Below are 72,089 nucleotides of genomic sequence, written 5' to 3' on the forward strand. Positions count from 1 at the left end.
AAGGACTAAATAATTTATCTTCTTAATGTTACTTGGGACTTTTAAGCAACTTTGCTGTAATGCTCAATTATAGAGTACAGACAAAAACACAAATGTGCAATAATGCTATAGAGATATCAGGAAGTCACAGGTAATTAAAGCCCTACTTTATTTTTTTGGCTGTTTTCGGGATGGCAAAGACAGAAGTTCACCTTAAAGGGAGTCTGTCACCCCCAAAATCATATATGTGCTGTGGCCACCAGCATCAGGAGCTTATCTACAGCATTCTGTAATGCTGTAGATAAGCCCCGATGTAACCTGAAAGATAATAAAGCAAGTTAGATTATACTCACCCAGGGGCAGCCCCGCTGCGATCCGGGTACGATGGGCGTCACGGTCCGGGTCCAGTGCCTTCTATCTTCATACAATGAAGTTTTCTTCTTGTCTTCTTGCCGCGGCTCCGGCGCAGGCGTTACTTTGTCTGCCCTGTTGAGGGCAGAGCAAAGTACTGCAGTGCACAGGTGGCGGGAAAGGTAAGAGAGGCCCAGCGCCTGCGCACTGCAGTACTTTGCTCTGCCCTCAACAGGACAGAGAAAGTACACCTGCGCAGGAGCCGCAGCAAGATGTCAAGAAGATAGGAGGCGCAGCACCGGACCGCGACACCCATCGGACCCGGACCACAGTGGGTCTGCCCCTGGGTGAGTATAATCTAACTTGTTTTTCTTATCTTTCAGGTTACATTGGGGGCTTATCTACAGCATTACAGAATGCTGTAGATAAGACACTGATGCCGGTGGCCGCATCTCATATACGATTTTGGGGGTGACAGATTCCCTTTAAAGAAGCACTCCCATCAAAATTGTTATCATCTTAATATAGTGCTATCATCATGTTATACTGTGTAGTCCTGTGTACAATTGCTCATTTTTCCCAGCGGTAACCTCTTCACTGCCAGTCACAGCTGCTGGCTCGCACGCTGGCTGACACAGCATGGGAACCCCCAGCGGTCTGCAATACCCAGCGGCTCTGACCGTCGCTGCCGGTGTTTCCCATGCTGTCATACAGATGACATCATGCGAACCACCAAATGTTCACTTAAATGGGGTTCAGGTATCTTTCTGTAACCCAAACCAAACTTTTTTTTATAAAGTTTGGCAGAACCGTACGACCAGGACCTGCCACTAACAATCGCGGATGGAGCGGTGCCCGCTATTGTTAACTTGTTAAATGATGCTGCCAATCTCTCACAGCAGCATTTAACATGCGCTGACATGCACGCGTATTATCAACTCCACCTATCAGCGCACCCATGAGATGATTTCAAGTCGCCGAGTCGTTGTCATGACAGCCGGGGGTCAGCTGATGACCCCCGTGCTTGTCATTATGGGGCTCCTTTGAAGCCCAGCCAATATGATTTCTGCTATATGCAGCAATGCTGTGGCATATAGCACAAGGGATCAGATGAATGCATCTTCAAGTCCCTTAAGGGGGTTAACAAAATCAGTAAAAAGCAGAAAAAAGTTTTAAAACAAATGAAAAAAATAAATAAAAAAAACAACTGTGGTTTGACCAGAGGGACAACTCGGTCAACTGTTGCACAGACCCCCTCCCCCCCCACTCGGCTAGATAACAGGCTAAGGGTGTGTTGCTCCCCTGTATGGCAGTTTTTTCTGAAAGTCCTTCAGATAAACACCTGTAATTTGCAGCATCTGCCAAACCAAGCTAAGAGGCAAGAACACTGCCAACCTGAGCACCACCAGTATGCAAAAGCACATGGCAACCAATTACCCCAGTAGGTGGGTGGAACACCTGGATACAAAATCTGTATCACAGTGTTTAACCACTGCCCCTTCCCCTTTGTTATGGCCTTCCCAGTCTGCTGTCCACAAAGCAGACGCTGAGGCCTCCTGCCCCCAATCTACAGTTGCACAGATACAACAGTCAGCAACCATGTCCAGTTCGTTGTCCCAGCGCAGCGTTCAGTTGTCCCTGCCCCAGACATTTTGCAGGAAGCAGAAATGTCCAAACAGGTCCAAATGCTAAGCATCCACATTGCCAGATTGCTAGCCCTGGAAATGTTGATATTTTGGCTTGTGAAAACTGAGTCTTTCCGCGACCTCTTGGCGGTGGCAGCCCCACTGTACTCGATTCCCAGCCACCACTATTTTTCCCAGTGTGTCGTCCCTGCTTTAAATAAGCATGTGTTACAAAATATCAGCTATGCGCAGTCACAGGAAGGTCAACCTAACCACAGACACGTGGACAAGTTCTTATGGACAGGGACACTACATTTCCCTGAAGGCAAACTGGGTGAATCTGCTGGAGTCTGGAACAGAGTCAATGGGTGGAACACCACACATCTTACCCACACCAAGAATAGCAGGCCCAACTTCGATCAGGGTTTCAGTGTCCTCATATTCCAGTTCCTGTCTCGCCTCCTTCTCATCATCCTCAGTGGAACTAAACTCCCCGTCACTCTCCAGATGGGACGTCTGCATCACTGCCTTGGCGAAGCAGCAGCATGCTCTGCTGAAGCTCATCTGTTTAGGTGATAAAGCTCAAAACACAGCCGAGCTGTTGAAAGGGATAAAGACCAGTCCAATCAGTGGCTCTCCCCTCTGAACCTCCAACCAGGTCTGGCTGTGTGTGATAAATGGGCGTAACTTGGTGGTGGCTTTAAAGGTCGGCAAGTTTGTACACGTTCCATGCATGGCCCATGTGCTGAACTTGTTTGCACAGCGCTTTTCAAAAACATACCCTGACTTGCCTGACCTACCTATCAAGGTATGCCTTGTCAGTGCACATTTCCAAAAGTCATCTCAGACTTTCACCGGTCTAGCTTCGCTGCAGCAGTGCTTTAATTTGCCTCGTCACCAACTGATTTGTAACCTGCCCACATGCTGCAATTCAAGCTTTCATATGTTGGCAATGCTTAGTGAGCAGCAGAGGGCAGTGTCTGAATTCCAGCTTCTCTATGCCCACCAGAGTAACACTCAGTCCCCACACATAACAACTGCCAAGTGGGTGTGGATCGCTGACATATATGAGGATTTTCAAAACATTATGTACTGCATCAAGATGTGAGGGATGATGATGCTATTATCAGCGTAACCATCCCTCTGCTCTGTCTATAAAAACGTTTTCTGCAAAATCTCAAAGAGGAAGCTTTGAATTCCGAACAGGTGGCTATGAAGCAAAATTTTACAGTGGCTGAAACTGCACAGTCCAGCATCACACAATATTCTTAGGCCACATTGGGTGATGACAAGGAACAGGAGGAGGATGAGCAAGAACAGGAGTTTTTGGTCTGCGCTACAGAGGGGACTCCCAATTCCAGCTTAATGCCTGTCCAGTATGGATAACCTGAAGAGGAGGAGGAGGCAATGCATCTGAAGGAGGTCAGGATGGTTACTGTTCTTCCTGGTGAGGACACTGAACGTTTGATTCTTTAGTCTGTCACACATGCAAGTTCATGTCCAGATGCCTTTCCCAGGGCCCTTACATGATGATATACTGGCTGTGCACCTTTATTGACCCACTGTACAAGGAGAAATTTGCTTCTCTCTTGTCAGAGGCAGACATGCCATTTTCAGTGCATGCATGGCAGAAGCCCGTTGTGGAAGACTTGCTGAAAAGATTACCCTCAGGCAACGCTGCTGGCAGAGGTACTTAGTACTGACTCTTTCACCCAATTACAGGGGAGGGCCAAGCACGCCAGGTGAAACTCAGGGGGGCAGAAATGTCCATCAACTGGGCCATTTTCATGAAACTGTCACATCAGCAAGGGCTATCTTTGGGTGTTACTTTGATGAGGAGGGAGAAGTTGACCAAGATGGTGAAGGACTACTTAAGTGACAATACAAGTGTCTTTCCTGATTCTTCAGTGCCCTTTCACTATTGGTTGTCCAAGCTGCACACTTGGCCCGACCTCTCCTTGCAGACCTTGAAGGTGCTACAATGCCCTGCCACAAGTGTGCTGTCTGAGTGGGTTTTTAGTTCGGCTGGTGCTATCATAACAGATAGGCGCACATGCCTGTCAATGGAAAATTCAGACAGGTTGATTCTTCTAAAATTAAACAAGGGCTGGATTTCCTCTGACTTTGTAAGCCCTATGGATGACAGCAACATAATTTAATAGCAGCCCAAATTTTTTTTTGAAGTTGCCTTAACGTCTATGCCAAACCCATTTTGTTCATGAAATCACGTCCTCCTCCTACTCTTTCTGCTTCTGCAACAAGTACTTAGTGGTCATCATCAATGTATAACCCACGTGGGTAATGTTTTTTAATTGTTGGAAACCTTTGTAAATTGTGCAATGGTGAAGCTTGTACTCTCTATCTCTACCTATTGTAATAACTGAAAAATGTATTGTGAGGTCCCATCATGGTCTCTTTCAGCGTGTATGATACAGACCCTTTGGGGTAATTTTTGGAAATGTTTGTACATTGTGCAATGGTCAAATTTCTACTCTCAATCTCTATATATTATATTATTATAATTTTTTATTGTGTTGCTATTCTCACAGTCTCTTTAAGTGTGTAAATGGGAGCCCTGATGTTGATTTTTTGGTCTGCACATGGACATTGTGGAACATCAATTCATTAATATGCTCCACACATTTCTTCAGCGTTCAAAGTTACATAGAATAATAATATGAGTAATGAAACATGCTCTATATATATGCTGCTAGTTCGAAAATTTTACCCACACATCTCTTTATAAAGGGAAATTCGACATAATACCTCTGTTCGCATACGCCATATACTGCTGACATACACACCACCCCAGTAGGTGCGTGGAATGACTGTTACAAAATATGTTTCTGAGCGGGGAATCACTGGCCCTTCCCCTTTGTTACATCCTTCCCAATCTGCTGTCCAGGAAGCAGGCATTGAAGCCTTCTGCCCACAACCTGCAGTTGCACAGGCACAACAGTAAGCAACCACGTCCAGTTCTTTGTCCCAATGCAGCGTTCAGTTGTCCCTTGTCTGCATATATGTATCTTCCCAAATTGTTAGTCAGACAGGGGATACAAATTTGTTAGCACTTCACGTTATCCGGTGCCGGACAATGGCCATTGCTGGCTTTTCCAGGCTTGTGTCTCTTTATTAAACTAAGAGAAGGAACAAGATAGCTACATACCAGAGGTTCATGCAGTTAAAATTTCTTCTTTATTCAAGACATTTAAAAAAAACACAGTCTATGACTTGTACCTGTCACTTGTTCCTGGTGATCAATCAACGTGTTTCGACCTTTCAGGTCTTAGTCATGGTATTATTACCAAATGTTAAAGGACAAATTAAAGCCAAAATGCTCCATGTGGACATATGATAAATGGGAGGTATAATGTTTTTTATTTTTTTGCATTATATACATGTAATTATGAAGGAGAAAAATGTTTCTTAGCAATTTTCCCTTTAAAAATATGTAGGTTTGGTTTGGTAGGTCTTTTTATAAATCCATAACACCGGCGCAATAGTCTGACAACATTATTCCCAGATACCATATGTGAGTTAGAAAGGCATGCAGGCATTTTCTCCATGCTATTCCCATTTAGTTTTAGCTCTTTCCCACCCATTTCAGCTTTTTTCTCAGGCCCCCAGACCTGTTTGTTGGGTCCAGCAGAAAGATATTCGGCTTTCCCTTTTATTTGCATTGGATTTGTTATTTGGTACAAATACACGGATATTAGAGATTATTCGTGATGATTTTCCCTAATCTGAATATTTCACTATTCACTCATCACTAGTTGGGACCCTAGGAGGCAGCGAACAACATATAATAGAATTTGGATAACTAGAGGAGAAAGAGCTGTGAAGACTCAGACTTCAAGGTTGTATTACAGAAAGGCACATTTTAAGCGACTCAGAAAGAGGATTGGAGGGATCTAATGGCTGGATGTCCATAAGAGCTGAAATGTCCAGGTAGGATGGAGGTCTAAGGGATAATGTTTCTCCTTGTGGTGAGTGACATACAAGCACTGGCACATCAAGGTAATGAGACTTATTCACCATGCAATGCTGCTCTGAGAAATTTTTATGCAAATTGCCTCTTCAGAGAGAAAGAGGACTTGATCTCTATGGCACCACCTGTTGGAAGCAGATTGTGAATTGTAAGATTACTGCTTCCAACAGGTGGCGCTATAGAGCGCAAGAGGCAATTTGCATACAGGAAGGACGGGCAATTTTGAAAAATGAGATTCTCAACGCACAGTCATTAACAATATCTAAAATAGGGAAGAATATGAGGCATTAAAGAAAACCAGGATGGATGAACACAGAACTTAAATATGTGCTAAAAAGGAAGAAAGAAATGTTTATCAAATAGAAAGAGAGAGGCATATATAAAGAATAATATAATGCTGTCTGAAGAACGTGCAGAGCATGCATCAGATAATCTAAAGCTGATAATGAATTAAGGCTTACAAAAGATGTCAAAAGCAATAAATAATGATTTTGAGGGTATGTCAAAAGTAAAAGAAGAGTCAAAAATGCTACAAGATTTTTACAGGATGAAAATGGTGTAGAGGTAAAAATGAATGCTGAGAAGACCGAGCTTTTAAATTCCTATTTTTCATCTGTTTTCTCCCAGAAAGTAAATGTAACATCAACTAATCTTCACTGTACTATTGAATGAATAAAAGAATCCACATTGTCTATAAACAGAGAGATGGTAAGGGAATACTTAGCTAACATAAATTAATTCAAGTCTCCAGGTCCAGATAAATTACATCCTTGGGTACTGACGGAGATAGCAAAGAAAATTATTGAACCACTCTCCATAATCTTTGGATTCTTGAAGAACAGGAGAAGTCCCAGAAGACTGGAGAAGAGAAAATGTTTTCAGTCTTCAAAAAGGTGGAAGACGGTGGACTAAGGGAACTATAGGCGTGTTAGCCTGATTTCTATATCAGAAAAGATATTTGAACAAATGAATGCATTTACCTGGATGAGAATGAACTGATCAACCAAACCCAGCATGGTTTTGTAGCTAACAAGTCATGTTAGACTAACTTATTTTCTGTCTATGAAAGAATCACTGACTGGGTTGATGAGGGAAACACAGTAGATATAGTGTATATTGACTTAAGCAAAGCATTTGAAAAAGTATCTCATGCCATCCTTATTGAAAAATGACCAAGTATGGAATGTACAAGGCAATTGTTAGGTGGATTCATCACTGGCTTAGTGATTGGACTCAAAGAGTGGTCATAAATGACTGCACATCCAGTTGGAAGAATGTTTCAAGTGGGGAACCACAGGGCTCTGTCCTGGTCCCTGTGTTGTTCAACATCTTTATCAATTATTTAGATGACGGAATGGAGGGTAAACTGATTAAATTTGCCTATGGCACTAAGCTAGAAGGGATAGCTAATACTGGAGAAGAGAGAAAGAAGTTTCAAAAAGGACCTAAACAAACTGGAACTGTGGGCAGAAAATAACAGAATGGTTTTTAACAGGGGAAAATGCAAAGTCCTACATTTGGGCAATAAAAATTAGAAAAAGCATATACAGAATGGGAGGAATAGAACTAAGCAACAGAACATGTGAAAAAGAATTGGGTATACTAATAGATCACAGACTCAACATGAGGCAACAGTGAAATGCAGCAGAGAAAAGGCAAACACAATTCTGGGTTGCATTAACAGAAGCATACAATGAAGATCAATTGAAGTAATTATCCCCCTCTACTCCTCTTTTGTCAAGCCTCATCTGGAATACTGTGTCCAGTATTGGTCACCACATTTTAGTAAAACACATGAACAAATTGGAGCAAGTTCAAAGAAGAGCTACCAGAATGATGTCTGCAAACAATGTGCTGTAAGGAACGGTTAGGGGATTTGGGAATGTTTAGCTTGCAAAAGAGAAGACTGAGAGGAGGAGACTTAATGGCTGTCTACAAATATCTCAAGAGATGTCACACTGTAGAGGGATAAGCATTATCTGCATTTCAACAAGGAAAGACTTGAAGCAATGGGATGAAACATAATAGGAGACACAGAGTAGATATTAGAAAAAACTTTTTGATACTGAGGGTGATCAATGAGTGGAACAGGCTGCCACGTGGTGGTGAGTTTTCCTTCTATGGAATCCTTGAAACAGAGGCTGGATAGACATCTGTCTGGGATAATTTAGTGAACTTGACCCATGAGGTCCCATCCAATTCTACCATTCTATGATTATATGAAATAATTCAACACACAGCCATTAATGTCTAAACTGCTGGCAACAAAAGTGATTACATCCCTAAGTAAAAATGGTCAAATTGTGCCGAAGGTGTCAATATTTTGTGTGGCCTCCATTATTTTCAAGCACTGCGTTAACTCTCTTGGACATGGAGTTCACTAGAAAACCATTTAGTGAATCCTGCACTACATTGAGGGTTGGACACAATGACCTTTGAGGTCCCTTCCAACTAACATTTTATGATTCTATTATTCTAGAGATTCACAGCTTGCCACTGGAATCCTCTTCTACTCCTCCATGCAGATGTCACGGTGTATGTTAGAGGCTTTGCGTTCCTCCATCTTTCATTTCAGGATGCCCTACAGATTCTCCATAGGGTTTAGGTCTTGAGACATGCTTGGCCAGCCCAGAACCTTTATCCTCAGTTTCCTTAGTAAGGCAGTGGTCATATAGGAGGTGTGTTTGGGGTCATTATCAATCATGTTGGAATACTACCCTGCTGCTTAGTTGCCGAAGGGAGGGGATCATGCTCTGCTTCAATATGTCACAGTACATCTTCACATTCATGGTTCCCTCAATGAACTGTAGTTCCCCACAGACTGCAGCAAACATGCAGCCCCACCAACATGACTGTATGAAATACACACTTCTCTTTGTACTCCTCACCTAGTAGCAGCCAAACATGCTTCAACTATCTGAAGCAAGTAAGTATTTCTTGGTCTCATCAGACGACATGACATGGTTCCAGTAAGCCATGTCCTTAGTCTGTTTTTTAGCAATCTGCAGGCTTTTTTATGCATCATCTTTAGACAAAGCTTCCTTCTGGCACAACTGCCATGGGGATGATTTTGATACAGTGTGCAGCATACGGTTTGAGCACTGACTAGCTGATCCCCCACCTCTTTAAAAGGAACCTGTCACCCCCAAAATCAAAAGTGAGCTAAGCCCACCGGCATCAGGGGCTTATCTACAGCATTCTGTAATGCTGTAGATAAGCCCCTAATGTATCCTACACAGGGGCGGTCCAGGTTCTGTTCTGGTCCGATGGGCGTCACGGTCCGGTCCGGGGCCTCCCATCTTCTTACGATGATGTCCTCTTCTTGTCTTCATGCTGCGGCTCTGGTGCAGGTGTACTTTGACTGCCCTGTTGAGGGCCTCTCTGACCTTTCCTGGCACCTGCGCACTGCAGTACTTTGCTCTGCCCTCAACAGAACTTTTCGCCCCCAATTTTTTATTTTCCCAAGGTTACCAGAAGAAATTGTACACCAAACGTTGTTGTGCAATTTGTCCTGAGTATGCTGATTCCCCATATGTGGGAGTAAACCACTGTTTGGGTGCATGGCAGAGCTCGGAAGGGAAGGAGCGATGTTTGACTTTTCAATGAAAAATTGGCTGGAATTAAGATGGGACGCCATGTTGCATTTGGAGAGCCCCTGATGTACCTAAACATTGAAACCCCCCACAAGTGACACCATTTTGGAAAGTAGACCCCCTAAGAATCGTATCTATATGTGTTGTGAGAGCTTTGAACCCCCAAGTGTTTCACTACAGTTTATGACGCAGAGCCTTGAAAATAAAAATTATTTTTTTCCCACAAAAATTATTTTTTAGCCCCCAGTTTTGTATTTTCCCAAGGGTAACAGGAGAAATTGGACCTCTAAAGTTGTTGTGCAATTTGTCCAGAGTACGATGATACCCTATATGTGGGGGGTAACCACAGGTTTGGGCGCATGGCAGAGTTCGGAAGGGAAGGAGCGCCATTTCGAATGCAGACTAAGATGGAAAGGTCTGCAGGCGTCACATTGCGTTTGCAGAGCCCCTAATGTACCTAAACAGTAGAAACCCCCACAGGTGACCCCATATTGGAACCTAGACCCCGAAAGGAACTTATCTAGATGTGTTGTGAGAACTTTGAACCCCCAAGTGTTTCACTACAGTTAATAACGCAAAGCCGAGAAAATAAAAAATCATTTTTTTCCACAAAAATTATCTTTAACACCCAGTTTTGTATTTTTCCAAGGGTAACAGGAGAAATTGCTCCCATACAGTTGTTGTCCAATTTGTCCTGAGTACGCTGATACCCCATATGTGGGGGGGAACTGCCGTTTGGGCGCATGGCAGAGCTCGGAAGGGAAGGAGCGCCATTTGGAATGCAGACTTAGATGGATTAGTCTGCAGGTGTCACGTTGCAGAGCCCCTGATGTACCTAAACAGTAGAATCGCCCCACAAGTGACCCCATATTGGAACCTAGACCCCCCAAGGAACTTGTCTAGATGTGTTGTGAAAACTTTGAACCCCCAAGTATTTCACTACAGTTTATAACCCCAGAACCCCAGTTGTTGTCCAATTTGTCCTGAGTATGCTGATACCCCATATGCTGGGGTAAACCCCTGTTTGGGCACACGGGAGAGCTCAGAAGGGAAGGAGCACTGTTTTACTCTTTCAATGCAGAATTGGCTGGAATTGAAATCGTAAGCCATGTCGCGTTTGGAGAGCCCTGATGTGCCTAAACAGTGGAAACCCCCAATTCTAACTGAAACCCTAACCCAAACACACCCCTAACCCTAATCCCAACCACACCCCTAACCCCAACTCCAACACACCCCTAACCCTAATCCCAACCATAACCCTAACCACACCCCTAACCCTGACACACCCTTAACCCTAATTCCAACCATAAAGGTAATCCAAACCCTAACCCTAGCCTCAACCCTAAACCTAAGCCTAGCCTTAACCCTAGCCCTAACCCTAACCTTAGCCCTAACCCTAGCCCTAACCCTAGCCCTAATGGGAAAATGGAAATAAATACATTTTTTTATTTTTTTTTATTTTTCCCCAACTAAGGGAGTGATGAAGGGGGTTTGATTTACTTTTATGGTGGGTTTTTCAGCGGATTTTTATTACTGGCAGCCGTCACACACTAAAAGACGCTTTTTATTGCAAAAGCATTACCACATTTTGAGAACTATAATTTTTCCATATTTTTGTCCACAGAGTCATGTGAGGTCTTGTTTTTTATGGGACAAGTTGCCCTTTATTTTGGCAACATTTTCGGGCACGTGACATTTCTTGATCGCTTTTTACTCCGATTTTTGTGAGGCAATATGACCAAAAAACAGCTATTTCTGAATTTCTTTTGGAGGGGGCGTTTATACCATTCAGCGTTTGGTAAAATAGATTAAGCAGTTTCATTCTTCGGGTCAGTACGATTATAGCGATGCCTCATTTATATCATTTTTTTAATGTTTTGCCACTTTTAGAAGATAAAAACTATTTTATAGAAAAAATAGTTATTTTTGCATCGCTTTATTTTGAGGACTATAACTTTTTAAATTTTTTGCTGATGATGCTGTATGGCAGCTAGTATTTTTCGGGACAAGATGATGTTTTCAGCGCTACCAGGGTTATTTATATCCGTCTTTTTGATTGCGTGCTATTCCACTTTTTGTTTGGCAGTATGATAATAAAGCGTTGTTTTTTGCCTGGTTTTTTGTGTGTGTTTTTTTACGGTGTTCACTGAAGGGGTTAACTATTGGGACAGTTTTATAGGTCCGGTCGTTACGGACGCGGCGATACTAAATATGTGTACTTTTATTGTTTTTTTATTATTTAAATAAAGAAATGTATTTCTGGGAATAATATTATATTTTTTTTCTTTATTCAAGAAAAATTTTTTTTTTACACAACTAAATATATTTTTTTAACTTTATAACATTGCCCCAGGGGGGGCATCATGTTATAAGGTCAGATCACTGATCTGACACTTTGCAGAGCACTGTGTCAGATCAGCGATCTGACGTGCACTTCTCTTGTCTTACCAGCGCCTGCTCTGAGCAGGCGCTTGGTAAGCCACCTCCCTGCAATACCCGAATGCAGTCCCGCGGCCATTTTGGTTTCGGGGCCTTGAGGGAGAAGAAGGCAGGGGACCCTCGGAGCAACGCGATGTGATCGCGTTGCTCCGAGGGTCTCGGGGAAGTACGCAGGGAGAACTCTCCCTGCGCGATGCTTCCCTATACTGCCGGAACACTGTAATCATGTTTGATCGCATAGTGCCGGATGTCAGCTGCGATAGTCAGCTGACACCCGGCCGCGATTGGATACGCTCCCTGTTGTGAATTCCGCTCTTGGGCTCCCTCCGGTGGTTGTAAGTAGCATTTTTGTGAGTTCTGCTCTTTGGCTCCCTCCTGTGGTTTTGAGTGGTATGGCTGCTTCTTGGATTTAGCTTCAGCAGCTGTTTTCACTGATCGTCTTTCTGGCTCGGCTATATTGGTCTGGCCTTATCCCTCATTCAATGCCAGTTGTCAATTGTTCCTGCCTGGAGTCACTGCTCTTAGGACTTTCCTGACACTCTGACCAGTTCATCAAAGCTAAGTCCTTGCTTGTCCTTTTGCGGTTCTCTTGTTGTGGACTTTGTTGTTCAGCACTTTCTTTGTTTTTGATCATTTGTCCAGCTTTTCAGTATGGATCTATTCAGTTAAGCTGGAAGCTCTGGGCAGCAGAGTTTGCCCTCCACACCTTTAGTCAGGTGTGGAGATTTTTGCATTTCTCTGCGGTGGACTTTTTCTAGTTTTTTTTTAATGACCGCACAGCGTTCTGTTCTGTACTATTTCTGTTTAGCTAGAAGTGGCCTCCTGTGCTAAATCTTGTTTCATACTACGTATGTCATTTCCTTCTCCTCTCACAGTCATTATTTGTGGGGGGCTAATCTATCCTTTGGGGATTTTCTCTGAGGCAAGATAGTTTTCCTGCTTCTATCTTTAGGGGTAGTTAGCTCTTAGGCTGTGATGAGATGCCTAGGCCGAGTTAGGAGCATTCCACGGCTACTTCTAGTGTTGTGTTGAGCTTAGGGACTGCGGTCAGTATAGTTGCCATCTGCTCAGGGCTAGACGCATGTCGCTCCCTAATCATCAGATCATAACAGTACAGCTGGCCAAAAATGAGCTGAATGCCTCTCAAAAGAAGGAAGAGAAAAAGAGTTCTGAGCCATTTTTTTTTCTTTAGTTTGTTTTGTCTTTTTCCTTCCTGTTGATCTCTGGGTGATTCGGGATTTGGATGCAGGCATGGATGTTCAGGGTTTGTTTTCTCGTGTGGATCAGCTTGCTGCAAGAGTACAGAGTATTCAAGATTATGTGGTTCAGACTCTGGCCTTAGAGCCTAGAATTCCTACTCCGGATTTGCTTTATGGGGATAGATCTAAGTTTTTGAAATTTAAAAATAACTGCAAATTGTTTTTTGCTCTGAAACCCTGTTCCTCTGGTGACCCCGTTCAGCAAGTAAAGATAGTTATTTCTCTACTGCTTGGCGACCCTCAGGACTGGGCATTCTCACTTGAGTCAGGGAATCCGGCATTGCTTAATGTAGATGCATTTTTTCAATCGCTCGGATTATTGTATGACAAACCTAACTCTGTAGAGCATGCTGAGAAAACACTGTTGGCCCTGTGTCAGGGTCAGGAAGCGGCAGAATTATACTGCCAGAAATTTAGAAAATGGTCTGTGCTCACTAAATGGAATGAGGACGCTCTGGCAGCAATTTTCAGAAAGGGTCTTTCTGAAGCCCTTAAAGATGTTATGGTGGGGTTTCCCATGCCTGTTGGTTTGAGCGAATCTATGTCTCTGGCCATTCAGATTGATCGGCGCCTGCGCGAATGCAAAGTGGTGCACCATATGGCAGTGTCCTCTAAGCAAAGTCCTGAGCCCATGCAATGTGATAGGATTTTGACTAGAGCGGAACAGAGGGGATACAGACGTCAGAATGGGCTGTGTTTTTACTGTGGTGATTCTGTTCATACTATTTCTGATTGCCCTAAGCGTATCAAGAGGGTCGCTAGATCTGTTACCATTAGTACTGTGCAGCCTAAGTTTCTCCTGTCTGTGACCCTGATTTGCTCATTGTCATCTTTTTCTGTCATGGCATTTGTGGATTCAGGTGCTGCTCTGAACTTAATGGACTTAGAATTCGCTAGGCGCTGTGGTTTTTCTTTGCAGCCTTTGCAGAGTCCCATACCCTTGAGGGGTATTGATGCTACACCATTGGCCAAGAATAAACCTCAGTACTGGACGCAGATGACTATGTACACGGCTCCTGCACATCAGGAAGATTGCCGTTTTCTGGTGTTGCATAATTTACATGATGTTGTTGTACTGGGTTTTCCATGGTTACAACTACAAGTACACAATCCAGTGCTGGATTGGAAATCAATGTCTGTGACTAGTTGGGGTTGTCAAGGGGTACATAGTGACGTTCCTTTGATGTCAATTTCCTCTTCCCCCTCTTCTGATGTTCCTGAATTTTTGTTAGATTTCCAGGATGTATTCGATGAGCCCAAGTCCAGTTCCCTTCCACCACACAGGGACTGTGATTGTGCTATTGACTAGATTCCTGGCTGTAAGTTCCCTAAGGGCCGACTTTTCAACCTGTCTGTGCCAGAGCATGCCGCCATGCGGAGCTATGTTAAGGAGTCTTTAGAGAAGGGGCATATTAGGCCGTCTTCGTCACCATTGGGAGTGGGATTCTTTTTTGTTGCCAAGAAGGATGGCTCCTTAAGACCCTGTATTGATTATCGCCTTCTTAATAAGATCACGGTCAAATTCCAATATCCTTTACCTTTGCTCTCTGATTTGTTTGCTAGGATTAAGGGGGCTAGTTGGTTTACCAAGATTGACCTTCGAGGGGCATATAATCTTGTTCGTATTAAACAGGGTGACGAATGGAAGACTGCATTTAATACGCCCGAAGGCCATTTTGAATACCTTGTGATGCCATTTGGGCTCTCTAATGCTCCATCTGTGTTCCAGTCTTTCATGCATGATATTTTCCGCAATTATCTTGATAAATTCCTGATTGTGTATTTGGATGATATTTTGATTTTTTCCGATGATTGGGAGTCTCATGTGAAGCAGGTCAGGATGGTATTCCAGATCCTTCGTGATAATGCTCTATTTGTGAAGGGGTCTAAGTGCCTATTTGGAGTTCAGAAGGTCTCTTTTTTGGGTTTTATTTTTTCTCCTTCGTCTATAGAAATGCATCCTGTTAAGGTCCAAGCCATTCATGACTGGATTCAACCCACATCTGTGAAGAGCCATCAGAAATTTTTGGGCTTTGCTAATTTTTATCGCCGTTTCATTGCCAACTTCTCTAGTGTGGTTAAACCCCTGACCGATTTGACGAAGAAAGGCGCTGATGTGACTAATTGGTCCTCTGAGGCTGTTGAGGCCTTTCAGGAGCTTAAATGCCGATTTACTTCTGCCCCTGTGTTGCGTCAACCGGATGTTTCTCTTCCTTTTCAGGTTGAGGTTGACGCTTCTGAAATTGGGGCAGGGGCCGTTTTGTCACAGAAGAATTCAGATGGTTCCTTGATGAAGCTATGTGCCTTCTTTTCCTGAAAGTTTTCGCCTGCGGAACGCAATTATGATGTCAGCAATCGGGAGTTGTTGGCTATGAAGTGGGCATTTGAGGAGTGGCGACATTGGCTTGAGGGAGCCAAGCACCGCATTGTGGTCTTGACCGATCATAAGAATTTGATTTACCTTGAGTCGGCCAAGCGGCTGAACCCTAGACAGGCTCGGTGGTCCCTGTTTTTCTCCCGTTTTGATTTTGTGGTCTCATATCTTCCAGGATCTAAGAATGTTAAGGCGGATGCCCTCTCTAGGAGTTTTTTGCCGGATTCTCCTGGAGTCCTTGAGCCGGTTGGCATTCTTAAGGAAGGGGTGATTCTTTCTGCCATCTCCCCTGATTTGCGGCGGGTGCTTCAGGAATTTCAGGCTGATAGGCCTGACCGCTGTCCTGTGGGGAAGCTGTTTGTTCCTGATAGATGGACGAGTAAGGTGATTTCTGAGGTCCATTGTTCAGTGTTGGCTGGTCATCCTGGGATTTTTGGTACCAGAGATTTGGTTGCTAGGTACTTTTGGTGGCCTTCCTTGTCGCATGATGTCCGTGCTTTTGTGCAGTCCTGTGGGACTTGCGCCCGAGCCAAGCCTTGCTGTTCCCGCGCTAGAGGGTTGCTTTTGCCTTTGCCCGTCCCGGAGAGGCCTTGGACGCATATTTCCATGGATTTTATTTCGGATCTTCCTGTGTCCCAGAGGATGTCTGTTATCTGGGTGGTTTGTGACCGGTTCTCTAAAATGGTTCATTTGGTACCTTTGCCTAGGTTGCCTTCCTCCTCTGATTTGGTTCCATTGTTTTTTCAGCATGTGGTTCGTTTGCATGGCATTCCGGAGAATATTGTGTCTGACAGAGGTTCCCAGTTTGTTTCCAGGTTTTGGCGGGCCTTTTGTGCTAGGATGGGTATTGATTTGTCTTTTTCTTCGGCGTTCCATCCTCAGACCAATGGCCAAACTGAGCGAACTAATCAGACCTTGGAGACCTATTTGAGATGCTTTGTGTCTGCTGATCAGGATAATTGGGTGACTTTCTTGCCGTTGGCCGAGTTTGCCCTTAATAATCGGGCCAGTTCGGCTACTTTGGTTTCGCCTTTCTTTTGTAATTTTGGTTTCCATCCTCGTTTTTCTTCAGGGCAGGTTGAGCCTTCTGATAGTCCTGGTGTTGATTCTGTGATAGACAGGTTACAGCGGATTTGGGCTCATGTGGTAGACAATTTGACGTTGTCCCTGGAAAAGGCTCAGCGTTTTGCTAACCGCCGTCGGTGTGTTTGTCCTCGGCTTCGTGAGGTTTCTTCCCCTAAGTTCAAGCCTCGGTTTATTGGTCCTTATAAGATTTCTGAGATTATCAATCCTGTGTCTTTTCGTTTGGCCCTTCCAGCCTCTTTTGCCATCCACAATGTTTTCCATAGATCTTTGTTGCGGAGATATGTGGTGCCCGTTGTTCCATCTGTTGACCCTCCTGCCCCGGTGTTGGTTGAGGGGGAGTTGGAATATGTGGTTGAGAAAATTTTGGATTCTCGTTTTTCGAGGCGGAAGCTTCAGTATCTTGTCAAGTGGAAGGGTTATGGCCAGGAGGATAATTCTTTGGTTGTTGCCTCCGATGTTCATGCCGCCGATTTGGTTCGTGCTTTTCATTTGGCTCATCCTGATCGGCCTGGGGCTCTGGTGAGGGTTCGGTGACCCCTCCTCAAGGGGGGGGTACTGTTGTGAATTCCGCTCTTGGGCTGCTTCCGGTGGTTGTAAGTAGCATTTTTGTGAGTTTTGCTCTTTGGCTCCCTCCTGTGGTTTTGAGTGGTATGGCTGCTTCTTGGATTTACCTTCAGCAGCTGTTTTCACTGATCGTCTTTTAGGCTCGGCTATATTGGTCTGGCCTCATCCCTCATTCAATGCCAGTTGTCAATTGTTCCTGCCTGGAGTCATTGCTCTTAGGACTTTCCTGACACTCTGACCAGTTCATCAAAGCTAAGTCCTTGCTTGTCCTTTTGCGGTTCTCTTGTTGTGGACTTTGTTGTTCAGCACTTTCTTTGTTTTTGTTCATTTGTCCAGCTTTTCAGTATGGATCTATTCAGTTAAGCTGGAAGCTCTGGGCAGCAGAGTTTGCCCTCAACACCTTTAGTCAGGTGTGGAGATTTTTGCATTTCTCTGCGGTGGACTTTTTCTAGTTTTTTTTTACTGACCGCACAGCGTTCTGTTCTGTACTATTTCTATTTAGCTAGAAGTGGCCTCCTGTGCTAAATCTTGTTTCATACTACGTATGTCATTTCCTTCTCCTCTCACAGTCATTATTTGTGGGGGGCTAATCTATCCTTTGGGGATTTTCTCTGAGGCAAGATAGTTTTCCTGCTTCTATCTATAGGGGTAGTTAGCTCTTGGGCTGTGACGAGATGCCTAGGCCGAGTTAGGAGCATTCCATGGCTACTTCTAGTGTTGTGTTGAGCTTAGGGACTGCGGTCAGTATAGTTGCCACCTGCTCAGAGCTAGACGCAGGTCGCTCCCTAATCACCAGATCATAACAGCTCCCCCCGTGAGCGCAGCCCATCGCTATGATGTACTATCCGGTCCCTGGGAAGTCCTAGGTCACCTTGATGGGATAGTATGTCAAATGGGATTAAGGGGTTAAAACCACCAGAGGCTAATGGATGGAGTGCACTATCAGAGAGCTTATGTATTCAAATACCAAAAACTGACTGTCAATTCCCAACAGAAAACAGGTGTGTATAGGTGTAAACTAAGAGTAGCCATCACCATGTATAACCAACAAATATAGTTTCATTCTGAATGGTGTTAGTTGAATGGAGCAGGTCAGATATGACCATTGTCCAATGCGAAATCATTTGAAGTGACATCTTTAAAGTGTAACATCAGAAATATATCAAAATGGTAACCCATAGTACATTCTCCTTCATGCTGTCATGCCCTGATCCATCTGCTTTCATCCACAGGTATGTCTGAACTAGAGTTGAGCGACCTTGACCTTTTTAGAGTCTATCTCAAAAGTCGGGTCGAGTGAAATCGGCCGATTATGACGTAAAGTCGGGATCGACCGAAACACGAAACCCAATGCAAGTCAATGGGGCAGCATAGTCGGCAGTGAGTGGGGGCCAGGAAAACACCTAGAGTGCCCATTTTAATGTCAAAACCATCCATTCTTCTTAATGAAGCTTGTCAAGCGTAATTTACCTTATAATAATTGGAAGGCATTTGAAATTGTCATTTGGCTAAAGTTGTGGTGGGTAGGGCTGGTTCAAGTAATTAGTGGGCCCAGGAAATCTGGACCACGTCACGGCAGTGGAGCAGGGAGAGGTAAGTATTTCAACTTTGCAAGTGCTGTGAACCTGAGCAAGCAGGGGGGGCCCACTCGTTGGCATTGGCACTGGCACAGGGCCCCTCAAAGTACAGCGGTGTGTTTGCACGGCGGGGGCGCCTCCCACCGGCAGCAACACTTTTGCGTACTATGAGAGGCCCTGTGCCAGTGACATCGCCAACTAGTATTCCTCCCCCCACCTGATGAAGGAACCTGCACTTTCATCTGCACCTTCCTCTTTGTCCCTGTGTAAGGTGGTATGGTATGCGGGAAGAGCAACCTGACTTTCAGCAGGGTCACAATGTTGTTGTGTAGCGTGCACGGGGAATGTTGCGTTATGGGTCAATGTACCAGCAGACTCATCTATCACTGGCTGGGCAATGGGCAGGATGAGGAGGAAACACAGATATAGGCCCAAAGAATAAAGTTGGCTAAATGCAGTTCCAAATTGGTAACACAGGAATAACCAGGGGGCATTGCAGTGGAGGACAACTGGAATGAGAGGCTGACACAGAGAGTAGGCCCAAATCAGTAAGTAGTCGAAATGCAGTTCAAAATTGGCAACCGTAGTAAACAGGCTGCACAGCTTTGTTCAGTGGAGGAGAACAGCAAGGAGTGGCAGACACCGATAGTAGGCCCCAACCCAACTAGTAGGCCAAATGCAGTCTAACATTAACAACTACTTAACGAGCGCCTGAAAACAGAATTTCAGGACAGGAAACCAGGAGAAAAGCAAGGAGCGGCAGACACTGTTAGTAGGCCCCAAACCAACTAGTACGCCAAATGCAGTTGTTCCATTTAACCACAATTTAACGAGAGTCTGAAGATAGAAGCTCAGGAAAGGCAACCTGGAGAACACCTTGGAGTGGAACACACCATCTCTCTCCACCCCATACCCATTTTGTAGGCCTAATGCAATGTAGTTTTCTACAACTACTAAACGAGAGTCGGAAGACCGAAGCAATGGCAAGGAAACCTGGGGAACACCTTGGAGTGTAACACACCATCTCTCTCCACCCCATAGCCAATTTGGAGGCCTAATGCAGCGTAGTTTCCAACAACTACTAAACGAGAGCATTAAGATCGAAGCTCTGGAAAGGCAACCTGGAGAACACCTTGGAGTGTAACACACCATCTCTCTCCACCCGATACCCATTTTGTAGGCCTAATGCAGTGTAGTTTTCTACAACTACTGAACGAGAGTCGGAAGACCGAAGCAATGGCAAGGAAACCTGGGGAACACCTTGGAGTGTAACACACCATCTCTCTCCACCCGATACCCATTTTGTAGGCCTAATGCAGTGTAGTTTTCTACAACTACTAAACGAGAGTTGGAAGACCGAAGCAATGGCAAGGAAACCTGGGGAACACCTTGGAGTGTAACACACCATCTCTCTCCACCCGATACCCATTTTGTAGGCCTAATGCAGTGTAGTTTTCTACAACTACTAAACGAGAGTCGGAAAACCGAAGCAATGGCAAGGAAACCTGGGGAACACCTTGGAGTGTAACACACCATCTCTCTCCATCCCATACCCAATTTGTAGGCCTAATGCAGCCTACTTTCCAACAACTACTAAACGAGAGCATGAAGATCGAAGCTCAGGAAAGGCAACCTGGGGAACACCTTGGAGTGTAACACACCCTCTCTCTACACCACGGAAGGGCTGATTCTTAGGAAGGAAGGCTGTCGGAAAGAAGCAGGGCGCGTCCGAGGGTGATTATATTCTTATTAGGTATATACTCACCCTCGGACGCGCCCTGCTTCTTTATTTGTAATGAATGTTTATTTGCAATGTGGTTTTGACTTACTCTATTTTTTTGGTAAATAATGATTTTATTATTTTCATTGTTTTGCATCTTCTTGGCAATAATATAAAGAAGACGCGACAGGACAACACTCGGTGGATGCCATATCTGTGTTTTAAATTGAAAAAACCTTTCAGTTAACTACTTGCAGGAGAAAGTTATTGTAGCTGGTGGCCATTTTTAGTACTGTACCAGATTTTTGTTGTATGTGTTTGTTTTTAATGTTAAAATGTCTGCATTTGATATCTCTCCAGTATTTTCTTTTTTATAAGCAAAATACTTATTTTTATATTTTCTGATGTTGGTTCAAGGGCTACACGGGCAGCAGTAGACAGGTCAGTGGAGGCCTAGTGGAAGGAGGGACCGCAGACAGGCTTTGAAGGCCTAACATAATAAATTGGGCTGGCTGTAGGCAATTTAAAATTGGTTCCAGGGGAACACGGGCAGCAGTGGCCTGGTCAGTGTAGTAGTAGTGGAAAGAACGGGCCGCAGACAGGCTTCGAAGGCCTAACATAACAAAAATTTGGATGTAGGCAATTTACAATTGGTTCCAGGGGAACACGGACAGCAGTAGACAGGTCAGTGGAGGCCTAGTGGAAGGAGGGACCGCAGACAGGCTTCGAAGGCCTAACATAATAAATTGGGCTTGCTGTCGGCAATTTTAAATTGGTTCCAGGGGAACACGGGCGGCAGTAGCCAGGTCAGTGTAGTAGTAGTGGAAAGAACGGGCCGCAGACAGGCTTCGAAGGCCTAACATAACAAAAATTGGGCTGTAGACAATTTAAAATTGGTTCCAGGGGAACACGGGCAGCAGTAGACAGGTCAGTGGAGGCCTAGTGGAAGGAGTGACCGCAGACAGGCTTCGAAGGCCTAACATAAGAAAAATGTCAATACAATGGTATTGACAGTGCCAGGCATTGAAGGATGTCAGCGCATAGACTAAACATTGGTGGAGCTGTGAGAGAAAATTTAGCAAGTGGTAGAGCACTGTTTGAGCTGGGGGGGGGGGACTGTCTTGTGGCCGGCGGTACAGGCCCAGGGCCCCTCATATATCAACGGTGTGTCTGACGTTGGGTGCGCACCACCACCGCCAGACACTTTATTGTACTATGAGGGACCTAGTGGCAGTGCCGTCGACCAAAAGCGGGCACACCCACCTCCTCAGACAAACAGTACTCTCACGGGTGCTGGCGCCAAGTGGCGATACCACGGCCCCGTGTGGGGACTTTGGCCATTTAGGGAGGTGTTAACATGTCGGATGCTGGACAATCAGGTGCTGCAAATTACGAGATTGGAAAAGTCGTTCAGAATAGTCCACAGGCAAGACCTTTACATAGGAAAGCTAGGTGTCAGCCGGGCAAGGTGGGGCAAAAGATTTCGAAATCCAGTTGTGGTTCATTTTAATGAAGGTTAGATCATCTACATTTTGGGTAGCCAGACGAGTCCTTTTTTCTGTTAGTATTGAACCTGCAGCACTGAATACTCTTTCTGATAGGACACTAGCTGCCAGGCAAGCAAGCTCCTGCAATGCATATTCTGCCAATTCTGGCCAGGTGTCTAATTTTGATGCCCAGTAATCAAATGGGAATGATGGTTGAGGGAGAACGTCGATAAGGGATGATAAATAGTTAGTAACCATACTGGACAAATGTTGTCTCCTGTCACTTTGAATTGATGCTGCAGTACCTGTCCTGTCTGCGGTCATAGCAAAATCACTCCACAACCTGGTCAGAAAACCCCTCTGGCCAACGCCACTTCTGATTTCTGCCCCTCTAACACCTCTGGTCTGCTGGCCCCTGCAGCTCATGTTAGAACGATCACGGGCGCTGTGTGCAGGGAATGCCAGAAGCAAACGGTCAACAAGAGTTGATTGTTTGGTTGCTAATATTAGTTCCAAGTTCTCATGTGGCATTATATTTTGCAATTTGCCTTTATAGCGAGGATCAAGGAGGCAGGCCAACCAGTAATCGTCATCGTTCATCATTTTTGTTATGCGTGTGTCCCTTTTGAGGATACGCAAGGCATAATCCGCCATGTGGCCCAAAGTTCCAGTTCTCAAATCTGTGGTTGTGCTTGGTTGAGGGGCAGTTTCAGGCAAATCCACGTCACTTGTGTCCCTCCAAAAACCAGAACCCGGCCTTGCCGCGCCAGCAATTTCCACTGGCCCTGGAAAAGCTTCCTCATTAAAAATATAATCATCCCCATCATCCTCCTCGTCCTCCTCCTCCTGTTCGCCCGCTACCTCGTCCTGTACACTGCCCTGGCCAGACAATGGCTGACTGTCATCAAGGCTTTCCTTTTCCTCAGCTGCAGACGCCTGATCCTTTATGTGCGTCAAACTTTGCATCAGCAGACGCATTAGGGGGATGCTCATGCTTATTATGGCGTTGTCTGCACTAACCAGCCGTGTGCATTCCTCAAAACACTGAAGGACTTGACACATGTCTTGAATCTTCGACCACTGCACACCTGACAACTCCATGTCTGCCATCCTACTGCCTGCCCGTGTATGTGTATCCTCCCACAAAAACATAACAGCCCGCCTCTGTTCACACAGTCTCTGAAGCATGTGCAGTGTTGAGTTCCACCTTGTTGCAACGTCTATGATTAGGCGATGCTGGGGAAGGTTCAAAGAACGCTGATAGGTCTGCATACGGCTGGAGTGTACGGGCGAACGGCGGATATGTGAGCAAAGTCCACGCACTTTGAGGAGCAGGTCGGATAACCCCGGATAACTTTTCAGGAAACACTGCACCAACAGGTTTAAGGTGTGAGCCAGGCAAGGAATGTGTTTCAGTTGGGAAAGGGAGATGGCAGCCATGAAATTCCTTCCGTTATCACTCACTACCTTGCCTGCCTCAAGATCTACAGTGCCCAGCCACGACTGCGTTTCTTTCTGCAAGAACTCGGACAGAACTTCAGCGGTGTGTCTGTTGTCGCCCAAACACTTCATAGCCAATACAGCCTGCTGACGTTTGCCAGTAGCTGCCCCATAATGGGAGACCTGGTGTGCAACAGTGGCAGCTGCGGATGGAGTGGTTGTGCGACTGCAGTCTGTGGACGAGGTCTCGCTTCTGCAGGAGGACGAGGAGGAGGAGGAGGGGGTGCGAACGGCTACAGCCAACTGTTTCCTAGACCGTGGGCTAGGCAGAACTGTCCCAAACTTGCTGTCCCCTGTGGACCCTGCATCCACCACATTTACCCAGTGTGCCGTGATGGACACGTAACGTCCCTGGCCATGCCTACTGGTCCATGCATCTGTTGTCAGGTGCACCTTTGTGCTCACAGATTGCCTGAGTGCATGGACGATGCGCTCTTTAACATGCTGGTGGAGGGCTGGGATGGCTTTTCTGGAAAAAAATTGTCGACTGGGTAGCTCGTAGCGTGGTACAGCGTAGTCCATCAGGGCTTTGAAAGCTTCGCTTTCAACTAACCGGTAGGGCATCATCTCTAACGAGATTAGTCTAGCTATGTGGGCGTTCAAACCCTGTGTACGCGGATGCGAGGCTAAGTACTTCCTTTTTCTAACCATAGTCTCATGTAGGGTGAGCTGGACTGGAGAGCTGGAGATCGTGGAACTAGCGGGGGTGCCGGTGGACATGGCAGACTGAGAGACGGTGGGAGATGGTATTGTTGCCACCGGTGCCCTAGATGCAGTGTTTCCTACTACGAAACTGGTGATTCCCTGACCCTGACTGCTTTGGCCTGGCAAAGAAACCTGCACAGATACTGCAGGTGGTGCAGAAAATGGTGGCCCTACACTGCCGGAAGGGATGTTGCGTTGATGACTAGCTTCATTGGCCGAGGGTGCTACAACCTTAAGGGACGTTTGGTAGTTAGTCCAAGCTTGCAAATGCATGGTGGCTAAATGTCTATGCATGCAACTTGTATTGAGACTTTTCAGATTCTGCCCTCTGCTTAAGGTAGTTGAACATTTTTGACAGATGACTTTGCGCTGATCAATTGGATGTTGTTTAAAAAAATGCCAGACTGCACTCTTTCTAGCATCGGATACCTTTTCAGGCATTGCAGACTGAGCTTTAACCGGATGGCCACGCTGTCCTCCAACAGGTTTTGACTTTGCCACGCGTTTTGGGCAAGATACGGGCCCGGCAGATGGAACCTGTTGCGATGTTGATGCCTGCTGCGGCCCCTCCTCCTCCGCTTCAGAACTGCTGCCGCCTGCACCCTGTTCCCCCAATGGCTGCCAATCGGGGTCAAGAACTGGGTAATCTATTACCTCTTCTTGTAGCTCGTGTGCAACTTCGTCTGTGTCACCGTGTCGGTCGGTGGTATAGCGTTCGTGATGCATTCTTCTCTGTTGTTGTTTTTGCTGAAGAGGACAAGGAAGCGACTTGTCCCTGACCGTGAACATCCACTAACGACGCGCTGCTTTTACTTTTACCAGTTTCACGAGAGGAGGCAAAAGAGCTAGAGGCTGAGTCAGCAAGATAAGCCAAAACTTGCTCTTGCTGCTCCGGCTTTAAAAGCGGTTTTCCTACTCCCAGAAAAGGGAGCGTTCGAGGCCTTGTGTAGCCAGACGACGAACCTGGCTCCACAGCTCCAGACTTAGGTGCAATATTTTTTTTCCCACGACCAGCTGATGCTCCACCACTACCACTACCCTCATTACCAGCTGACAATGAACGCCCCCGGCCACGACCTCTTCCACCAGACTTCCTCATTGTTTTAAAAACATTACCAAACTAACGGTATTTGTTGCTGTCACACAACTTACACGGTGAGCTATAACTTCATTATGATTTAGCTACCCCTTTACAGGTGGGTGAGACCACAACGAAAATCAGGCACAATGTTACACACTCTGTTGTTGGTGGCAACAAATGAGAGAGATGCCACACACGCAGGACTGTCACTGAAGCGCAAATGTAAATATTAATCTCCCACTGATTTGTTTTTGTTTTTTTAAAACGGAGACTTTAGAAAAAAAAAATAATAAAAAAAAATGATTTTTTAAGGAAGAATTTATAAACCAAATAAAATGAAATGATTGTTTCAGGGACAATTTAGAAAACAAATAAAAAAAATAGGCTTTCTATGGCCCACTGAGTGAGAGAGGACGCACACAGGAGTCAGGAGTGGCACACAAGCCCAGAGGCCAATATTTATCTCCCACTGATTGATTTAGTGATTTTTTCAGGTAGATTTTGGAACCCAAATCAAGCAAAAAAATAAATAGGCTTTCTATGGCCCACAATTGGAGAGAGAGAGAGAGATGGCACACCCAGGAGTCAAGACTGGCACACAAGCAGAAAGGGCAATATTAATCTCCCACTGATTTGATTTTTTTTTTTTTTTCAGGGAGACTTTAGAAAAAAAAAATACAAAAAAATGAATTTTTCAGGAAGAATTTAGAAACAAAATAAAATAAAATCATTGTTTCAGGGAGAATTTAGAAAACAAATAAAAAAAAAATAGGCTTTTTAGGGCCCACTGAGTGAGAGAGGACGCTCACAGGAGTCAGGAGTGGCACACAAGCCCAGAGGCCAATATTTATCTCCCACTGATTGATTTAGTGATTTTTTCAGGTAGATTTTGGAACCCAAATCAAGCAAAAAAATTAATAGGCTTTCTATGGCCCACAATTGGAGAGAGAGAGATGGCACACCCAGGAGTCAAGACTGGCACACAAGCAGAAAGGGCAATATTAATCTCCCACTGATTTGATTTTTTTTTTTTTTTTCAGGGAGACTTTAGAAAAAAAAAATACAAAAAAAATGATTTTTTCAGGAATAATTTAGAAACCAAATAAAATAAAATGATTTTTTCAGGGAGAATTTAGAAAACAAATAAAACAAAAAATAGGCTTTCTAGGGCCCACTGAGTGAGAGATGACGCACACAGGAGTCAGGAGTGGCACACAAGCCCAGAGGCCAATATTTATCTCCCACTGATTGATTTAGTGATTTTTTCAGGTAGATTTTGGAACCCAAATCAAGCAAAAAAATAAATAGGCTTTCTATGGCCCACAATTGGAGAGAGAGAGAGAGATGGCACACCCAGGAGTCAAGACTGGCACACAAGCAGAAAGGGCAATATTAATCTCCCACTGATTTGATTTTTTTTTTTTTTTCAGGGAGACTTTAGAAAAAAAAAATACAAAAAAATGAATTTTTCAGGAAGAATTTAGAAACAAAATAAAATAAAATGATTGTTTCAGGGAGAATTTAGAAAACAAATAAAAAAAAAAATAGGCTTTGTAGGGCCCACTGAGTGAGAGAGGACGCACACAGGAGTCAGGAGTGGCACACAAGCCCAGAGGCCAATATTTATCTCCCACTGATTGATTTAGTGATTTTTTCAGGTAGATTTTGGAACCCAAATCAAGTAAAAAAATTAATAGGCTTTCTATGGCCCACAATTGGAGAGAGAGAGATGGCACACCCAGGAGTCAAGACTGGCACACAAGCAGAAAGGGCAATATTAATCTCCCACTGATTTGATTTTTTTTTTTTTCAGGGAGACTTTAGAAAAAAAAATACAAAAAAATGAATTTTTCAGGAAGAATTTAGAAACAAAATAAAATAAAATGATTGTTTCAGGGAGAATTTAGAAAACAAATAAAAAAAAAATAGGCTTTGTAGGGCCCACTGAGTGAGAGAGGACGCACACAGGAGTCAGGAGTGGCACACAAGCCCAGAGGCCAATATTTATCTCCCACTGATTGATTTAGTGATTTTTTTCAGGTAGATTTTGGAACCCAAATCAAGCAAAAAAATTAATAGGCTTTCTATGGCCCACAATTGGAGAGAGAGAGATGGCACACCCAGGAGTCAAGACTGGCACACAAGCAGAAAGGGCAATATTAATCTCCCACTGATTTGATTTTTTTTTTTTTTTCAGGGAGACTTTAGAAAAAAAAAATACAAAAAAAATGATTTTTTCAGGAATAATTTAGAAACCAAATAAAATAAAATGATTTTTTCAGGGAGAATTTAGAAAACAAATAAAACAAAAAATAGGCTTTCTAGGGCCCACTGAGTGAGAGATGACGCACACAGGAGTCAGGAGTGGCACACAAGCCCAGAGGCCAATATTTATCTCCCACTGATTGATTTATTGATTTTTTCAGGTAGAATTTAGAACCCAAATCAACCAAAAAAATAAATAGGCTTTCTATGGCCCACTATTTGTGAGAGAGATGGCACGCTCAGGACTGGCACACAAGCCCAGAGGCCAATATTAATCTCCCACTTTTTTTTTTTTTTCCAGGGAAAATTTATAAACCCAATAAAAAAAATAATAAATAGGCTTTCTATTGCCCACTATCTGAGAGAGAGAGATGGCACGCTTAGGACTGGCACACAAGCCCAAAGGCCAATATTAATCTCCCACTGATTGATTTATTGATTTTTTCAGGTAGAATTTAGAACCCAAATCAACCAAAAAAATAAATAGGCTTTCTATGGCCCACTATTTGTGAGAGAGATGGCACGCTCAGGACTGGCACACAAGCCCAGAGGCCAATATTAATCTCCCACTTTTTTTTTTTTTTCCAGGGAAAATTTATAAACCCAATAAAAAAAATAATAAATAGGCTTTCTATGGCCCACTATCTGAGAGAGAGAGATGGCACGCTTAGGACTGGCACACAAGCCCAAAGGCCAATATTAATCTCCCACTGATTGATTTATTGATTTTTTCAGGTAGAATTTAGAACCCAAATCAAGCAAAAAAATTAATAGGCTTTCTATGGCCCACTGAGTGAGAGATGGCACACACAGGAGTCAGGAGTGGCACACAAGCCCTGAGGCCAATATTTTTCTCCCACTGATTGATGTTGTGATTTTTTCAGGTAGATTTTGGAACCCAAATCAAGCAAAAAAATAAATAGGCTTTCTATGGCCCACTGAGTGAGAGATGGCACACACAGGAGTAAGGAGTGGCACACAAGCCCTGAGGCCAATATTTTTCTCCCACTGATTGATGTAGTGATTTTTTCAGGTAGATTTTAGAACCCAAATCAAGCAAAAAAATAAATAGGCTTTCTATGGCCCACTGAGTGAGAGATGACACAGACAGGGATGGCACTCTAGCAGAAATGCCAATCTTAATCTCCCACAAAAAAAAAAAAAAAAAAGGAACTGTCCTTCAATTACTATCTCCCTGCAGTAATCTCAGCCAGGTATGGCAGGGAGCAATAAGGAGTGGACTGATGCACAAATTAAATAAAAAGTGTGGACAAACAAACAAGATAGCTGTGCAGAAAGGAAGGAACAAGAGGATTTGTGCTTTGAAAAAAGCAGTTGGTTTGCACAGCGGCGTACACACAGCAATGCAGCTATCAGGGAGCCTTCTAGGGCAGCCCAATGAGCTACAGCGCTGAGGAAAAAAAAAAAATGTAGCTTCCACTGTCCCTGCACACCGAAGGTGGTGTTGGGCTGTTGAAATCGCTACAGCACAAGCGGTTTGGTGGTTAATGGACCCTGCCTAACGCTATCCCTGCTTCTGACGAAGCGGCAGCAACCTCTCCCTAAGCTCAGATCAGCAGCAGTAACATGGCGGTCAGCGGGAACGCCCCTTTATAGCCCCTGTGACGCCGTGGACAGCAAGCCAATCACTGCAATGCCCTTCTCTAAGATGGTGGGGACCAGGACCTATGTCATCACGCTGCCCACACTCTGCGTTTACCTTCATTGGCTGAGAAATGGCGCTTTTCGCGTCATTGAAACGCGACTTTGGCACGAAAGTCGCGTACCGCATGGCCGACCCCGCACAGGGGTCGGATCGGGTTTCATGAAACCCGACTTTGCCAAAAGTCGGCAACTTTTGAAAATGAACGACCCGTTTCGCTCAACCCTAGTCTGAACTATCTCTTAATCCAGAATACCCATTGCGCCCCAGAATCCCATGTACTCTTCTTCATCTGCTCTAACTGGTACGTCTGAAGTATCTCTTAATATAGAAAATACCCACTGCACCCCAGGATCCCATGTACTCCTCTTCATCTGCTCTAACTGGTACGCTGCTGCTTTCTCCCTGACTTTAATTGCATGTGTCATACTTCAAATTTACTGAATGTATATTGATATATCCATGCTCCTCCCACCTAGCCCTATCCTTCCATCTTATTCTGTCTCTTTCTTCAGCTTTGATGGCAGTCAAATGTTCTATTAACTGCAATCTGTTAATTACTCCCTGGTGTGAACTGTCCTCCTGCTCCTCCCTCCTCCCCTCTCTCTCACTCACCTGGTTTCATTTCCTGGACATTTAAATGGTATAAGTTGAATGGAGAAGGTCAGATATAACCTTGGTCAGATGCGACATCATTTGAAGTGTGACTTCTTTAAAGTGTAACATAAGAAATATACCAGAAATAGTCAAGAAATCGTTCAGAAGGTAAGAAAAATCACAATCTTCTAATTTTACTAGCCTTTCTTTTCTTCCCCTGCTCTTTAACCATGCTCACATTTGCCTTCACCGATTTTGCTCCACTAATCCTTACTCTCTTTCGCTATCCCCAAACCCCTGCACCCTCGATCCAAATAACTATCTCCCCCTCACTCTTACCTCCCACCTCGCTTCATCTGCAGACCTGCTCCTTAACCTCAGACCTATCCTACTAAAATATAATATAAGCCGATCAGTCTACTTCACTCACATGCATTCCCTTTCTCTGCTCCTTCTCACTGCTGGCGACATATCACCCAATCCTGGCCCCCCTGCCTCATGCATCCCACTTATCCTCACCCCTATCCTTCTCACACTAAGAGAAACTACCGCAATCTCTCACACTTAAAATCTGTGCCACCGACCCCACCCTCGTGCTTCCTCTCTCTGGGGTACTTTGGAATGCCCGCTCCATCTGCAACAAGCTCCACGTGATCCGCAATCTCTTTACTTCCCGCAACCTTTCCTTCCTCGCCCTCAGTGAGACCTGGCTGACACCTAATGACACAGCCTCCCCTGCTGCACTGAGTTACAGTTGCCTCCAATTTACCCACACTCTTCACTCTGGCAACAGACATGGCAGAGGAGTGGATTCCTTCTTCCTAAAAACTGCTCCTTCAACCCTATCCAACCCTCACTCTCCCTTATCCTCCCTTCTTTCGAGGTTCACTCTGTCCTTATCTACTCTCCCTCTAATCTTGTAATGGCTGTCATATACTGACCACTAGGCTCAGCCACTGCCTTCATTGACCAATTCTACACCTTGCTTCTTCACTTTCTCTTTGCTGACATCCCTTCCATCATTATGGGTGACTTTAATATCCCTACCGACACCCACCAGCCAGCAGCCTCCAAACTCCTGTCCCTTACTTCATCCTTTGGACTTACTCAGTGGTCCTCCACAGCCACCCACCCACACAGACAAACATACACTAGACCTCATCTTCACCGGCCTCTGTTCCATATCTAATCTCACAACCTCTCCCTTCCCCCTATCTGACCACCATCTACTCACCTTCTCATCCTTGTCCTCCTCACCCACCCCCACGTCCAGCCACTACCACATCCTCAAAGAAACCTCACAGACCTAGACATTCAGAGACTCTCAGACTCTCTTCTACCTCTGTCCTCCATATCTTCATTCGACGACAAGGACAGCACCACCGCTTTCTATAACGCCACCCTCACATCAGCCATAGACTCAGTCGCTCCTCTCATGCATGGCAAAGTGCGACGAATCATTAGGGAACCCTGGCACAACAATCTCACCAAAAAACTTCGACAAGCATCCAGGGTTGTGGAGCAGCGTTGGTAGAAAACACACCTGCTAGACGACTTCACTGCTTTCAAACAAGCTACACTTGCCTTCAAATTAGCCCTCACCTCTGCTAAACAGATCTATTTCACAAACCTTGTATCTTCATTATCCTACAACCCAAAACAACTGTTCATCACATTTAATTCCTTTCTTCCACCCACCACTGCCACCTCCAACTCCCCTCATCTCTTCCGTGGACTTTGCCACCTACTTCATAAACAAGGCAAACCTTTACTGTTCACCCCAACCACTCCATATACCAGACCTCTCCCCTTCCCTAATAACCTCTTTCGCCAACATCACTGAAGGAGAGTTTACTCACCTCCTTTCCAAATCACACCTCACCACCTGTGCACTTGATCCCATCCTTTCCACCTACGCCCCAACCTCACTAACATGCTCATTCCAGCTCTATACCATCTCTTCAACCTATAGCTATCTTCTGGTACCTTCCCCTCTGCCTTTAAACATGCCACCATCCCACCCATCCTCAAAAAAACAAACCTTTAGCCAACTGCTATGCCAAGATATCGCCCCATATCACTGCTCCCATTTGCTTCAAAACTCCTTGAGCAGCATGTCCATGTCCAACTTTCCTCCCACCTCTTATCTAACTCTCTCCTTGACAACCTCCAATCTGGCTGCTGCCCCAACACTCCACCGAAACTGCCCTGACCAAAATTACTAATGACTTACTCACAGCCAAAGATAGAAGACAGTTCTCCATCCTCTTCCTTCATGACCTGTCCTCTGCCTTCGACACAGTCGACCACTGCCTACTGCTACAGATTCTTTCTTCCCTTGGCATCAAAGACCTTTTCCTGTCCTGGATTGCCTCATACCTTTCCGACCGCACATTTATCATTTCTCACTCCCACACTACCTCCTCATGCTGCCCTTTCTCTGTTGATGTCCCTCAAGGCTCTGTCCTGGGGCCCCTACTTTTTCCATCTATACTCTTGGCCTAGAACAACTCATAAAGTACAATGGCTTCCAGTACCACCTATATGCTGATGACACTCAGATCTACCTCTTTGGCCCAGATGTCACCTCTCTGCTGTCTAAAATCCCAGAGTGTCGATCAGCCATATCTTCCTTCTTCAACTCTAACTTCCTAAAACTCAAAGTAAACAAAACCGAACTCATCATCTTTCCTCCATCTCGCGTATCTCTCCTACCCGATCTATTATGGTAAACGGCAACATGCTCTCTCTCGCACCTGAAATCCTGCCTCAGAGTAACTCTCGACTCTGCCCTGTCCTTCAAACCACACATCCAAATTCTTGCCACCTCCTGTCGCTTCCAACTCAAAAATATTGCCAGAATCTGTCCCTTCCTCATCCCTCAATCTACTAAAACTCTTGTGCATGCCCTCATCATCTCTTGCCTCGATTACTACAACACCCTCCTCTGTGGCCTCCCCGCTATCTCTCTTGCACCATTCCAGTCTGTCCTCAACTTTGCTGCCTGGCTAATCCACCTCTCTTCTCGCTACTCCCCTGTTTCTCCCCTCTGCAAATCCCTCCACTGGCTTCCAATTCCCCAACAAATCCAGTTCAAACTACAAAGACTAATCTACAAAGCCATCCGCAACCTGTCCCCTCCCTATATCTCTGAACTAATCTTCCAATATCTTCCCTCATATAATCTTCGATCCTCCCAAGACCTACTCTCCTCCACACTTATTTGTTCCTCACACAACTGCCTCCAAGATTTCTCCCAAATATCCCCTCTCTTCTGGAATTCAACACCTCAACAAGTCCAACTATCCACCACCCTCAGATCCTTCAGATGAAACCTGAAATCCCATCTCTTCAGGAAAGCCTACAGCCCGCAATAACCAATCTGCCACCTAACCACCACCAGAGCTGCCGCTTCACCACCACCAGAGCTGCTGCCTCACCACCACCAGAGCTGCTGCACCCCGACCTTCTGTCTCTTCCCTGTTATCCCATAGATTGTAAGTCTGCAAGGACAGGGTCCTCTCCCCTCTGTAGCAGTCTGTCATTGTAAATTTGTTTACTGTAAACGATATCCATAGTTCTGTATGTAACCCCTTTCTTATGTACAGCACCATGGAATTAATGGTGCTATATAAATAAATAATAATAATAATAATTCTGTAACGCTATAGCATGCAAACATGAAATATCTGAAATTTGATTGTGAAAGTTCTTGTTTTCTCTGGCAAATTAAAAGCTTTGCAGTAATTGGTTGCCATGTGCAATAAAAATTGTTACGTCTACCATCCTAAATCTATTATTAAAGGTAACTTGTCCGGCATCTGCACTTAGCCAAATGCTGCATGGAGAAAATGAACTTTATACCCCCGTACCGCTCTGGTTTCAGTCAAGAGGTCGGCGTTGGCACGGATTTAGTCATCGCTTTGAGTATATAGAGTTGTGGGTGTAACTGCACACCCGGCTCTGACTGACACTTGTTCTGCATTTGGGCCGGCTGTCAGTCAGGAGGTCACAGTCAAGGCCGGAGGCACGGATACAGCCGCCTCTCTGTAAACTTAGAGCGATGACTGAATCCGCGCTGGTATTACCCCCGTGACTGAAACCGGAATACAGACAGGGGGAATAAAGTTCATTTTTTCCTAGCATTGTTCAGCTAAGTGTGAGCACTGGGCATGTTAATTATGCTATTAACAGGCAGATTACCCCCATATCTGCAGGTTCATACCATTTTTTCTGGTGTCAGGTGCCCTTTAAGCTACAACCACCAGCATATTAATTACAAAGACTATTATGAGCGCACATAACAACCAAAATACAAAGTCGCATGCAAATGATCAGCATGTTTTTCCACAACAAATCTATCAATAGGCTAAGAGCGTAACCGAGACTGGTGAGATTTATAAGTGACATTTTGTATCCTCTGAGGACATGTGAAGCGTTGCAGCTTGAAATGGTTTCAACAGCCTGTAAATTCAGTCCAGCTAATCACTGCAGCATTTTTCATATGCTTATTCACTAGAAATCACTGCTGAGTTATGAGGAATTACAGTAGCACAGGGACTGAATGAGCTGCTAACAGACTGTTTTATGGCGAAGGCTGACACTACACTAATGGCCGCTGAAACACATAGTTGAATGAGATCGTCTGTTTGTTCATTTACTCAAAAGCTTTAAGTTTGACTGTTTCCACCTGTGAAGGGGTTAATTAATTCTTTACTATACCCAAATGCCACAAATAGAGATTATTTATTAGATTTTCTTTAAACTGAAAATATTAATTGACATTCTGTAATTACAAAGGTCTTCAACCTGGGCCTCTTCATCAGGAGAGCCACAGTTTAAGGATTACTTGTGTATGGAACAGTGGCGGGGCGTGCGACAGAGAAGGCAGGGATATCAGGCATTAAACAATCAGACATTTATTGGGACTTGGAGAGCATAACACCAAACATAGATTTGCAGTCTGCAATGTGGTTACACAAAGGCACAAATCTGGGGTACCACCCAGTAATCCATATTTAGCCTAGGAATCCTATACAATAAAAGGCATATAATGCTAAAGTCAATAAAAAGTATGATTTTATTAAATAATGTATAATACAAATGAGATACATAGAGAATAAGTTAAAAGGAGATGTCAAACTCCACAATGCATACCTTTCATTAGTAAACTTGACCCAAACCAACATATGCAAGAACCCTATTGTGAAGAATATTGGAGATATAATTTAATGCCAACCAATAGAATCCTATCTGGCATGGGATTAAAAAAACTCCTTTAGCATGCAGCTGTATGAGAATACCTAGCTCAGCAGGAGGGGGTCAAGCCTCAAAGGGTCAAGATCTGTGAGTAACAGATCTCACGCCTTGAGTCAGCTTAGAGCAGGACAAGGTTGCTTGCAATAGAGAGTCAAGCTGAAGCTGCCAAAGAATATTTTAAAAATATGATTCCATAAGGAGTTATTGATATACTATACGTACTATCCGTACATCGTGAATATTTTCGAGACCTCCAGAACATGGCAAATGCCTTCCAGATGCAGGATAAAAAATCCTAATGTAGACCAGATTCTACAGTATGGTCCATGAAAACAGATTGGGGGTGACACTTTGTTACAGGAATATGTTTTGTTTCTTGTTTGTTTGTTTGTTTGTTTTAAAGCGATTTCCTTACTTAGGTTATTGAAATAAGTTTATTTATGAACAGTAGAGATACTGCAGGTGGGGCGATCCTTCTCAATATAGGCCTATTCACTTCTCTGTATGGACCCAGTGCTCCTCTCCCCCAGCCGATTCCTGGACAGCCTTTCATTTTATTTTATTTTGTTTTACTCCCACTCACCTTTACCTTTAATATACAGCGATGCTTATGATTCTTTACTTCTGTCCAATATAGGTTCAGCACACAGGGCAGCACACCACGACTGGCCACATACCGCCTTATCTGCTAATATGTATTGATCCAGGCTCCCCTCTTTAATTATTCCCTATATTGGCACATTGTACTTATACTGACCTCCTGTCTATCCCTTATAGCACCACTTATACCTGTAAGCAAGGAATCCGCTATGTGTACCTACCATTGCGTCACTAAGGTAACGAGTGCCTATTGTCCTGCCTCCCTTCTGTTCTTGCTCCTAACCTTTTGACCTCTTGACCTCCTTGACCACCTGATATGACTCTAGGAGTTCTATTCACTTCGGTGCATCCTTGGTGCTTGTAAATCTATCTAGTTGATTGACATCCATCTTATACCTTGGCATACTATTTATTGTTTCATCATGCACGGATGCTGTATATATGTATATACTTTTTGTTGTATTTATTTACCCTTGTTCTGTTTTTTGTATTTTTGTAGCGATATTATGATTAAGGCTCAGGAGAACCGAAACGTCAATTGAATTGTTACTACAAGTGGTCGCCTATTCTTGAATTGTACATTGCTCCCATGTGTCACTAATGTGTAGTGTTATATTTACTAAATTTTGCACAATTTGCATAAATATCTATTAAGAGTGTGCGGTGTCTTCTAAACTTTACACATCAGAGTAAAGTTTATGGCGCCAGGCAAGGAGGGGGCACATTATTTAAATGACCGCAATGGGTAAGCTTGATCCTTGATCTACTGCATTTAACGCATTGCATCTGTGTGATTTCTCTTAAGGGGATACCGGTTGGACCCTGTATATGTGATCTTTTGCTTAACCCTTTTTGCTGAATGAAAAGAGATGTATACTTATCATTGTACCCCCACCTATGCTTGGCTATTGTCATGTCTCCTTCCCGTGGTCTTCTTTTAAAAGCATAGTGCATACAGCACTTTTGCAATTGTTGTAAGTGTGTTATTTCTACAATAAATAAAGACTTTATATATTTTTATAATTATGTGGTTTTGGACATTTTTGCTCCATTTTTTTGTGCTGCATCTTGCTTGGAGCAGTCCCGACATTTTGTCGCCTGTTGGGCATTTTGGGAGAACTAATTCGATTTGTTCTCTTTCATCATCTACTGTGGTGCTTCACGATTTAGTTATTAAACATCAGAGTTGAGGCACAGAGCTTGGTGGTTACACGTCAGAGTTGAGGCACGAAGCTTGGTTACACATCAGGGTTGAGGCACATAGCTTGATGGTCACACATCAGAGCTCAGATGCAGAACTTGGAACTTACATATTAGAGTTGAGACACAAAGCTTGCCCTGCAAACACTTGTAGCGTGGTTCACCTTATTTCACTGAGCTCTCAATCCAGCAGGTCCAAATGTAATAGCACTGATGCTATATGGTGCTTCATGATACTATCTCTGTAATATCGCACGCAATTACATCTTTCTTGTAGATGAAAAAGGTCCAGTATGATCAAATGCACAGACCCTACATTTTTGCATAGACTTTCTTGAAATAATTAAGTTATCTATATGGTGAAATGGAAAAACTTCATATTTTTCATAAATTCAAACATCTTTCTGGGTGCACCCACATGTATGGACTTTTACTGCACAAACAGGCCAACAATCCAGACAAAGCAGGAAATCTTGCTTGGTTCAGAAAGTTGGAATGTTGCTGACGCGCTGTCTGTCAGAACCCGAAAGGTATAAACCAGGAGAGAAACATATTGAAAAGCAATTTAGAGCAGGAGCGTTATGCTGGCAGAACACCTTGACAGATCGGAATTGAGGTGATCAGATAAACAGCCAGCATAGCCTGTAATCACAATAACTGCTACAGAATCCAAGCCGCACACACCATGTCCTTTCTCTTTGGTCTTACACTTTTATTACAATTCTGTTGAAAATCTTTAAAATACTCAGCAATCTGTAACCTTTAAAAGTTCAATCCCATGGAAAATGGCTGCATTGTAACCTTTTGTACTGGGAAAAGCATGTTAAGTGTCACAAAACCTTACTTTGGGCTTTGTGGACTCTGATAGAAAACTCATCCCTCACAATCGAAAATGAAGAGACAGCAGCTTATGTAGTGTGTCATGTCCACAAGATTATGGCCGTAACTAGATGGTGGCCTGATTCTAACGCATCAGGTATTCTAGATTATGTATGTATGTATATAGCAGCCACATAGTATATAGCACAGCCCACGTAACACAGACAGCCACGTAGTATATTGGAGCCACGTAGTATATAGCAGCCACGTAGTATATATCACAGCCCATGTAGTATATAGCACAGCCACGGAGTATATAGCACAGCCACATAGTATATAACACAGCCCACATAGTATATAGCACAGCCACGTAGTATATAGTACAGACACGTAGTATATAACACAGCCACGTAGTATATAACACAGCCCACGTAATATATAGCAGCCACGTAGTATATAACACAGCCATGTAGTATATAGGAGCCACGTAGTATATAGCACAGCCACATAGTATATAACACAGCCCACGCAGTATATAGCACAGCCCACGCAGTATATAACACAGCCCACGTAACACAGACAGCCATGTAGTATATAGCACAGCCACATAGTATATAGCACAACCACATAGTATATAGCAGCCACTTAGTATATAGCAGCCACTTAGTATATAACACTGCCCACGTAGTATATAGCACAGCCACGTAGTATATAACACAGCCCACATAATATATAGCACAGCCCACGTAAGATATATAACACAGCCCACATAATATATAGCACAGCCCACGTAAGATATATAACACAGCCCACACAGTATATTACACAGCCCACGTAACACAGACAGCCATGTAGTATATAACATAGCCACGTAGTATATAGCAGCCACTTAGTAAATAGCAGCCAATTAGTATATAACACTGCCCACGTAGTATATAGCACAGCCATGTAGTATATAACATTGCCCACGTAATATATAACACAGTCACGTAGTATATAACACAGCCCATGCAGTATATAACACTGCCCACGTAGTATATACATTAACACTGCCCACGTAGTATATAACACATCCCACGCAGTAAATAACACTGCCCACGCAGTATATAACACTGCCCACATAGTATATAACACTGCTCACGTAGTATATAACACTGCCCACATAGTATATAACACAGCCCACGCAGTATATAACACTGCCCACGTAGTATATACTACTGCCCACGTAATATATAACAGAGCCCACATAGTATATACCACTGCCCACGTAGTATATAACACAGCCCAAGTACTATATAGCAGTGTGGGCACCGTAACTATAGCAGGATAAAGATGGAATGCTTACCAATCACTATTGCTGGTCAGGAGGTAGAGCAGGTGGAGAGTTACAAATATTTGGGGGTCCATTTGGATAGCAAACTGGACTGGAGATGCCACTCAGAGTTTGTCTACAAGAAGGGGATGAGCAGACTGTATTTCCTAAGGAAACTGAGGTCTCTTAATGTGTGTAGCAAAATGTTAGAAATGTTCTACCAATCTGTAGTGGCAAGTGCCATCTTTTTTGCAATCACATGCTGGGGTAGTAGTGTGCGGGCCTCTGATGCTAATAAGCTGAATAAGATTATCAAGAAGGCAAGTTCTGCTGTGGGCTGTAATCTGGACTCTTTTGGGGAGGTAGTGGAGAAAAGAACTCTGAGAAAGTGTATGGCGATTATGAACAATAATGCACATCCACTATATGAGCTATTCATGAGACAGAAGAGCACCTTCAGCAACCGCCTTATACTTCTGAGGTGTAAGAAGGAAAAATATAGGAAATCGTTTGTGCCAACTGCCATGGGAATGTACAACAATAACATTAAGGTTAAACCACCAAGGCAAATGTCTACTTATTTCTCTACATTTCAGTTCACTCGTTGTGTATGTCCTATTCTAATGTATAATGTATAACGTTCTTCTTTCAACTCCACTGTCATGTCAACTATGTAATTCTTTTATGATTTTTATGATATAAGTTGTGCTGCTGTGCTACTATAATTTCCCACGGGATCAATAAAGTGTATCGTATCGTATCGTATATCCCCTTTAAAAAAAAAATAAAATAAAAAATAGTTATATACTCACCCTCCGGCGGCCCCCGGATCCAGGCGAGGCGTTTAGCGATGCTCCTCACGACGCTCTGGTCCCAAGAATGCATTGCGGTCTCGCGAGATGATGATGTAGTGGTCTCGCGAGAGCGCTACATTATCATCTCGCGAAACCGCAATGCATGGCCCGGAGCATCGCGAGAAACGTAAAAGGCGCCGGAAGGTGAGAATAGCATGGTTTTTTATTTTTTTATTATTTTTAACATTAGATCTTTTTACTATTGATGCTGCATAGGCATCGCGAGACCTGCTGAAGCTGATGCTGAAAGGCCTCCGCTGGATCCGGGGGGCCAACGGAGGGTGAGTATGTAATGATTTTACATTTTTTTTATTATTTTTAACATTAGATCTTTTTACTATTGATGCCGCAAAGGCAGCATCAATAGTAAAAAGTTGGGCACACAGGGTTAATAGCAGCGTTAACCCTTTATGAGCGCTGACTGGAGGGGAGTATGGAGTGGGCACTGACTGCGGGGAGTAGGGAGCGGCCATTTTGCTGCCGGATTGTGCCCGTCGCTGATTAGTCGTGGCCGTTTTGCTGCGACCAATCAGCGACTTGTGATTTCCCTTACAGACAGAAAAACAGAGAGACAGACAGAAAGACAGACAGGAAGATGGAAGTGACCCTTAGACAATTATATAGTAGAAGTTTAGGGAGCAGCACATTAGTGATATAGAAGATTTATTTTATTATACTTGTATATGTCGAATGGTGTTACAGCGAATCTTAACTCACTTGGATGGGGTTGAGCGTCCATATCAGATGGAGCTCATGGACAGGAGTGGTGCTGTTTGGGAAAAAAAAAAGGAAAAAAGACAAATTTTTCAAATGTCATTCAGCTTTTTCATATAGGCAAAGTATGAAAGTGCTCATAATGTAATATTATATCCTTATGGATAGTGGTCCCCAACCTTTGGCTCTTCTGATATGCAACTACACCTCCCAGTCTGTTAGAAGTCATAGTTTCTTCATAATGAAGAGTTTTTTTAAGCAATTTTTATTACTGCACAAATAGTAATAAGTAGAAGTAAGTACAACCCTAGTGTGCTACTAGTATTCACAGGAGACAGCCCAAAGTAGTAAAACAAGACAAAAGCAAAGAAAAAGACATTCTAAGATACTCTTGGCTGTTACAAGTTAATTTTGCATAATTATGCCACGATTGTTTTCATTATCTGTACTTGTTTTCTGTAATTGTAACTGAAGCTTAAGTACAGGGTTACAAAGTGGTATGGCTCCCTTGCTAACCCCTTTAAGTAGTGTACATTATTGTATATTTCTGATGCTTATGTATAGTGTTGTATTTACTGCATTGTTGTACTTAACACTGTTTTGTAGACACTTTAATAGGGAAGGCCCAGTACTCTAGTTAGGCCACTAGATGGGAACATTCTGGTCTACTTAGTACTAGCTGAGAGTTTACACAGTACTGTGCATAGTTAATTATAGAGGGGGGCACAGTGGGGTAAGGCAGGAAAGACTTCTGATAGAAGTCAGTCAGGGCATGGTGCCCACAGAGAGCAGAGGGGCCCTAGAGCCCTCTGACGATGCCATGCCACGTAACGTTATACCAAGTTGTGGGCCCAGCCATCTGTGCTCTGGGAAGGACATCAGTGTTGGAAGCAGTGCAGCAGTGTTGGCAGCATAATATTAGTGGGGCTGCGTTTGCAACACAGAAGACTAAGCAGTACAGACAAGTCACTCCAGAATGTCGCGGCTTATGGTGTGGGCCGATGCCCTCAGGACCGGGGTGAAATGGCCGGGGGAACTCAAAAACAATGTGAGTTTAGCCAAGGAGGATGCTGAGGAACAAAATGGGACTGTTCATCTTGGAAGCGGGCTTAGTGAAAGGAACAGAGAAACAGGGAAATGAACAGAAGTGTGTGCTGTGGAAACTGATATAATTTCTGTAAGGAAAATGGATGTGCTGCGTACTGGAACAAGTAAAGCTGTTGTTGTTAAAGTTGAATTGGACTGTGCCTCCCTTTGTGCAGTACTGTTAAAAAGAGGCCTCTTGACACACCGAGTGGACCCAGAGGGCGCAAAGACACAGGACACAGGTATGCAGCAGTGTGAACATTGTGTGCATGTGAAAAGTAGGCCAGAGTGTACTGCAGGGGTTGTACTCCGCTATGGCTATGGCTCTAGGCCCACCCTCACACTTATGCAATGCAAGTTTCCATTAATACAAGGCTATTGCGTTCGACTTTGTATCTGTAGTTGCCTTTTACCTTTTATTACTGGACAAAATTTGTTTTATTTCTGCACAAATTGTGTATTACTGCACATTAAAAAGATTCTGCTTAGAGACCATTGGTATATTCATGCATTATAATGTGGTATTGTCTGTTCTCCCCTGAAAAATAAGATGGCTTGATATCACAAGGAAGATGAATAAAATACCGGCTTAAGGGGTATTTGTTACCATGTTTTTGCATTATGATGTTTGCACAAAGACCATGACTCCAGCGATGTGTCACTTACGTCACTAGTTGCTTCACTTTTTATTGAAAACTGTTTCATCTGCTGCAAATGTCTCAGCTCTCTGAATGCTAAGCTCCTGATTCCCCCCCCCCCCCCCGTAATATCAATTGGCAACTTTCTGTGTGCACTGTGCATAGGCAGAAAGGTGCCAGTCAGTGGCGGGGGCGGGGTTAGATCGTGAATATAGAGGACTATATGACAGCAGGTTTACTAGTACAGCAGTGATATTCTCCTGCTGATAAAGCTGTGATTTATAAGTACACTAAGTACCCTAGTAAGAGACACATTGCTGGTATTAGGGTCCCCTTCTCTACATTCAGATTAGATAGCAAAAACTTGGTGACAAATTCCTTTTAATTCATTGTATTATTTTCCAATTACTAAAATTGTAATTGTTTTTCAATAGAGGAACTCGGGAAAGTCTTTAAAAAGTAGGATGACTGTTACACATTTGGTGGTTAATACCCAATTAGCAATATAGATTCTCTTGGTAGTTAATACCAAATTAACGATATAGATTCACTTGTTGGTAGTTAATAGGGTTGAGCGAAACGGGTCGAAATTTTTCAAAAGTCGCCGACTTTTGGCAAGGTCGGGTTTCATGAAACCCGACCCGACCCCAGTGTGGGGTCGGCCATGCAGTCGGCGATCTTTTGAATATGGAATCGGAATTCCGATACCGATTCCCGATATGTTTAAGATATCGGGAATTGGTATCGGAATTCAGATTAAAGTGTAAAATAAAGAATTAAAATAAAAAATATCGCAATACTTACCCTCTGACGCGCCCTGGTAGTAACCGGCAGCCTTCCTCCTTCGAATCCGCGCTTCAAGGACCTTGCCGTGACGTCGCGGTGACGTCGCGGCTTGTGATTGGTCGCGCGGCCGCCCATGTGACCGCTCGCGCGACCAATCACAAGCCGCGACGTCACCGCGACGTCACGGAAGGTCCTGGAAGGGCTGAGTCTTAGGAAGGAAGGCTGTCGGAAGGAAGCAGGGCGCTTCCGAGGGTGAGTATATACCTAATAGGAATATACTCACCCTCGGAAGCGCCCTGCTTCCTTCCGACAGCCTTCCTTCCTAAGAATCAGCCCTTCCAGGACCTTCCGTGACGTCGCGGTGACGTCGCGGCTTGTGATTGGTCGCGCGAGCGGTCACATGGGCGGCCGCGCGACCAATCACAAGCCGCGACGTCACCGCGACGTCACGGCAAGCTCCTTGAAGCGCGGATTCGAAGGAGGAAGGCTGCCGGTTACTACCAGGGCGCGTCAGAGGGTAAGTATTGCGATATTTTTTATTTTAATTCTTTATTTTACACTTTAATATGGATCGCAGGGCCTGAAGGAGAGTTTCCGCTCCTTCAGACCCTGGGAACCATGGAAACCCAATGCATTGCATTGGGTTTCGGGTTTCGGCCGACCCCGACCCCGATTTTTTTATAGGATCGGCCGATTTCACTCGACCCGACTTTTGAAAAAGTCGGGTTTCGTGAAATCCGACCCGATCCTATAAAGGTAAGGGTCGCTCAACCCTAGTAGTTAATACCAAATTAACGATATAGATTCACTTGTTGGTGGTTAATACCAAATTAACTATATAGATTCACTTGTTGGTGGTTAATACCAAATTAACTATATAGATTCACCTGTTGGCGGTTAATACCAAATTAACTATATAGATTCACCTGTTGGTGGTTAATACCAAATTAACGATATAGATTCACTTGTTGGTGGTTAATACCAAATTAACGATATAGATTCACTTGTCTATTCCCTATAAAACCTGTCACGTAGTACTTAGCCATTCATAGTTTCATAGGAGATTAGGATAAAATGATGCTCTGTATAATGTATTATATTATTTTGTACAACAGAAAAATATTGCCAATAATGATTCCTAGACATCACAGGAGGAAATGGTGAAAAACTATTCCGAGAGTCAATTGACAGCATATATTTTTCTAGGAATGAATGATTGAATAGTTACCTGCTTCCGGACCACCCAAAGGCTTTAAACTTCCAGGCGTCACTGCTCAGTAAGGTAGATATATGCAATCATATAGCAGCGAGAGGATAGAGAGGGCACACATGATTTATTACCAACTGTGCCTTCTCTACGGCTGTAAATGTTGGTAGAAAAAAGCTCTGATGGCACTTCTGCCTCTAAACAGCAATCACATCGCTTGTAAAGGAATGCTATAGCCATCAACACTCCCCCATGGAAGATCTTATAGTAATATAATGCATTGACCTGTGCTGTATGTTGTTTTACCTATTCTGTGGCCTGCAGTACATAGTTAGCCTGCTGAACAGGTTATCTATTGAGTCGGTCCTTGTTGGGAGAAGGTAAAGGGAATCTGTTAGCAGGTTTTTGCTATGCAGTCTGAAGACAGCATGCTGTAGGGGTTAAGACATAGATGTCAGTGATGCCTCTCTTATCAAGCTCCTAGGTTTTCTTTGCTTTAAATGACTGTTTTGGCACCAGTAGCTTATCATTGCTGGGACTAGCTGGTCTCCTGAGCCTTGCTCCTGTAACAGGCACCTCACTATCTATGAACTTTGTACTGGTGTGGGCGGAGTCAGCTTTTCAGCTTTGCTTCATGCTAAATCGAAACGCTCTGACTGTGTCAGTATGGCTGCACTCAGTAATATAAATATAATAATATAATATAATATAATATGCCTCATTTTTCATGCAGAAGATTGAGAACATCAGAGACAGTTTTAGTCGACAACCCCCAGAGCCCTTCCTCCCAACTACCCAGCCCTTCACCTCGAAAACCAACTTCTCCACCATTACAGAAGATCGACTCTCCACTCTACTCTCAAGATCACATCTCACCACCTGTGCACTTGACCCGATCCCTTCCCACTTCATCCCAAACCTTGCCACAGTCTTCATCCCAACTCTAACCCATCTCTCCAACCTATCACTAACAACTGGTGTTTTCACCTCAATCTTTAAACATGCCTCAATCACACCTATCCTAAAAAAGCCCTCTTTTGACCCATCCTCTGTATCTAGCTATCGCCCTATATCACTTCTCCCCTATGTCTCAAAACTACTGGAACAACACGTCCATCTTGAACTGTCCTCCCATCTATCTTCCTGCTCCCTTTTCGACCGCTTACAATCAGGCTTCCGGTCTAGAGTTGAGCGACTTTTACTGTTTTAGGATCGAGTCGGGTTTCGCGAAACCTGACTTTCTCAAAAATCTGGTCGGGTGAAATCGGTCAATTATTTTGAAAAGTCGGGGGCCGACCGAAACACGAAACCCAATGCAAGTCAATGGGAAATCAAAGTCGACAGTGAGTGGAGGACAGGAAAACTCCTACAGTGCCCATTTTAATGCCAAAACATCAATTCGTGTTACTGAAGCTTGTCAATCTTAATTTATATTATAATAATAGTTAGGCATTGAAAACAGGGGCTCATTTGGCTAAAGTTGTGTGGGGGGGTAGGGCTGGCTCAAGATTTTCGTGGGCCCAGGAAACGCGGAATACATCATGGCGGTGGAGCAGGGAGAGGTAAGTATTTCAACTTTGCAAGTGCTGCGATCCTGAGCAAGCAGGGGGGGCCCACTAGTTGGCACTGGCACAGGGCCCCTCATAGTACCGTGGTGTGTTTGACGGCGGGCGGCGCCTCCCACTGCCAAAGACACTTTTGCGTACTATGAGGGGCCCTTTGCCAGTGCTAACGAGTATGCCCCCCCACCTGATGAAGGAACCTGCACTTTCATCTGCACCTTCCTCTTTGTTCCCATGTAAGGTGGTATAGTATGTGGGAAGGGGAACCTGACTTTCAGTAGGGTCAGATTCTGGCTGTGTAAAGTGCAAGGGGAATGTAGTTGTCTGGGTCAATGTACCAGCAGACTCATCTAGCAGTGGCTGGGCAATGGGCATGATGAGGAGGAAACACAGATATAGGCCCAAAATGAAAAAGTAGGCTAAAAGCAGTTCAAAATTGGAAACAGGACTAAACAGGTGGCATAGCTTTGGTCATCGGAGGGCAACTGTAATGAGAGGCTGACACAGTTACTAGGCCCAAATAAGTAAGTAGGCTAAATGCAGTTCAAAATTGGTAAGAGGAGTACACAGGCGGCATTGCTTTGTGCAGTGGAGGACAACTGTAATAAGTGGCTCAGACAGACTTAGTAGGAATAAAATAAAAAAGTAGGCTAAATGCAGTTCAAAATTCGTAACAGGAGTACACAGACGGCACTGCTTTCTTCAGTGGAGGACAACTGTAATAAGTGGCTCAGACAGACTTAGTAGGCCTAAAATAAAAAAGTAGGCTAAATGCAGTTTAAAATTGGTAACAGGAGTACACAGGCGGCATTGATTTGTTCAGTGGAGGACAACTGTAATAAGTGGCTCAGACAGACTTAGTAGGCCTAAAATAAAAAAGTAGGCTAAATGCAGTTTAAAATTGGTAACAGGAGTACACAGGCGGCATTGATTTGTGTTATGTTTGCTAATGACAGGTGTTATGAAGGCAATCCAGAGACACAGTGTGCCTAGCGATCAGAGCACACACAGTGATCTGACAAATACCCAAAAATACAAGAACGAGCTCTGAGACGTGGAAACTCTGTAGACTGCACACCTGATCCTATCCTAAACACAACTAAAAGCGGCTGTGGATTGCGCCTAACAACTACCTAGGCAACTCGGCACAGCCTAAGAAACTAGCTAGCCTGAAGATAGAAAAATAGGCCTGACTTGCCCCAGAGAAATTCCCCAAAGGAAAAGGCAGCCCCCCACATATAATGACTGTGAGTAAGATGAAAAGACAAAACGTAGGGATGAAAAAGATTCAGCAAAGTGGGGCCCGATATTCTAGGACAGAGCGAGGACAGTAAAGCGAACTTTGCAGTCTACAAAAAACCCTAAAGCAAAACCACGCAAAGGGGGCAAAAAAAACCCACCGTGCCGAACTAACAGCACGGCGGTACACCCTTTGCGTCTCAGAGCTTCCAGCAAAGCAAAAGACAAGCTGGACAGAAAAAAAGCAACAAAAAAAAGCAAAAAGCACTTAGCTATACAGAGCAGCAGGACACAGGAACAATCATGAGAAGCTCAGATCCAACACTGAAACATTGACAAGGAGCAAGGATAGCAGCATCAGGCGGAGTTAAGTAATGAAGCAGTTAACGAGCTCATCAGAACACCTGAGGGAGGAAGCTCAGAAGCTGCAGTACCACTTGTGACCACAGGAGTGAATTCAGCCACAGAATTCACAACAGTACCCCCCCCTTGAGGAGGGGTCACCGAACCCTCACCAGAGCCCCCAGGCCGACCAGGATGAGCCGCATGAAAGGCACGAACAAGATCGGAAGCATGAACATCAGAGGCAAAAACCCAGGAATTATCTTCCTGAGCATAACCCTTCCATTTAACCAGATACTGGAGTTTCCGTCTAGAAACACGAGAATCCAAAATCTTCTCCACAATATACTCCAATTCCCCCTCCACCAAAAACGGGGCAGGAGGCTCAACAGATGGAACCATAGGTGCCACGTATCTCCGCAACAACGACCTATGGAATACATTATGTATGGAAAAGGAGTCTGGGAGGGTCAAACGAAAAGACACAGGATTGAGAACCTCAGAAATCCTATACGGACCAATAAAACGAGGTTTAAATTTAGGAGAGGAAACCTTCATAGGAATATGACGAGAAGATAACCAAACCAGATCCCCAACACGAAGTCGGGGACCCACACGGCGTCTGCGATTAGCGAAAAGTTGAGCTTTCTCCTGGGACAAGATCAAATTGTCCACTACCTGAGTCCAGATCTGCTGCAACCTATCCACCACAGAATCCACACCAGGACAGTCCGAAGACTCAACCTGTCCTGAAGAGAAACGAGGATGGAACCCAGAATTGCAAAAAAATGGAGAAACCAAGGTAGCCGAGCTGGCCCGATTATTAAGGGCGAACTCAGCCAACGGCAAAAAGGACACCCAATCATCCTGGTCTGCAGAAACAAAACAGCTCAGATATGTTTCCAAGGTCTGATTGGTTCGTTCGGTCTGGCCATTAGTCTGATGATGGAAAGCCGAGGAAAAGGATAGGTCAATACCCATCCTACCACAAAAGGCTCGCCAAAACCTCGAAACAAACTGGGAACCTCTGTCAGAAACAATATTCTCAGGAATGCCATGCAACCGAACCACATGCTGAAAGAACAAAGGTACCAAATCAGAGGAGGAAGGCAATTTAGCCAAGGGCACCAGATGGACCATTTTAGAAAAGCGATCACAGACCACCCAAATGACTGACATCTTTTGAGAAACGGGAAGGTCAGAAATGAAATCCATCGAAATATGTGTCCAAGGCCTCTTTGGGACCGGCAAGGGCAAAAGCAACCCACTGGCACGAGAACAGCAGGGCTTAGCCCTAGCACAAATCCCACAGGACTGCACAAAAGTACGTACATCCCGTGACATAGATGGCCACCAGAAGGATCTAGCCACTAACTCTCTGGTACCAAAGATTCCAGGATGACCAGCCAACACCGAACAATGAAGTTCAGAGATAAGTTTATTAGTCCACCTATCAGGGACGAACAGTTTCTCTGCTGGACAACAATCAGGTTTATTCGCCTGAAATTTTTGCAGCACCCGCCGCAAATCAGGGGAGATGGCAGACACAATGACTCCTTCCTTGAGGATACCCGCTGGCTCAGATAAACCCGGAGAGTCGGGCACAAAACTCCTAGACAGAGCATCCGCCTTCACATTTTTAGAGCCCGGAAGGTACGAAATCACAAAGTCGAAGCGGGCAAAAAATAACGACCAACGGGCCTGTCTAGGATTCAAGCGCTTGACAGACTCGAGATAAGTCAAGTTCTTATGATCAGTCAATACCACCACGCGATGCTTAGCTCCTTCAAGCCAATGACGCCACTCCTCGAATGCCCACTTCATGGCCAGCAACTCTCGATTGCCCACATCATAATTACGCTCAGCGGGCGAAAACTTCCTGGAAAAGAAAGCACATGGTTTCATCACTGAGCAATCAGAACCTCTCTGTGACAAAACCGCCCCTGCTCCAATCTCAGAAGCATCAACCTCGACCTGGAACGGAAGAGAAACATCTGGCTGACACAACACAGGGGCAGAACAAAAACGACGCTTCAACTCCTGAAAAGCTTCCACAGCAGCAGAAGACCAATTAACCAAATCAGCACCCTTCTTGGTCAAATCGGTCAATGGTTTGGCAATGCTAGAAAAATTACAGATGAAGCGACGATAAAAATTAGCAAAGCCCAGGAACTTTTGCAGACTTTTCAGAGATGTCGGCTGAATCCAATCCTGGATGGCTTGGACCTTAACTGGATCCATCTCGATAGTAGAAGGGGTAAAGATGAACCCCAAAAATGAAACTTTCTGCACACTGAAGAGACACTTTGATCCCTTCACAAACAAAGAGTTAGCACGCAGGACCTGAAAAACCATTCTGACCTGCTTCACATGAGACTCCCAATCATCTGAGAAGATCAAAATGTCATCCAAGTAAACAATCAGGAATTTATCCAGATACTCACGGAAGATGTCATGCATAAAAGACTGAAACACAGATGGAGCATTGGCAAGTCCGAACGGCATCACTAGATACTCAAAATGACCCTCGGGCGTATTGAATGCAGTTTTCCATTCATCTCCTTGCCTGATTCTCACCAGATTATACGCACCACGAAGATCTATCTTAGTGAACCAACTAGCCCCCTTAATCCGAGCAAACAAGTCAGATAACAATGGCAAGGGATACTGAAATTTAACAGTGATCTTATTAAGAAGGCGGTAATCAATACACGGTCTCAGCGAACCATCCTTCTTGGCTACAAAGAAGAACCCTGCTCCCAGTGGTGATGACGATGGGCGAATATGTCCCTTCTCCAGGGATTCCTTCACATAACTGCGCATAGCGGCGTGTTCGGGCACGGATAAATTAAATAATCGACCTTTAGGGAATTTACTACCAGGAATCAAATTGATAGCACAATCACAATCCCTATGCGGAGGTAGAGCATCGGACTTGGGCTCTTCAAATACATCCTGATAATCAGACAAGAACTCTGGGACCTCAGAAGGGGTGGATGACGAAATCGACAAAAATGGAACATCACCATGCACCCCCTGACAACCCCAGCTGGACACCGACATGGAATTCCAATCCAATACTGGATTATGGGTTTGTAGCCATGGCAACCCCAACACGACCACATCATGCAGATTATGCAACACCAGAAAGCGAATAACTTCCTGATGTGCAGGAGCCATGCACATGGTCAGTTGGGCCCAGTATTGAGGTTTATTCTTAGCCAAAGGTGTAGCATCAATTCCTCTCAATGGAATAGGACACCGCAAAGGCTCCAAGAAAAACCCACAATGTTTAGCATAATCCAAATCCATCAGATTCAGGGCAGCGCCCGAATCCACAAACGCCATGACAGAAAACGACGACAAAGAGCATATCAAGGTAATGGACAGAAGGAGTTTGGACTGTACAGTACCAATGACGGCAGACCTAGCGGACCGCTTAGTGCGCTTAGGACAATCAGAAATAGCATGAGTGGAATCACCACAGTAGAAACACAGACCATTCAGACGTCTGTATTCCTGCCGTTCAACTCTAGTCATAGTCCTATCGCACTGCATAGGCTCAGGTTTAACCTCAGGCAGTACCGCCAAATGGTGCACAGATTTACGCTTGCGCAAGCGTCGACCGATCTGAATGGCCAAAGACAAAGACTCATTCAAACCAGCAGGCATAGGAAATCCCACCATGACATCCTTAAGAGCCTCAGAGAGACCCTTTCTGAACAAAGCTGCCAGCGCAGATTCATTCCACTGAGTGAGTACTGACCATTTCCTAAATTTCTGACAATATACTTCTATATCATCCTGACCCTGGCACAAAGCCAGCAAATTTTTCTCAGCCTGATCCACTGAATTAGGCTCATCGTACAGCAATCCGAGCGCCAGGAAAAACGCATCGACACTACTCAATGCAGGGTCTCCTGGCGCAAGAGAAAATGCCCAGTCTTGAGGGTCGCCGCGCAAAAAAGAAATAATAATCAAAACCTGTTGAATAGGATTACCAGAAGAATGAGGTTTCAAGGCCAGAAATAGCTTACAATTATTTTTGAAACTTAGAAACTTAGTTCTATCTCCAAAAAACAAATCAGGAATAGGAATTCTTGGTTCTAACATAGATTTCTGATCAATAGTATCTTGAATTTTTTGTACATTTATAACGAGATTATCCATTGAAGAGCACAGACCCTGAATATCCATGTCCACACCTGTGTCCAGAATCACCCAAATGTCTAGGGGAAAAAAAAAAGTGAACACAGAGCTGAGAAAAAAAAAAAATGATGTCAGAACTTTTTCTTTCCCTCTATTGAGAATCATTAGTTGTGGCTCCTTGTACTGTTATGTTTGCTAATGACAGGTGTTATGAAGGCAATCCAGAGACACAGTGTGCCTAGCGATCAGAGCGCACACAGTGATCTGACAAATACCCAAAAATACAAGAACGAGCTCTGAGACGTGGAAACTCTGTAGACTGCACACCTGATCCTATCCTAAACACAACTAAAAGCGGCTGTGGATTGCGCCTAACAACTACCTAGGCAACTCGGCACAGCCTAAGAAACTAGCTAGCCTGAAGATAGAAAAATAGGCCTGACTTGCCCCAGAGAAATTCCCCAAATGAAAAGGCAGCCCCCCACATATAATGACTGTGAGTAAGATGAAAAGACAAAACGTAGGGATGAAAAAGATTCAGCAAAGTGGGGCCCGATATTCTAGGACAGAGCGAGGACAGTAAAGCGAACTTTGCAGTCTTCCAAAAACCCTAAAGCAAAACCACGCAAAGGGGGCAAAAAAAACCCACCGTGCCGAACTAACGGCACGGCGGTACACCCTTTGCGTCTCAGAGCTTCCAGCAAAACAAAAGACAAGCTGGACAGAAAAAAAGCAACAAAAAAAAGCAAAAAGCACTTAGCTATACAGAGCAGCAGGACACAGGAACAATCAGGAGAAGCTCAGATCCAACACTGAAACATTGACAAGGAGCAAGGATAGCAGCATCAGGCGGAGTTAAGTAATGAAGCAGTTAACGAGCTCACCAGAACACCTGAGGGAGGAAGCTCAGAAGCTGCAGTACCACTTGTGACCACAGGAGTGAATTCAGCCACAGAATTCACAACAGATTTGTTCAGTGGAGGACAACTGTAATAAGTGGCTCAGACAGACTAAGTAGGCCTAAAATAAAAAAGTAGGCTAAATGCAGTTTAAAATTGGTAACAGGAGTACACAGGCGGCATTGCTTTGCTCAGATGAGGACAACTGTAATAAGTGGCTCAGACAGACTTGGTAGGCCTAAAATAAAAAGTAGGCTAAATGCAGTTCAAAATTGGTAAGAGGAGTACACAGGCGGCATAGCTTTGTTCAGCGGAGGAGGACAACTGTAATGAGAGGGTGACACAGTTACTAGGCCCAAATAAGTAAGTAGGCTAAAAGCAGTTCAAAATTGGTAAGAGGAGTACTGTTGTGAATTCTGTGGCAGAGCTCCCTCCTGTGGTCACAAGTGGTACTTCGGCTGATTCTCTCTGTGAGTTTCCGTTGGTGGAGGAAAGTGGTACTGCGGCTTCTGAGTTTCCTTCCTCAGGTGATGTGGTGAAGTCGTTAGGTGCTGCTCTATTTAACTCCACCTAGTGCTTTGATCCTGGCCTCCAGTCAATGTTCTAGTATTGGACCTGTTTCCTCCTGGATCGTTCCTGTGGCCTGCTGCTCTGCATAGCTAAGTTCTGCTTTGCTATTTTGTTTGCTGTTTTTTTCTGTCCAGCTTGTCTATTTGTTTTTTCCTGCTTGCTGGAAGCTCTGGGACGCAGAGGGTGTACCTCTGTGCCGTTAGTTCGGTACGGAGGGTCTTTTTGCCCCCTTTGCGTGGTTTTTGTAGGGTTTTGTGTTGACCGCAAAGTTACCTTTCCTATCCTCGCTCTGTTCAGAAAGTCGGGCCTCACTTTGCTAAATCTATTTCATCTCTACGTTTGTCTTTTCATCTTACTCACAGTCATTATATGTGGGGGTTGCCTTTTCCTTTGGGGAATTTCTCTGAGACAAGGTAGGCTTATTTTCTATCTTCAGGCTAGCTAGTTTTTCAGGCTGTGCCGAGTTGCATAGGGAGCGTTAGGCGCAATCCACGGCTGCCTCTATTGTGGTTGGAGAGGATTAGGGATTGCGGTCAGCAGAGTTCCCACGTCTCAGAGCTCGTTCTATGTTTTTGGGTTATTGTCAGGTCACTGTATGTGCTCTGACCTCTATGTCCATTGTGGTACTGAATTACCTTATCATAACAGTACTGGAGCAGGGAGAGGTAAGTTTTGCAAGTGGTAGAGCACTGTTCGAGCTGGGGGGAACACTCTCTCATGGGCGGCGGTACTGGCACAGGGCCCCTCATATTACGACGCTGTGTCTGACGTTGGTTGTGCACCACCACCATCAGAGACACTTCATTGTACTATGAGGGACCCTGTGCCAGTGCCGTCGCCCAAGAGTGGGCACACCCACCTGTCCAGGCAAATGGCACTCGCATGGGTGCTTGTGCTAAGTGGTGACCATGGCCCTGTGGGGGGAGTTAGCCCATTTAGGGAGGTATAAAAATGGCCTATGGTGGACGTTCAGCAGCTGCAAATGGAGGAATTAGAGCAGTCAGTAAGAGGAGGCCAAAAACAAGACATTTTTCAGGCAAGCTACGTGTCAGCAGGGGAAGGTGGGGCAAAATAATTAGAAATCCATTCTTGGTTCATTTTAATGAAGGTTAGATCATCAACATTTTGGGTAGCCAGACGTGTCCTGTATTGAACCAGCAGCACTGAAGACTCTTTCTGATAGCACGCTAGCAGCTGGGCAAGCGAGCTCCTATAATTCATATTCTGCCAATTCAGGCCAGATGTCTATTTTAGGTGCCCAGTAATCCAAGGGGAATGACCTGTGAGGGAGAACATCGATAAGGGAGGAAAAATAGTTGGTAACCATACTGGACAAATGCTGTCTCCTGTCACTTTGAAGCGATGCAGCAGTACCTGTCGTGTCTGCGGTCATTGTGAAATCACTCCACAACCTGGTCATAAAACCCCTCTGTCCAACGCCACTTCGGATTTTTGCACCTCTAACACCTCTGCCATGTTGCCCCCTACAGCGCGTGTGAGAACCATCACCGCCGCTGTGTGCTGGGAATGCCTGAACCAAACGGTCTACAAGAGTTGCTTGTTTTCGTAGCCAATATTTGCTCAAGGTTCTCATGTGGCATGATATTTTGTAATTTTCCTTTGTATCGTGGATCCAGGAGACAGGCCAACCAGTAATTGTCATCGGTCATCATTTTGACAATGCAGGGGTCCCTTTTTAGGATATGCAAGGCATACTCTGCCATGTGGGCCAATGTTCCAGGTGTCAATTCACTGCTTGTGCTGGGTTGAGGAGCACTTTCTTGCAAATCAACATCACTTGTGGCCCGCAAAAACCCTGTACCTGACCTTGCAACGCCACCAGCTTCTATTGCCCCCTGAGAAGCATCCTCCTCCCATAAATATTCATCCCCGTCATCCTCCTCCTCTTCACCTGCCACCTCGTCCAGGAGAGTTACCTGAGCAGACAATGGCTGACTGTCATCAAGGCTTCCCTACTCCTCGGCTGCAGACGCCTGCTCCTTAATGTGCATCAAACTTTGCATCAGCAGACGCATTAGTGGGATGCTCATGCTTATGATGGCGTTGTCTGCACTTACCAGCCGTGTGCATTCCTCTAAACACTGAAGGACTTGACAGAGGTCTTGTAGCTTCGACCACTGCACACCAGACAACTCCATGTCTGCCATCCAACTGCCTGCCTGTGTATGTGTATCCTCCCACAAATAAATGACTGCACGCCTCTGTTTGCACAGCCTCTGAAGCATGAGCAGTGTGGAGTTCCACCTTGTTGCAACGTCGATTATTAGGTGGTGCTGGAGAAGATTCAGCGATCGCTGATGGTTCAGCATACGGCTGGAGTGTACAGGCTACCGACGGATGTGCGAGCAAAGTCTTCACACCTTCAGGAGCAGGGCTGGTAACTCCAGATAATTTTTCAGGAAGCACTGCACCACCAGGTTCAAGGTGTGAGCCAGGAAAGGAATGTGTTTCAGTTCTGAAAGGGCTATGGCAGCCATAAAATTCCTGCCGTTATCACTGACTACCTTGCCTGCCTCAAGATGTACACTGCCCAGCCATGACTGAGTTTCTTCCTGCAAGTACTCGGCCAGTACTTCCGCGGTGTGTCTGTTGTCGCCCAAACACTTAATTTGTAGCACAGCCTGCTGACGCTTACCACTAGCTGCTCCATAATGGGACACCTCGTGTGCAACACTGGCAGCTGCGGATGGAGTGGACGTGTGACTGCACTCTGTGGACGAGCTTTCGCTTCTGGAGGAGGAGGAGGAGGGTTGGCGAACGCCTACAGCCAACTCTTTCCTAGACCGTGGGCTAGTTGGAACTGTCCCACTATGGCTGTCCCCTGTGGACCCTACATCCACCACATTAACCCAGTGCGCCGTGATGGACACGTAACGTCCCTGGCAATGCCTACTGGTCCATGCATCTGTTGTGAGGTGCACCTTTCTACTGACTGATTGCCTCAGTGCATGGACAATGTGGTCTTTGACATGCTGGTGGAGGGCTGGGATGGCTTTTCTCGCAAAAAAGTGTTGACTGGGTAATAATAATAATAATAATAATTTTTATTTATATAGCGCCAACATATTCCGCAGCGCTTTACAAATTATAGAGGGGACTTGTACAGACAATAGACATTACAGCATAACAGAAATACAGTTCAAAACAGATACCAGGAGGAATGAGGGCCCTGCTCGCAAGCTTACAAACTATGAGGAAAAGGGGAGACACGAGAGGTGGATGGTAACAATTGCATTAGTTATTCGGACCGGCCATAGTGTAAGGCTCGGGTGTTCATGTAAAGCTGCATGAACCAGTTAACTGCCTAAGTATGTAGCAGTACAGACACAGTGGGCTATTAACTGCATTAAGTGAATGAGAACATGATGCGAGGAACCTGATAGTTTTTTTTTTTTTTTTTTATAAATAGGCCACACAGGGATAGTTAGGTTAATGCATTGAGGCGGTAGGCCAGTCTGAACAAATGAGTTTTTAGGGTACGCTTAAAACTGTGGGGATTGGGGATTAATCGTATTAACCTAGGTAGTGCATTCCAAAGAATCGGCGCAGAATCGGGTAGGCCATACGTGGTACTGCGTAGGCCATCAGGGCTTTGAAAGCTTCGCTTTCAACCAAATGGTAGGGCATCATCTCTAATGAGATTAGTCTAGCAATGTGGGCTTTCAAACCCTATGTACACGGATGACAGGATGAGTACTTTCTTTTCCTAACGAGAGTCTCTTGTAGGGTGAGCTGGACTGGAGAGCTGCATATGGTGGAACTAGCGGGGGTGGTGGTGAACATGGCAGATTGAGAGAGGGTTGGTGATGGTATTCTTGATGTTGGCCTACATACAGTGATTCCTACCAAGAACCTTGTGATTCCCTGACTGCTTTGGCCTTGCGACGATACCTCCACATTTGCTGCTGGTGTTGTCGTAACCGGTGGGCTTACAGTGAGGGAAGCAATGTAGCGTTGTTGACTACCTTCTTTCTGAGCATGTGCACCAATGGTACGGTATGTTTGGTAGTTAGTCCAGGCTTGCAAGTGCATGCTGGTTAAATGTCTAAGCATGCACATTGTATTTAAATTTTGGAGATTCTTCCCTCTGCTAAAGGTCTTTGAGCATTTCTTACAGATAACTTTGCACTGATCATTCGGATCTTGGTTAAAAAATTCCCACACTGCACTCTTCCTACTATGGAATACCTTTTCAGGCATTGCACGCTGTGCTACTTTAACCGGATGGCCACGCTGTCCTAAATCTGTTTTTGGTTTTGAAAAACGTTTTTGGCTAGATACGGGCCTGCCAGATGAAAGCTGTTGCGATGTAGATGGCTGCTGCGGATCATCCTCCTCCGCTTCTGAGCTACTGGCAGCGGCACCCTGTTTTCCCAATGACTGCCAATCTGGGTCAACAACTGGGTCATCTATCACCTCCTGTTCAATTTCATGTGCATCTTCCTCTGCATCACCGTGTAAGGTGCTATAGCGTTCGGGACGGGGCACCATAGTCTCATCAGGGTCAGATTCTGGCTCAGTACACTGCGAGGGCAATGTAGTGATCTGAGTCAATGGAACAGCATAATAATCTAGCTGTGGCTGTGCATCTGTGCACTCCATGTCCGATTCATCTTATAATGGGCAGTTAACAATTTCCCTCTCTAACCCAGGCACGGTATGTGTAAAGAGCTCCATGGAGTAAACTGTAGTGTCGCCTGCCGCATCCTTCACTTTTGCTTTGGGTGAAGGACATAAGGAAGCGACTTGTTCCTGACCAAGAGCATCCACTGACGACTCGCTGCTTTTATATTTCGAACTTTCGGAAGAGGAGGCGAAAGCTAGAGGCTGAATCAGCAAGGAAAGCCAAAACTTTTTCCTGCTGCTCCGGCTTTAAAAGCTTTTTTCCTACTCCCAGATAAGTGAGCCTTCGAGGCCTTGTGTAGCCAGAGGATGACGCTGGCTCAACACCTCGAGCCTTTGGTGCTATTTTGCTTTTCCCACTACCACCAGGTGTTCCACCACCACCACCACCATCAGTACCAGCTGGCAACGACCGCCCACAGCCTCTTCCACCAGACTTCCTCATTTTTGGAAAAATCTAACCAAAATAACAACCATTATATGGTGCTGTGAAACAAGGTAGAAGCTGTATATAAACTTGTTGTGAATTTAAATCTCCCTTTTTTTGGGGGGAGACGGCAACAAAACTCAAGACCAGTGTATTACACTACACAATGTAAGTGTCAGAACGTGGCTGGAAGATGTACGACAAACAAACAGAACTGACGTAGATACACTTAGTGCCAATTTAAATCTCCTTTTTTGGGGGGGAGACTGCAACAAAACTCAGGCCCAGTGTATTACACTACACAATGTAAGTGGCAGAACGTGGATGGAAGATGTACGACAAACTAACAGAACTGTGACGTAGATCCACTTAGTGCCAATTTAAATCTCCCTTTTTTGGGGGGAGACTGCAACAAAACTCAGGCCCAGTGCATTACACTACACAATGTAAGTGGCAGAACGTGGCTGGAAGATGTACGACAAACTAACAGAACTGTGACGTAGATCCCCTAAGTGCCAATTTAAATCTCCCTTTTTTGGGGGGGAGACTGCACCAAAACTCAGGCCCAGTGTATTACACTACACAATGTAAGTCACAGAACGTGGCTGGAAGATGTACGACAAACTAACAGAACTGTGACGTAGATCCACTTAGTGCTTATTTAAATCTCCCTTTTTGGGGGGGGAGACTGCAACAAAACTCAGGCCCAGTGTATTACACTACACAATGTAAGTGGCAGAACGTGGATGGAAGATGTACGACAAACTAACAGAACTGTGACGTAGATCCACTTAGTGCCAATTTAAATCTCCCTTTTTTGGGGGGAGACTGCAACAAAATTCAGGCCCAGTGCATTACACTACACAATGTAAGTGGCAGAACGTGGCTGGAAGATGTACAACAAACTAACAGAACTGTGACGTAGATCCCCTAAGTGCCAATTTAAATCTCCCTTTTTTGGGGGGGAGACTGCACCAAAACTCAGGCCCAGTGTATTACACTACACAATGTAAGTCACAGAACGTGGCTGGAAGATGTACGACAAACTAACAGAACTGTGACGTAGATCCACTTAGTGCCTATTTAAATCTCCCTTTTTGGGGGGGGAGACTGCAACAAAACTCAGGCCCAGTGTATTACACTACACAATGTAAGTGGCAGAACGTGGATGGAAGATGTATGACAAACTAACAGAACTTTGACGTAGATCCACTTAGTGCCAATTTAAATCTCCCTTTTTTGGGGAGAGACTGCAACAAAACTCAGGCCCAGTGCATTACACTACACAATGTAAGTGGCAAAACATGGCTGGAAGATGTACGACAAACTAACAGAACTGACGTAGATCCACTTAGTGCCAATTTAAATCTCCCTTTTTAGGGGGGGAGACTGCAACTAAACTCAGGCCCAGTGTATTACACTGCACAATGTAAGTGGCAGAACGTGGCTGGAAGATGTACGACAAACTAACAGAACTGTGACGTAGATCCACTTAGTGCCAATTTAAATCTCCCTTTTTTTGGGGGGGAGACTGCAACAAAACTCAGGCCCAGTGTATTACACTACACAATGTAAGTGGCAGAACGTGGCTGGAAGATATATAAAAAAATACAAGGGCTGTAGTACAATTTCAATCTCCCTACAATGATCTCAGGACAAGTATGGCAGCAATAAAAAGGACTGCTGCACACAAAAGTGTGGACAAATAAACAAGAGAACTGTGCAGAAAGGAGCAACAGGATTTTTGCTTTTAAAAAAGCAGTTGGTTTGCACAGCGGTGTCCAAACCGCAATGCAGCTATCAGGGAGCCTTATAAGGCAGCCTAATAAGCTACAGCACTGATGCACAAAAATATAAACTCCACTGTCCCTGCAAAGAAAAGGTGGTGTTGGACAGTGGAAATCGCTACAGCACAAGCAGTTTCGGGGGTTAATTTTCCCTCCCTAACTATATCCCGTCTTCTGTCATGCCCTTCTCTAAGATGGTGGGGACCGAGACCTATGTCATCACGCTGCCCACACTCTGCGTCCTCCTTCATTGGATGAAAAATGGTGCTGAAAACGTCATACGAAATGCGACTTTGGCACGCTGATCGCTGACCTCATGGCCGATCCCACACTAGGATCGGGTTTCACGAAACCCGACTTTGCCGAAAGTCGGCGATATTTCAATTTGTCCGATCCGTTTCGCTCAACCCTATTCCGGTCACACCACTCCACTGAAACTGCCCTAACTAAGATCACCAATGATCTATTAACCACCAAGAGCAAGCGACACTACTCTATCCTTCTATCCTCCTCCTCCTGGACCTGTCCTCTGCCTTTGACACAGTGGACCATTCCCTATTACTACAGACCCTCTCATCCCTTGACATCACAGACTTGGCCCTATCCTAGATCTCGTCATATCTAACTGACCGAACATTGTGTCTCCCATGTACACACCACCTGCTCACCTCGCCCCCTATCTGTTGGAGTCCCGCAAGGTTCCGTTCTAGGGCCCCTGCTCTTCTCAATTTACACTTTTGTCCTGGGACAGCTCATAGAATCTCTCAGTTTTCTGTATCATCTCTATGCTGATGAAACACAGATCTACATCTCTGGACCAGATATCACCACCCCACTAACCAGAATCCCTCAATGTCTATCCGCTATTTCATCCTTTTTATCCGCTAGATTTCTAAAACTTAACATGGACAAAACAGAATTCATTGTCTTTCCCCATCTCACATGACCCCCCCAACGAGCCTATCCATTACAGTAAATGGCTGCCCACTCTCCCCAGTCCCACAAGCTCGCTGTCTCGGAGTATTCCTTGACACTGATCTCTCCTTAAAACCGCATATCCAAGCCCTTTCCACTTCCTGCCGCTTTCAACTCAAAAATATTTCACGGATCCGTACATTCCTAAACCAAGAATCTGCAAAAACCCAAGTCCATGCCCTCATCATCTCCCTCCTCGACTACTGTAACGTCCTGCTCTATGGCCTCCCCTCTAGCACTCTCGCACCCCTCTAATCTATTCTAAATTCTGCTGCCCAACTAATCCACCTGTCCCCCCGCTATTCCCCGGCCTCTCCCCTCTGTCAATCCCTTCACTGGCTCCCCATTACCCAGAGACTCCAGTACAAAAGCCTAACCATGACATACAGAGCCATCCACAACCTGTCTCCTCCATACATCTGTGACCTCGTCTCCCGGTACTTTCCTGCACGTAACCTCTGAACCTCACAAGATCTCCTTCTCTACTCCCTTCTTATCTCCTCTTCCCACAATCACATACAAGATTTCTCTCGCATTCCGTTCCCAAGGACACATTGCACGCTGCCTTGGGAACGGAAGCTGCCGCATGCATCACGGAGAGCCGGGAGAACTCCAGGGGCTGTCGGAAGGTAAGTATATCCATATTTTTTTTTTTTATTCTTTTTTTTTTACATGAATATGGATCCCAGGGCCTGAAGGAGAGTCTCCTCTCCTCCAGACCCTGGGAACCATCCAGGACCGCTCCCTGCACATGACGTAAAAGACGACACCCGGTGTATAAGATGACCCCTGAAAAGTTGGGGGTCATCTTATATTCCCAGTTGTCTTATACGCCGAAAAATACGGTAGTGAGAAAATAAACTCTTCTTTACTAAATGAACTGGTTAAATATATGTACACTACCGTTCAAAAGTTTAGGGTCACTTAGAATTTTCCTTATTTTTGAAAGAAAAACACATTTTTTCCCAATGAAGTTAACATTAAATGATTCAGAAATGCTGTACTGTATCTCAATTTCACTTAGCTAGACTCAGGTGTCAGTCTCTTCTCCTGTGTTGGGTGGCTGTTCGCTGGGGCCGGTGTTGAGTTCTTCCGGCTTCCCCAACTAACAAGTCAATCAACTTCTGGCGGTCACTGGTCTGACTGGCTGAGCCCCTAGTCCGTTTTGCTGCTGTGCAGCCAAGAGTCGTCCACGGCAATTCTCCTCCAGGCATGCACTTCTCCGCACAACCGACAAGGTCTGAGAGTCCTTGTTGCACCCAGCCTTTATCGCTGCTGCACGGCCTGTCATTACCTACGGCTCAGCTTCGGTCCTCACTGACTCCTCTCTCTGATGGAAAGCTCCTCTCTTTTCCTATGCAAAACCTCTTATCCTTCTCTGGCTCCCCACGCCACCTCTACACAGGTCAAGGGTCTTCTCTGTCCTCAACTTCCTTTCCCCCTGCAACAGTAGGCCCAACCCAAGCAGTTCTCGACCCGGTGCCCTGTCAGCACCCACAGTCCGGTCTTCTCCCCTATATGGCCATGATGAGTTTTTGTTTTTTTCATGCTGCGTATTTTTGCTGTGCAAAAAATGCAGCATCTTACAATTCCAGCAAAAAGGAAGAGGTTTATAGAAATCGGGATTTGGATGTTTCGCCCCCAGCAGTTCGCCACCAGCAGTTTGCCCCCAGCAGTTCACCCCCAGCAGTTTGCCCCTGGGTACATTTCGCCACCGCGCATTTTGTCCTCAGCATTTGGCCACCAGGATGTTTCTCCCCCACACATTTCACCTCCGCACATTTTGCCCCCAGCAGCTCGCCCCTGGGTACATTTCGCCCCCGCATATTTCGCCCCCAGCATTTGGCCCCCAGGATGTTTCACCCCCACAGATTTCACCCCCTCACATATCGTCACCAGCAGTTCGCCCCTGGGTACATTTCGCCCCCACACATTTCGTCCCCAGCATTTGGCCCCCGGATGTTTCGCCCCCGGCAGTTCGCCCCCGGATGTTTGTACACTTGTGGTTCATGAATTCCCATCCATCATCAATATTTTGCCCCCAGCAGTTCACCCCCGGCAGTTCGCCCCCAGATGTTTGTACCCTTGTGGTTCATGAATTCCTATCTGTCATCAATGTTTCGCCCCCAGCAGATCGCCCCCTGCAGTTCACCCCCAGATGTTTGTACCCTTGTGTTTCATGAATTCCCATCCATCATCAATGTTTCGCCCCCAGAAGTTCACCCCCGGCAGTCCGCCCCCAGATGTTTGTACCTTTGTGGTTCATGAATTCCCGTCCATCATCAATATTTCTCCCCCAGCAATTCCCCCCGGCAGTTCGCCCCTGATGTTTGTACCCTTGTGGTTCATGAATTCCTGTCCGTCATCAATATTTCGCCCCCAGCATTTCCCCCCGGCAGTTCACCCCGGATGTTTGTACCCTTGTGGTTCATGAATTCCTGTCCATCATCAATGTTTTGCCCCAGCAGTTTGCCTCCGGCAGTTCGCCCATGGATGTTTGTACCCTTGTAGATTGTGAGCCTTCGCGGGCAGGGTCCTCACTCCTCCTGTATCAGTTATGACTTGTATTGTTTAAGATTATTGTACTTGTTTTTATTATATATACCCCTCCTCACATGTAAAGCTCCATGGAATAAATGGCGCTATAACAATAAATAATATTAATAATTATAATACCCTTGTGGTTCATGAATTCCTGTCCGTCATCATTGTTTCGCCTCCAGCAGTTCGCCCCTACAGTTCGCCCCAGATGTTTGTACCCTTGTGGTTCATGAATTCCTGTCCATCATCACTGTTTCACCCCCAGCAGATCGCCCCCGGCAGTTTGCCCCTGGATGTTTGTACCCTTGTGGTTCATGAATTCCCATCTATCATCAATGTTTTGCCCCCAGTAGTTCGCCCCTGGCAGTTCGCCCCTGGATGTTTGTACCTTTGTGATTCATGAATTCCCGTTCATCATCAATATTTCGCCCCCAGCAGTTGACCCCCGGCAGTTCGCCCCCGGATGTTTGTACCCTTATGGTTCATGAATTCCCGTCCGTCATCAATGTTTTGCCCCCAGCAGTTGGCCCTGGCACTTCGTCCATGGATGTTTGTACCCTTGTGGTTCATGAATTCCTGACCGTCATCAATGTTTCACCCCTGGCAGTTCGCCCCCGCATGTTTGTACCCTTGTGGTTCATAAATTCCTGTCCGTCATCAATGTTTCGCCCCCGGATGTTTGTACCCTGTTTTGCCCCCACAATTTTGTGTTTGGATGTTTTGCTAGTTTGTCCTTGTGGTTCATGAATTCCTGTCCGTCATCAATCCACATGCCACAAAAGTACTGTACAGAGTACTGCACTTTTGTGACATGTTAAATCAACTGTTTCCATCTGTTAACCTCACAACTGATTGCATATTAGGGTCAGAGCATTTTGCCTGCAAATTTAACAAGACATTTTCCAAAACTTTTCTAAAACATAACACGAAAAAAATAAATGGATTAAAAAAATGTAGTGTGAATGAGGCCTGATTTAGGTGGGAATGTAAACCACTCTAAAATCAAAACATTTTGTGAACTTTTACCTGACCCAGCACTGACCTGCTTGTTTGCAAGTTTTGTTGCAGATGTAACAATTTTCATGTCAGGTGTCCTGCAAGTTACATTAGACTAGCTCTTATTCCATCTTTACATCAGAATAAAGCAGTGTCTAAAATCTCTGCAAAGAGAGAGAGAGGTGTACTAGCACAAGAAAATCAGTCAGCTTCCACAGCAATTCACTTTCTACAAGTATGAATTCAGTTCTATCCAAACGTGGGAAGAAGAAGTTGGTCTACGAGAATCACATTTACGTATTTTCCAAACGAACGGCTGATGATCTCCATGGCATCTGGGTGTGTGAAAACGGTTGACTTGCAAGGAACTTGTTAGAACCAATGAAGCATCTGGTGAAGTGGTGAATGTAACCAATCCCCACAACCACGCAGCACAAGCAGCAAGACCTGAAGCAATCCGACTTGTCAGTGAGGCGGTCACCAGGGCAAGGACAACACAGGAGACACCACAACAGATTCTCATAGAAGTCATTTCAGGAGCCCATTCTAATGTTGTAGTACTTCCCCCAAAGAAATCATCACTGAAGAGAACAATTCGATTATCAAGGCAACTTGGCAATATTCCAAGGTTGCCCCAAACCCTTGATTTCCAAGGATTTCCAGGGGATCAATATTGATGGCATCCAGCAGCAGTTCCTTCTGCTTGACTCTGGTAAGCATTTAACATTTCCATTATGCAGAATTATTGCAAAGTTTATGTTGCACAAATGTGAAAAATTATATATTGCAAAGTGCTGATATAGAATACTATGTGATTTTTTTTGCCTTAAAGGGAAACTTTGAGGATAGTATAATGTAGGATGAGACCTACTGATTCCCACTATGCCTCACTTGTTTAGTTGCAGTCTAATTCTCAGCTCAGCTTCAAAGTAGAAGTTCTGCCTTTAAAGGGACTCTGTCACCTGAATTTGGCGGGACTGGTTTTGGGTCATATGGGCGGAGTTTTCGGGTGTTTGATTCACCCTTTCCTTACCCGCTGGCTGCATGCTGGCTGCAATATTGGATTGAAGTTCATTCTCTGTCCTCCATAGTACACACCTGCGCAAAGCAATCTTGCCTTGTGCAGGCATGTACTACGGAGGACAGAGAATGAACTTCAATCCAATATTGCAGCCAGCATGCAGCCAGCGGGTAAGGAAAGGGTGAATCAAACACCCGAAAACTCCGCCCATATGACCCAAAACCAGTCCTGCCAAATTCAGGTGACAGGTTCCCTTTAAGATACAGTGGTCTTCCATGTTCATAAGCAGAGTGGTAACCTTGTCCATCAACCATGATTTGCAGGTATCCAGCCATTGTCAATCACAGCCAGAAGACAAGGTTGTCGCATCAAACCCGCATCACTAGATGTTAATTTTAGTGTAGAATTTTCTGCTATAAATTAGCTGCAGATTGTCTGCTGCAACCGGCATCAGGGGCTTATCTACAGCATTCTGTAATGCTGTAGATAAGCCCCCGATGTATCCTGAAAGATGAGAAAAAGAGAATAGATTATACTCACCCAGGAGTGGTCCCGCTGCGGTTCTGGTCCGATGGGCGTCGCGGTCCGGTGGGCGTCGCGGTCCGGTCTGGGGCCTCCCATCTTCATACGATGACGTCCTCTTCTTGTCTTCACACTGCGGCTCTGGTGCAGGCATACTTTGTCTGCCCTGTTGAGGGCAGAGCAAAGTACTGCAGTGCACAGGCGCCGGAAAAGATCAGAGAGGCCCGGCACCTGCGCACTGCAGTACTTTGCTCTGCCCTCAACAGGGCAGGCAAAGTACGCCTGCGCCGGAGCTGCAGCATGAAGACAAGAGGATGTCATCGTAAGAAGATGGGAGGCCCCGGACTGGACCGCGACACCCATCGGACCAGAACAGAACCAGGACCGCACCTGGGTGAGTATAATCTAACCTCTTTTTTTCTCATCCTTCAGGATACATCTTGGGCATTACAGAATGCTGTAGATAAGCCCCTGATGCTGGTGGGCTTAGGTCACCTTCGATTTTGGGGTTTACAGGTTCCCTTTAAGGATTCTACTCCTCTTTGGTCAGACAACATCTGGAATACTGTGTCCAGTTTTAGGCACCACATTTTAAAAAATACATCAACAAACAGGTGCAAGTTCAGAGAAGAGCGACCAGAATGGTGACCGGTCTGCAAACCATGTCCTATGAAGAACGGTTATGGGATTTGGAAATGTTTAGCTTGCAAAAAGAAGTCAGAGGAGACTTAATAGCTGTCTACAAATATCTCATTTGCTGTCACATTGTAGAAGGATCATCTTTATTCTCATTTGCCCAAGGAAAGACTAGAAGCAAAGGGATGAAACGGATGAGACACAGATTAGATATTGGAAAAAACTTTTTGACAGTAAGGATGATCAATGAGTGGAACAGGCTGCCACAAGAGGTGGAGAGTTTTCCTTCAATTGAAGTCTTCAAACAAAGGCTGGACAGACATCTGCCTGGGATGATATAATGAATCCTGCTTTGAGCAGGGTGTTGGACCAGATGACCCAGGAGATCCCTTCCAACTCTAACATTCTATGATTCTATGATTCATTAACATGTTTCCTAACCTTTGTGGATTGTCCACAACTGTAGATGTACAGCTATTCTGGTATAGATAATTCTGCACCAAACTCTCTATTTAGCTCTATGGATTTAGGCGCAGGTTTTAGTGCAGGATTTTAGCCCTTTGTCTGAATGGCTGGAATCTTCTTTGCATAATGGCAGCATACATTCACATGCAGTGACAAAAGTAGCTTGGCCCTGGCCCCATAGCAAAGTTTTGAAGGGGCCTGGGCCCCCTTCCTCTGCCCCCTTCCTTCCTGCCCCTTTAGCCACGTCCCCTGCCAACAGCCTGAAATGAAGTTCCAATGCTGAATTAGTGCTGGGAAGAGGGTACACCATGCTATGTCCGGTAGGTGCCTGTCACCTACCGGAGCATGGCAGGTGGTTAAGTAATTTTCATCATCTGCTGCCACTTGCTGCGTTCCTCTGCTTTGATACAGGACCTGGAATTATGTACAGTTAGGTCCATAGATATTTGGACAGAGACAACATTTTTCTAATTTTGGTTATAGACATTACCACAATGAATTTTAAACAAAACAATTCAGATGCAGTTGAAGTTCAGACGTTCAGCTTTCATTTGAGGGTATCCACATTAAAATTGGATGAAGGGTTTAGGAGTATCAGCTCCTTAACACGTGCCATCCTGTTTTTAAAGGGACCAAAAGTAATTGGACAATTGACTCCAAGGCTATTTCATGGACACGTGTGGGCAATCCCTTCGTTATTTCATTCTCAATTAAGCAGATAAAAGGTTTGTAGTTGATTTGAGGTGTGGTGCTTGCATTTGGAAGGTTTTGCTGTGAAGTAAACATGAGGTCAAAGAAGCTCTCCATGCAGGTGAAACAAGCCATCCTTAAGCTGCGAAAACAGAAAAAACCCATCCGAGAATTTGCTACAATATTAGGAATGGCAAAATCTACAGTTTGATACATACTGAGAAAGAAAGAAAGCACTGGGGAACTCATCAATGCAAAAAGACCTGGGCGCCCACGGAAGGCAACAGTGGTGGATGATCGCAGAATAATCTCCATGGTGAAGAGAAACCCCTTCACAACAGCCAACCAAGTGAACAACACTCTCCAGGGGGTCAGCGTATCAATATCCAAATCTACCATAAAGAGAAGACTGCATGAAAGTAAATACAGAGGGTTCACTGAACGGTGCAAGCCACTCATAAGCATCAAGAATAAAAAGGCTAGACTGGACTTTGTTAAAAAACATCTAAAAAAGCCAGCACAGTTCTGGAAGAACATTCTTTGGACAGATGAAACCAAGATCAACCTCTACCAGAATGATGGAAAGAGAAAAGTATGGTGAAGGCGTGGTACAGCTCATGATCCAAAGCATACCACATCAACTGTAAAACACGGTGGAGGCAGTGTGATGGCTTGGGCATGCATGGCTGCCGGTGGCACTGGGTCACTAGTGTTTATTGATGGCGTGACACAGGACAGAAGCAGCCGAATTAATTCTGAGGTATTCAGAGACATACTGTGTGCTCAGATCCAGCCAAATGCAGCCAAACTGATTGGTCGTCGTTTCATACTACAGATGGACAATGACCCAAAACATAAAGCCAAAGCAACCCAGGAGTTTATTAAAGCAAAGAAGTGCAATATTCTTGATTGGCCAAGTCAGTCACCTGATCTCCACCCAATTGAGCATGCATTTCACTTGTTAAAGACTAAACTTCAGACAGAAAAGCCCACAAACAAACAGCAACTGAAAACCACCGCAGTGAAGGCCTGGCAGAGCGTCAAAAATGAGGAAACACAGCGTCTGGTGATGTCCTTGTGTTCAAGATTTCAGGCAGTCATTGCCAACAAAGGGTTTTCAACCAAGTACTAGAAATGAACATTTTATTTAAAATTATTGAATCTGTCCAATTACTTTTGGTCCCTTTAAAAACAGGGTGGCACATGTTAAGGAGCTGAAACTCCTAAACCCTTCATTCAATTTTAATGTGGATACCCTCAAATGAAAGCTGAAAGTCTGAACTTCAACTGCATCTGAATTGTTTTGTTTAAAATTCATTGTGATGATGTCTATAACCAAAATTAGAAAAATGTTGTCTCTGTCCAAATATATATGGACCTAACTGTATGCAATCATGTGATCTCTCATGTCTCAGGATCTGCATCAAAGCAGAGTGTGGACAGCAGCGCAGCAGCAGGCGGTGAGTATTAATTTATCCTTGCCATACTCCTGTAGGTGACAGGCATCTACTGTACCAGACTTTGGTAGATCCAGGGGGCCCGCTGTTCATGAGTGCATTAAACCCCTTGGGGGCCGGCCCCCTGAGGGCCTGGGGGCAGTGGCATCCCCTGCCTACATGGTAGGTACGCCACTGCTGCACTGCATGTCATTTTTTTAACTGTTCATTTTTTCATCAGCATGTGGATGGGATTTAGACATTTACGCTGCATATGACCCCAACCTAATGAACCATTGAGTTACTATGTTTTTTTTTCACAAATACTTCTTACATGTTTGCTCGTTTTTCCTGATGTAAACCTTTTATTATCATGGAATTCTGCATTTTGCTAGTTTCTGCTGCTGCCATTCATCCTTTCACAACTTTGAAAATGTGACATTTTTTAAGCATTTTTAAACAGGAATATATTATTTTCCACTGGGACAATACATGTCATAGAAACAAATATTGCTTAGCCCCTTCACACCAGATTTTGCTTCAGTTTTATGTTTCTGTTATAAATTCAGAAAATCTGAAGCAAAATGTGAGTTTTTAATGTGATATATGAACAATGGATGCTTCTGATTTGGAAAATTTATTGTGAATTTATCCCAAAATTCTCTGTCTGCTACTTGTTAATTTTTATTTTGTCTCTCATTATTTCCTGTACTGACACTTTCACTTTTAATTAGGAAGTGGATACAGGCATATCTTGATATTTGGAACAAGAGAAAATCTCTATCTACTGGCCCAAAGTAAAGAGTGGTTTGCTGATGGCATGTTTTCCACTACACCATCCCTGTTCAAGCAACTTTATACAAATCATGTAGTCCACAGCGGTCTTGTTGTTCCTGTAGTGTACGCCTTACTGACGGACAAGAGCCGATCAACATACCAGAGATTGCTACAAGAGCTAAAGAACATGCAACATGGACTGCAGCCATACAACCTGATGTTGGATTTTGAACTAGCTGCAATCCAGGCATTTGAGAATGAATTCCCTGACCTCAAGAAGACAGGTTGCTTCTTCCACCTATCACAGTCAGTTTGGCATAAAGTTCAAAATGAAGGACTCAAGGTGCAATATCAAAGTGACCATGAATTTGCTCGTTGGATATGCATGATACCTGCCCTTGCCTTCCTACCAACACAGAATGTTGTGTCTTCATTTGAAGAGTTAGTGGAAAATTCTGACTTTACACAAGAAGCCATTCCCATTGCCAACTATTTTGAAGATACCTATTTTTAGGTGTCGAGTTCCAGTCTCTGCACAGGGGGAATCCAGAACCATCTCCGCTGCAGTCTCCCATTCTTCTCCAGCCACAGTCGAGCTTGCTCAGTGGAGACGTCGGTCCCAGCGTCTGACTCAAGCTGATACTGGGCAACTGGTTGCTGCTGTTCTTCCAGGCTCTGCCTTTGTAGCCAGCACTGATCAGCAGCGAGCAGATCTTTCTGGAACTAAGTCCTGCTTTTCCCATGCTGGGCATGCCCATGGGACGATCTCCCATTGGAGGTCGTGGGTCACATGCGCAGGTCCTGAAGCGGTTCCTGTTGGACCACTTGGAAGGTCCTTGAATGCTAAAACTATAAAAGGTTCGCATGGCCGCACGGCCATGCGCAAGTATCAACCCAATGTTAAAGAGCTCAGCGCCAGTGTGGTCATGCTTGTATTTGGTCAGGGTTTGGCTGAAATAAGCCCCTAGAATACCGGCACCTTCGGTGAGGAGTTTGTATGTTTGGTTTCAGGGCCTTGGCTGAAATAATCCCCCAGAATACCGGCATCTCCGGTGAGGAGTTATTTGTCTGCTATACTAACTGCATGACCACAGTTTTGCTCTGTTTGGTAGCTGTGTTCCTCTGTGAGATTAACAGGGCACAGCATCTTGTTATTCTAGTGAATCTGTGAAGTAACAGAGTTTGCTAATACCACCATATAGTACCACCTATTACTAGCAGCATATTTCTCTCCTGCACAATGGAGCCCGGGTTGCAAACACACCAACTGTCTCATATATATTCGGTGCGTTCCGCCAACCCTAACACCTATATTGGTCAAATGACTCGCAGAGGATGTCAGGCACCTTTGTTTCCAGTTGAACTTTGGAATATGTATGAACGAATATTAAATGATCAACAGCGAACAAATAATGATGTTGAAGGATGGCACCGTAGCTTTCAAGAAACATGTGGTACTCTTTTCCCAAATATGTACCGGTTCATTAACTGTCTGAAACATCAGCAAGAGCTCCACAGTTTAGAAATTATTCAGATAATAGCAGGAAATCTCACCACTGCAAGAAACAAAATATACGCTGCAATTTCAGCAAGGGTTAAATGTATTGTGCAAGATTTCAACAATAGAAGCTTGATAGATTATCTGAGAGGCATCACCTACAGCTTTGAATTTTAGTTGATGGTCACATATTTAGCTGTAAAATAATTCAAACATTAACAACTGCAATTTTTCTTTTCTTTCCTCTTTTTCTCTAACCCTTCCCCCTCTATACCCTTTATGTTTCTTGTTTAACAGTTTTAATTTATACAGTTAAAGCGTAACTCTAAAAAAAAAAACGAGTTTTGCTTTGTTATAGTACCTGTGGCACTAATCTTTTCCAATGGAGAACCCCTTCCAGCAACTTCACTTCTGTGTGAAAAATCCCATCCAAGTTCCAGCAGCAGGCTCCATGTGATGCAGGATTTCAGTGGCTAATAAGGAGGTAATTTCGCTTTAGTAGCAGAACTTGTGGATGGACTCTAGTGGCCATGGCTACACGGGACATGCAACTGTCAGGCCTCTTTCAGACTAGCGGTTTTGCCA

Source organism: Ranitomeya imitator, chromosome 2, assembly GCF_032444005.1.
Source record: "Ranitomeya imitator isolate aRanImi1 chromosome 2, aRanImi1.pri, whole genome shotgun sequence".
Classification (NCBI taxonomy): Eukaryota; Metazoa; Chordata; class Amphibia; order Anura; family Dendrobatidae; genus Ranitomeya; species Ranitomeya imitator.